General features: G+C 32.6%; 1 pseudogene; it reads left to right on the top strand.

Moving 5' to 3' along the window:
* The first annotated feature begins 29,593 nt into the window (after window positions 1-29,593).
* Window positions 29,594-55,225, top strand: LOC134701742 (myotubularin-related protein 9-like; annotated as a pseudogene).
* Window positions 55,226-72,089: the final 16,864 nt, after the last annotated feature.

The following is a 72,089-nucleotide window of genomic DNA, read 5'->3' as shown; positions in this document are numbered from 1 at the left end:
TAGAAAAAAAGTGTTTGTAAACATTACATTAATTTCTGGACCGATGGCCGGTCTAGCTATGAAAATATGGATGGTCAAACAGAAAACAGCCCATAAAACATGTAAAAAATAATCTTGATCATTCTTATAAACCATCTTTGAAGGCTAAATTAGCACTCAGCTGTCTAAAAATGAATTTTATTACACAATAACTTTCCTTTTTGAAAAATCCACAGGGGCCAAAATGCGAAACTAAACTTCTAACTGTGTATTGCTACCTTAATAGTAAATATTTGTTTCCAATTCTCCCTTTTAACTTATTAATGTGTTCTGCTAGCTAAATAGAGCAAAATGGCCTTTTATTTTTGAAAATTGGTTGAGTAATGAATATTTTATGAAGGTTAGCAGTTGACACTGAAACGCGACAAAAATGATTTTAAAGAAAGGTGCCAAGTCAAAGTGTAAAATCTTGTCTCTACGTCAATTTTTAGCAAAATCTTAAAAACTACCTCTTTTGTCAGTTTTTTAATGTTGAAAATCTTAATAAGAACTCTGATGATGCAAAATAGTACAAAATTTAGCAATTTCAAGCAGAAAAATGTTAATCTTTATGCTTATTGCATACCAAAGACTTGATTAAAAATTTTGGTGATAGGGAATCAATTTCTTACTTCTTATTTATAACTATACATTTAAAATAGTACAAAATGTAACATAAAATTTTGATTAAAACAATAATTTGATTATTCCCAAGAAAAACAGCCCATAAAACATGTAAAATAATCTTGATGCTCTTATAAACCATCTTTGAAGGCTAAATTAGCATTCAGCTGTCTAAAAATGAATTTTATTACACAATAACTTTCCTTTTTAAAAAATCCACAGGGGCCAAAATGCGAAACTAAACTCCTATTATAACTGTGTATTGCTACCTTTGGCCCATACAGTATACCGTCGTTCCAGCCCCAAGACGTTTCCTCTCACGTCGATCCGGGCCGTAATCCAAATAATTATGCCGTTTTGAAAGGCTTAATTAATCTTACCTTGTAATTAGAATTTTGATTTTGGGCCATGTTTTCAAGTGTGTCCAAATTGGGGTGCAAAATTAAGCTTTGATTGATATTAAAGTATTAAAATATTAAAATGTATCCTAATTCGGACAAACAGCTGGACAGGGGTAAATTTATGCCCTCAAACATTTTGTTGCAGGGCATAAAAAACGAGAAAAATAACGCCCTGATTTAGATACAAAATAATGAACGAAAAACAAATATGATATACAGCAACAAACACATAATGAAGGTGTGCATGGCCACAGGATTTTGATTTTTTTCAAATATTCTGAAAATGACAGGTAGTTCATTTGTAGTTGGACTTCGTCATTTTTTGGTTCTATTGTAAAAGTACTTTCATTCTGCTGGGCATTATTTGTGTCTTACAGACAGAGTAACAATTCAAAGTAGTATGCCAACATCACTGTTTGTCAAATCTAAAATATGTGGAACTATACTCATGCATATGGCAGAGCAAAAAAGGGGAGGGGGGGGGGGGGGGGGCATTGTCCATATATAGTTTGTTTTACATTTGTCATTTCATGGCCTTTTATAGCTGACTATGCGGTACAGGTTTTACTCATTGTTGAAGGCTGTACTGCATGAACTGTGACCTACATGTATGGTTGTTACTTTCTGTGTCATTTGGTCTCTTGTGGAGACACTACTAGAGTTTTCTCATTGGCAATCTGACCACATCTTCTTATGTTTATATGTTTTGTTTATATTTAATTTTGTTGTATTCTTTTAAGAATTTTAGCAATTTTAGCCGTAGATGATACTTCTATTAAATGGAAAAATTCAGATGACAGAAGTCTGTCAAAATGGAATTGTTCAAAATTTATTTTTCAGAAATGGAAAAGAAATTTCTAGTGTCGATCAAATTGGTTAAACTGGAACTCACACATATATTTTCATTTAGCCTTTGTTGAAATGCTTATATTTAATCAATTTCATTTTTTATTTTTACATTAAGAGTTACTTCCCTTACAATGTGTTATGAATGTGATGGGAATTTTTTTGCCCTCACTGTGATCGGAAAAAAGCTATTCATTTAGCATTTCTTAAAATGGTCAGGGTCTAAGTAGCACTATTTGTAAAAATGGCCGGCTTATATAAAAATAGCTACTAGTGTACTCCCTGTTTGGTTGATGAAATCCAATCATACATTGTAAATCTGATATACAAACGTTCATGACAGTTTCCCAAAATAATTCCCTTCCTTCTGACCTTATTTTTTGGGGCCATGCCACAGGAAACATACCTATTTTTATACTACCACAAACAAATTGTGGTCGGTATATTGGTATGACGTCTTCGTCGTTGTCAGCGTCATCTTCCGAAGACATTTGGTTTTCGCACTATATTTTATTATAAGTAAATAGAAATCTATGAAATTTAAACACAAGGTTTATGACCACAAAAGCAAGGTTGGGATTGATTTTGGGAGTTTTGGTTCCAACAGTTTAGGAATTAGGGGCCAAAAAGGGCCCAAGTAAGCATTTTTCTTGGTTTTCGTTCAATAACTTTAGTATAAGAAAATAGAAATCTATGAAATTTTAACACAAGGTTTATGACCACAAAAGAAAGGTTGGGATTGATTTTGGGAGTTTCTCGCTAAGGATTTTTGAAGGATTTTTGAAGGCGAGTCCAGGGACTGATCATTTTTTTCCATGGTGAGTCCAACAGCAAGAAGAATATATTTTATTGCAATGTAATTTAATATTTTATCCTCCATGGCCTAACAGAGCAATGAAAGGACATTAAATTCAGATTACTTTTTAAACTTTTGATATAAAATGATGATATTTGTGTTTAACTGTGTTCAGTTGATATTAAAGGGCCCCAAAAATTAGTAATGTAAAACCATTCAAACGGGAAAACCAACTGTCTTATCTATATATAATGATAGGACATTAAATTCAGATTACTTTTTAAACTTTTCATATGAAATGATGATATTTGTGTTTAACTGTGTTCAGTTGATACACAAATTTTACAATCTTGATGCATCTGTGGACTCATCAGTTTTGAAAATGGTGAGTCCAGACAGATTTTGATGAGTCCAGGACTCATGGACTCGCCTTAGTGAGAACCCTAAGTTTTGGTCCCATCAGTTCAGGAATTAGGGCCCAAATTAAACTTTGTTTGATTTCATCAAAAATTGAATTATTGCAATTGGGGTTCTATGATATGCCAAATCTTACCGTGTATTTAGATTCTTAATTTTTGGTCCCGTTTTCAAATTGGTCTACATTAAGGTCCAAAGGGTCCAAAATTAAACTAAGTTTCTAATTGATTTTAACAAAAATTGAATCCTTGGGGTTTTTTGATATGCTGAATCTAAACATGTACTTCATTTTGTACTTAGTTTTTTTTATTATAATCCAAGTTTTCAAGTTGGTCCAAATCGGGGTCCAAAATTAAACTTTGTTTGATTTCAACAAAAATTGAATATATGGGGTTCTTCAATCAGTGTTCTCCCCAGGCCGTTTTAGCGTCGCGGTACCGCGACGCTATATTTTTTCACTGTGATGCTATAATAATTCCCGCGACGCTATAATTATTTTGAAGATGCTATTTTACTTGTCCTCAATTTTGAACTTTCATCTATTATCGATTATGATCATAAAAATTATATCACCTTTAATTGTTATCCCTTTAAGTCGGACCTTAAAGGCAATTAAGAGATTAAGGGCGATATCTTTTTGCGCCAAAAAATAACTCATTTGCGCCACAACTTAATTGCGCCAATACTTCTTTTGCGCCACCTATTTTTCAAAACTATAGGTATCGGGGCCGTAGTGATAGTCCGACAGCTCAATAGTCCGACGGTTCTATGGTCCGACAGCTCGATGGTCCGACGGTTCAATGGTCCGACAGTTCAATAGTCCGACAGTTCGGTAGTCCGACAGTTCAGTGTTATTTCTGCTTCTATATTTGAATAAAAGTCCCGTGTGGAATGAGGGTACTGCGCATAGAATCATATTCAAAACAGTGTGGTTTTGGCCATTGATTGACGACCTAAATTATCCCATTGACTGGGACAGAATAGGTGAACATTTGTCTGTAACGACCATTGCTCACTTCTTACTTATTATAGAATTTAAACTGTGGGGTCAGCAAAGGTACTTAACGCCTTTAATAATAAAATAATTCGAAAAATTATTCAGGAATAACCTTTATGTTTTGATTTATATTATTGATATAAATCAATACATCGTATTATTCCGGATTCGTTTTTCGAATTGCTTTATTTAGGTGTTGAGAACCTTTGGTGATCCCACAGATTCAGTGTCTTTAACAAGTATATAGTGAGCAGTGATTGTTACCGACAAACGTTCATCTAATCTGCCCCAGTCAATGGGACAATATAGGTCGTCAATCAATGGCCAGGACCACACTGTTTTGAATAAGATTCTATGTGATGAAAGTCGCATGACAGTAATTGATTTGAAAGGCTGCTTTCATAATGAGGCTCGTACCCACTTCGCAGTCGAACCGGAAGTGGAACACGAACCGTAAGTTCGGTTCTTTTGAATCGTCTGTTGAGACGAACCAAAGAAACAGTAGTAGTCCGCTGAAAATAGTTCAAACCTAATGAAAAGTGATCCTACTTATCTATCGGAGGTAAGCTGAACGTGACTTTCGGTCAGTTATGTTTTTCATCATGAAAGATGGAGGCCTCAAATAATCAGTGACTGTTTTTCAAGTGTTCACACTCCTCGGAGATTTTAAAGAATTGTTATTTGGAATTGTGTAATCATATCTTCAATGAAAAATGATTCAACGAAATATCGGACAGTTAACTACAGCTGTGAACGGATCCAGTGTCGAAAAGACTGACCTTAGGACGAACGAACAAACTTAAGCCTTCTGTGTCTTAACACAAAACCGGAAGTTGGATTTCTACTTCTAATTGAAGAAATCATTTTACTATAAGCACAATGGCACAAATCGACAATTCTACCAAAGTAGCTTCATGCGGGAGCTTATAAAAGCTTCTACATTTGAGGGAGATTTATTGTTCATTAATCAATATTATAAATGTAATCTTTATTGCAAAAAACATGAAACTCTGACGGTTAAAATGCAAACATAGTACATTGTATACACAACTCAAGTGACAAGAAACATAACTATACATGATAAATATTTTCAAAAAGTGAAGTTGATATTAATAACATATATCTATCATGTCTATATATAGATGTATATAATAATTGACCAATGTGGACCTTATTTTCTCAATTCCATAGATTGCTCATATATAGTCTACAACACTAGACAAAATATCTTTATTGGGATCTAGAATAGTTTTAAGTTTAGAGTTTGAGTCAAGCTGGTTAAAATTAGGATAATGGGTTTTAATTGCATTTATAAGAGAATGTCTTACATTACTGTTAATTTGGCAATGAAGGAAAAAGTGTTCCTCATCATCTAAAATTTTACAAACTTTGCACAGTCTGTGTTCTCTTTGAATTTTTTTATAACGTCCTAATTCAATTTCCAAATTATGATCACTTACACGTAATTTTGTTAAAAGCTGACGACTATTAAAATTGTTTAGATTGTGCAGGTAGTCCTCAAATTTAATTTCATTTTTAAGTTTACTATAAAGATAAAGTTTTGAACTATTTGAAAGTTTTTGAAGAGTGATGTTATTATACTTTTCCTTCACTATACATTTAAAAGTTTTTTTTAGTGAATTTTTTATAAGTTTAAAAGGTTTATCAGAATCAACATATTGTTCTTCATCAATATTAAATTCTTTAAAAATATGCTTGGCAAAAGTGTACCAAGTATATATTCCATCGTCAGACATAGACTTATTTACTGCAAAAGCTTCTTTAACAAGAGGGTTTATTTCATGGCAGTTTATTCTACAAAAATATAATAAAACTTGAGTTTTAATAAAAGAGTCAAGTGGAAATCGTCCTAACTCAGACTTTGCAGCTATATTACATGAGGTTTTTTTAATTCCAAGAACAGTTTTACAAAACTTATGATGCACTTTCTCAAAGCTGAATCTATCTGTCAATGATCAAATATCACAGTTAGTTCCATGTAAAGTGGCTCTATAAATTGAGTAATAATCTTCCATAAACCAGATCTCGCTATTATATAAAATTATAAGTACCATCCAAATTTAGCGTACATTTTAGCATACATGATTCAGTATAATCCAATGGCCATAACTTTACGGACTAGGCTTTTTACTGCTGGTCGTCGTCGGTAACTTGCCGCAAGACCTAAGTTCTGGACTTTTCGCCACAAACTCTGATTGAAGTGAAAATAGCAACTACTAAGTTGAGCGCGTGGAAACTCAGTTTCTACTGCTGCTATCAATGCGAGCTCAAAATCACAGATGACTTTTCTTGGGCGCTATCTGTGCCGTGTAATTTGTCGAATTTTGACTTTCAGTGTTTCTAAAATATGTCTATAGTCACCAATATTGCGATCAGTCATTAGACAGTTTACAAAACACATCACCCTATTACGGTACCGGCCGTGAATGGTAAATTATTGTGAATCTGGCCATGGAAAAGTTCTGAATGTCCCGTCGCAATATATCTCTTTACATTCTCTAAGTTTCAATTTAAGTTTTCATGTGTTGTATATATCAGAACACCCCAATTATTGTTTTTGTACAACAGAAATCTATCTTCCGACCATGTACGTTTTCAATGCCCGTGAATGGAAACTTCAGCAATATCATGAGGCACAGCGGGGACGTGAGCTAGTCGAGTTCGTGTCATTGTGGAATGGACTCTGTGGAATTCAGGAATATGTTCTCGATCCCCGACTCCTTGTGCCACATTTCTCGCAAAGTTGTTGCATACCCGCTTTATTGGGACGCTTGGGTCTTGTTGAATTGCACTACGCAAAGACTGTTATGTTGTATCCAGCCATTTTAAAAGGGGGGATCCCAACCCATGACAAAGGGGGGGGGGGGGGGGGGGTCCAACTATATGTCCCCATTCAAATGCATTCGGAATAGGGGCCAATGCAGTGCCATATTTTGACACTTCCTGTGCTTGCATCATCAACGTGGTAACGCGCATCACCGTTATTACACACGTGCAAAGTGAGAAATTTTTGAATAGCTTAAAATAGGTTAATATATGAAAAAATATTTTTTATAAAAAATAAATAAAAAAGGGGGAATTCGCGGCAAACGATTCTGCAATTGTAATCACTTTTATGATAATTTAAGTATCAATATTTGATTTGTTTTAAACAAGTTATATCTTTATAACAACACATCCGACGCATTTTTGATGTATTAAAGCAAGTATATGAAGTTAAAAATGCAACCATTAATCTTTATCAGTTAATTTTTTATCATAGTTTAAAAATTGCACAATTGCACATAGGGCTAATGCCTGACAATTCTTAGTCCTATAATATAAGCCTTCGTAGGTTCATATCGTGTTTATACGACGTTTTTTTATCGGAATTTTTTTTAACAATCAAAAGTCTCGTGGTTCAGCCTTGATAGTAAAAAAGATCCGAGTAAAAACGTCGAATGAAGACGATATATGCATACCAAGGTTTATATAATAGGACTAGAGGATTCGGAACGTCGAATATACCTAGCTGTAAAGGTTTTTAAAATATAAAATGTACACTGTGTTTAATAAGCATCTTTCTTTATTTGACGCTTCAACTAATTGGCGAATGTGGTGTAATTAAGCGACTTTCTCTTCCAAACCAAGTCGATATTTATTGTATACGGTCTTTCTTAGGGGCTAAGTAGTCCATATCGGGATACACCAAAGACCTGAAAGTGGACATGAAATGACCTGGACCCGTATATGTGTCGATATATTAAAATTAAAATAACTTTTTAATTCTTCAATGGATTTCCTAAAAAAATAGTTTAATGAAGGGACAATTTTCAGGTCTGTAGTGTAACCTATTTATATCATATTCGGTGTGATACGTCGAACTATCGAACCGTCAACCTATCGAACTGTCGGATTATCGCACCGTCGGACTATTGAACCGTCGGACTATCGAACCGTCGGACTGTCGAGCGGACCCCATAGGTATCATTTGCGCCAATAAAATAATCATCTAATTGCGCCAATTTTATTTATTTTTATTTGAAATGATTCAGGACCGTTATTGGTTCTTCTGTTATTTGGAGGAATTTCTGCCCATACTGGAGGAGGAAACAACGCATTATCCTTTATGTATGTTGATAACACGTAATCAGCGAATGTTTCTACATTGTACACAGAAATTTTAAACATTTTTCTGTAACAAGCTTCTGATTTTGACGGCAACAAGGGAATATAATGTCCATTCTTAAAGCCATGTATATTTTAAAGTTGTTTGAAATATTTTGGACAACATTTATAAAGGTACCATCACCAAAAAAATCCTTTGACACAGAAATTTTAAATTAGACTCGCTTCCTAATAAAATTATCCCGCTTTACACCACCAATATTCTGTGAAATTCTGCTTGATTTTTAGATTGAGTTTTCTTAAATTTTATGAGTGTTCAGATGCATCTTAAGTGGAAAGTTTAGCTACAGTGCATGTATGATATAATAGATAAAACATGTACAGATATGATATAGGTAAAACCAGAGACATATAATATATTATATGTCTCTGGTAAAAACATATTTACAGGTAAATGTGGCGCAATTTCATTTCATTTATTGGCGCAATTTAAACCATCAAAATAAAAGAGAGTGGCGCAATTAATACCTTTTCAAAACTGCAATTGGCGCAAATTGATTCTGCCCGAGATTAAATAGCCAGGTGTTAATTACCCTCAGGGTGATATCTGTTTGGATGCGAATATCCCAAGCTGACACTGTGTATGACTAATACCACGTGTCTGCAATCACCAATTTCGACATGGAAAAATGCAATCACAAAACAAAATTTCGGAAATCTATGTTTTGTATTACGAAATTTCAAAGATTAAAACAATTTTTTTTTAAAAGGTCGTTTATTTGTGCAACTCTCCAAAATATACTTTCTTTTTCTTCCGGTAATACGAGAGCGAGAAATTTGGTTTTGGGCTAAAATAAGTTGTATACTTCTTTAAAAAGTGATCATAATTGGCTTCAGTTTATGTTTAATTCAAATAAAGTTCAATTTTGGACCCTTAAGACCTCAATGTGGCAAGGATTGGGCGACCGCCCCCGGTATTTACCAGTATTTACCGCCCCGGACATTACTCCCCGAGTGGTCAATACTTGCAAATACTGGTCAATTGAAATTTTCATGGTTGGTTTTACTGTTACTTCATTACTTGAAGTAAAAACTTGATAAAAGTCAAATATATTTAAACTTTTATCTTTATGCTTGTGTCAGCTTATATAAATTAATGAATTTGACATGTTTTATTCATTTAAAAACACTTATTCCTACTGATTTAGTTATTATGAATTATGATATTACATACTTTAGATATATAAAAAAATACATATTATTTTAACATTTATAAATCAATATCTTTTTTATGGAATATATGCATGATTTTTACAGGTAATTAAAATTAAAGGTAAACAAAACTACAGATAAATGCAGTTACATGTGTTTTTTTACCTGTCAACTGGAATTGTTTGGTGTGAAAATTAAATGACTAAAACAACAGCCCCCAATAAATGTTGATAAAATATGGTTGAAAGTAATAAAAGTGATATTTGAAGACTCCCTTAAACAATAAAATATTTCCTGTCTATTTAACTGTGAGACAAAAACTTTCTTTATGCTGGAAATGGAAAGTTTTTTGAAGGGACAAAACATTTTTTATCTAATATTATAATATATAAATGTACTAATTAATCAATGTTTATTTAGAATTTACATTAGATATAGAAGTGAAAGATTTAAAAATAATTTGAACATTTTCAATATTTCATTAATAATTAATATTAATTGACCAGGTAGAGAATGTTTTTTTACAGTAATGACCACTGAAAATATCAATTGACCAGTATTTCCCAGTATATGCCGGTATTTCCCGGTAAATACCGGTATTTACCACTGGCATGGTCAAATACTAGTATTGACCGCTTTTTTGCCAACCTTGCAATGTGGACCAATGTGATAACTGGGCCCAAATATTAAAAATCTAAATACATGGTTAGATTCAGCATATTGAAATACATGGTTAGATTCAGCATATTGATGTTCAATGTGCTGAATCTAACCATATATTTAGATTTTTAATATTTGGGCCCAGTTATCACATTGAAGTCTAAAGGTTCCAAAATTGAACTTTATTTGATTTCATCAAAAATTGAATTCTTGGAGTTCTTTGATATGCTGAATCTAATTATGTATTTAGAATTTGGATATTGGACCATAATAGGTAAATGTTCAATTTAAAATTTTTAAGTTTTTTTAAAAGTTCTTAGACCACATTCATTCTGTGTCAGAAACCTATGTTGTGTCAACTTTTTAATCACAATCCAAATTCAGAGCTGCTACTTGAGCTTGAATGTTGTGTCCATACTTGCCCCAACTGTTCAGGGTTCGACCTCTGCGGTCATATAAAGCTGTGCCCTGCGGAACATCTGGTTTGTTGTTGGCCTTATTACATTTGGAATTGTCTTCACATTGTATTTCTTTTGAGTCTTTCTCTCCTCATTTTCATATCATTCATACTTATTTCTTAAATTTCAGGGAGTCTTTGTTGCACATATCCTGAATACCTCCAGATGATGATGGTGACAGATTGGTACTTAAGAAAGATTTAACCTGCTGCTGTGATTGGTGTTTTACTCAGTCCAACAGGGAGTCCAACATTACCATATAAGTTGGTTTCCTATCTGGTTAGTTGGTAGTAATTTCTATGTACAGTGAGAAAAATTTAGAACAATAGATACATTGTGTACTTATCTTCTGTTCTCTACAACCTAATCCTCTTTTTTAATTTTTACTGGTAAATCGTGCACCTCCATCTGTCCATCGTCAGCATGTTGGACAATAACTCAAAAATGTATTCTCCAATTTTCATGAAACTTTGGGGGATCGATTAACATAAGCTCCCTTTTGGTTTTTATAAATTTTAGATTTTACGTTTTAAGTTATGGGATTTTATTCATAAAAAATGGCGGATTTTCCAGTTTTCTTACTATAACTCAATAGTGATTTGAACAATTTTCATGAAACTTTGGTATATTGTTGATATATCGTCTTGGTACCTGTTTTGACGCGGACCAGAAATGACGCATCAATTTAGTTTTGGGTTTTATATATCTAAACAAAAGCTGTGACGTCATTGATAATTACTATTCATAACATGATGGTGAAGGTCATATGACTACAACATAGATGCCTAAAGGCAGATTTTACAGTATTGTGTTCTGTCTCCTACTTTCATGTTGCTAACGTGACAGAGACAAAAATGAGTAACATTAGCGACATTTGGACATGTCACATGAGCAACAACATCTTTAAAAGATAAAATGTATGCACACAGTGATGTTTAATATATGCCTGGAGTAATAAAATTGTACAGTCTGGTTTAGAATTTCTAAATATACAGAATGTCATTTGTAGGTGTACTTTATATCAAATGAATACACAAGAAACCAATTCGTAATAGTAACATTAGCAACATCTACTATCATGACATTACGCTTTGTTGCGAACGTCTTTTTGATGGACGGAATACATTTAAGGTCCTCTTGTAACAATATTACATACAACTGACCTTCTTTGCTTCCCCATCATGTGAAGGAACTGACTCCGAATCTATTTCTGCAAAGGGCGATATCGTAACTCCTATACAGGAGAGTTACAGATCTAAATATATGTTGCTCACGTGACACTGATTAGGACGGAAACCTCGAGCAGTAACGTTCGCAAAAAATAAAACAGCCAATGATATTGATTCCTCCAGTCCTTTGACCCCCTTACGTCATCCAAATTTAATATGATTGCTATTTTCAATTATTTATAAAACCCGGGATAAAAATAACTACAATGGCCTGTCTGAGAACCAACAAGAAAATTGCGATCGTGACATACCACAATGGACGGAAAAGATGTGACGTTAGCAACAATATTATTAAATTACCTTTTTTAGCCTTTACCAAAAAAAATCTGCCTTAAAGTTATGATTAAAACACAAAAGAAGACTTTTTATTAAAATATAAGTCCATGTTATTAGGCTCAACTTATAAATAATACTTCAAAATTCCACTCCAAATAAGCTGGATGTCAGTAAAGTAGGTCATGATGTCTATTCCATGTCCAATATTTTGAAATTAAAAACCCTCTAATTCTAACAAAAAACACAAACACAGAGTAATTTTTATTTTTATTTACTCAGAAAGACACATTTTATTCAATAACATAATGCATTACTCCATTACACAGTCTGTTTCACAGTTTCAGCAATTGCTTTTTTGATGGATACAAAAAAACAATAATTCCTTCTTATTGTAAAATCTGCCTAAAACTCTGTTCAGAAATGTTATTATTGCTTGAATTATTAAAGATAGTGCAATTTCCTCCATTTTATTAAGGTCAAAAACAGTCTTCACTTCCCCAAATGATTATCAGTCCTAAATCCACTTTGGTCGGCAAAAGTATGTAAGCGCATGTTTCCCCAGTTTGTGTTTTTCAAATCATGTGACTGTCATGTGCCATGGTTTTACATTTAAGCGGGAATCACTGTAGAACAAATGATCATCGCTTATATAATTTCCTATGGTTTATCGATTTTTTTATTCATTGTATGAAGTATACATTGATAAATGTTTTATTGTCAATGTTGTTTTATGAATGCAATTACTTCTTATTTTGAAGAATATGTCACTTTGATAAATTTTGAACAATTTAATATAAAATTTGAAATAAAATATAAGTTACAATTAAATTAACGAAAAAAATTGTATTGCTATCAAAATGATCATAAAAGCGACTGTAAATGTCAAAATTTGATGATAAAATTGAATTTGTTGAATAGTGTTAACTTTAAATTATCCGGATTGAAGCATTTTTTCGAACATCAGGTACATGCAAGTGGTTTTTACTGGTTTGTTTACAGTGCGTCATTACTGGTACCCATTATAAGTTGACAGTCCGTTTGTTATGTTAGCAAACATGATTTTTATTGCTATTACTGTTTCAAAAATCAATTGTTTAATAATTGAAATATTTCAACAAGTGATCAATCTTTCATTCTGTTCCGTTTTTCTAATTCTTTTAAATGGTAGATTAAATGTAGAGACAAACACAACGTTAGGTGCGTCATTACTGGTTCCTCGGGGATATATTGACATTATATATAGCGTCCCTTATAAACTATATAGTAGAATCATCCCTGTCATTCTTTCATGTCCGTGTGGAGAAATCCAATACACACTACAGATATACTCATTGGGGATATATACTAATGCATGGTTCTTGAATGCTGTATTCCACAGTACTTCATTAAGTTAATATGGACATACCGGTTTAATCTACTTTATCTTACTCAGTTGGCACTTGTTTTCTTTTCTCTTGTGTCCCTAAAAGTGAATGAGGTCACTGTTGTATTTAATTTAAACAGCATTGCCAAATGCATTGTGAGAATATTTTCAATTTCAATATGAATTACCTCCCTTAAATCATACAAAAATGACAAATTTGTTCTCTTTTATTACATGTATTATCTTGAAATATAAATCTGGTTACTTTGTGGTAAATTTAATGTTGATTTTATATTTAAAATGTATTTGTCAGTCACCTCTTTCATTTCAAATAAATAATTGTATATAAAATAAATTAAATGTTTGAATATAGATAGTCATAACTTCTTATCTCTAAACTTATATGTCATGTATGTAGAAATGGTATTTTATTTGTATTTGTTCATATTTTGGTAATTTCTAATTACAAGAGACATTTATGAAATACTTTATTCTTACTTTGTTGTTATAATAGGAACCTTGACAGATTTTTTCTGATTTTGTTCCCTTCAACATAGAGAATAGTCAGACGAAGACCTATCTTCTTTAGGACCAGATGAAGATTTCCTCAACTTTGTATTTTTTGAGTGAGTTGTGGTTCTTTTTCTTAAAATTTAAGAGTCAATGGTAGCAATACACAGTTAGAAGTTTAGTTTCGCATTATGGCCCCTGTGAATTTTTTAAATATGAAAGTTTTTGTACAATAAAATTGATTTTTAGATAATTGAAGAATAATATAGCCTTCTTAGTGGGTTTATATGAACATTTAGATTGATTTTAACATGTTTTATAGGCCATTTCAATGATTGACAGTCCGTATTTTCCTATCCGTACCGTTCATAGGTCCATAAATTATTGTAGTGTTTATCAACAAAGATTTTGCGCTCGATCTTTTCAATTCAATTTTATGGAAAAACGAGCAGGAAGACATATGATTTTTTTTGGACCACTTAATAGATATAAACCTATGGATTCAGGAAAGGTATCACTGTAATTCATTGAAATTTTCCTTTAGATCAAATTTTGGAGACTTTTGTGACATGTTCACCCCCCTTTTTTGCTATATTTTGTATCTAAGAAATGCAGATTGTTGCCATGGTTACACCCAAAAAGGATAATATTTCACCCTTATGACCATTAGAAATCAAATCTATGGAAGATTCTCTTTCTACAAGTATATACATGCATAACACACATATAAAGCCTTCTTTGTTAGACAGGGGGAGAAAGTGGGTGTTTAAAAATTATGAGTGTCAATTTTAAGTTTTTTTCCTAACTGTGTATTGCTACCTTATGGCATTTGACAAAGCAAATTATTGCCTTTTTTTTAGACAAATATACCACAAAACTATTGATATTTAGGTTATAGATACAATTCTAAGGGAGAAACAACCTTTAGTATGACAATATATGTTAGTTTTGTTGTTTATTGTCCTTAGCAACCAATATAGACATTTTGACACAAAGACTTGGTTCCGTTATTAATTGATACTTTATTGGCTACCCCTTGGAAAAGAAGATTGCCCGTTATGTAGAAACCTTAGAAGGGAACGCTTTATATTTTTTCATGCGACTAAATCAAATTTATTATTTTAGCAAGTATAAAGTCACAATTTAGCATGAATTAAGCCCATTTTTTTTCCCGCTGTTATAAATAAATTCAGTATTGACTAAATTTTAACCAAGGCCTTGGTAAGGTAATACACAACAAAATTGACATTCTAGAGCTTTAAAATAGCTTTAACTTGTAAAGGTTGTCTACTGTTAAGGTTAATTTAGGTTTTTAAACAAGGAAAGACAGGCTTAGAAGGTATAGTTTTAGAAAATTGACTAAAAAAGGAGAAAATGTACTTTGACATGGCATGATTCATAAAATCACTTTTTTCTTGCATTTCAGTGTCAACTGCTAACCTTCATAAAATATTTATTTCTGAACCGATATTCAAAACAAGCAGTCGAAAATGCTCGGTTTAACTAGTAGAAAACAGAAATCCATTTAAAGTGGAATTGGAAAAAAAAATGTTAATCCTTAAGGTAGCAAATACACAGTTAGAAGTTTAGTTTCGCATTATGGCCCCTGTGAATTTTTTAAATATGAAAGTTTTTGTACAATAAAATTGATTTTTTGATAATTGAAGAATAATATAGCCTTCTTAGTGGGTTTATATGAACATTTAGATTGATTTTAACATGTTTTATAGGCCATTTCAATGATTGACAGTCCGTATTTTCCTATTCGTACCGTTCATAGGTCCATAAATTATTGTAGTGTTTATCAACAAAGATTTTGCGCTCGATCTTTTCAATTCAATTTTATGGAAAAACGAGCAGGAAGACATATGATTTTTTTTGGACCACTTAATAGATATAAACCTATGGATTCAGGAAAGGTATCACTGTAATTCATTGAAATTTTCCTTTAGATCAAATTTTGGAGACTTTTGTGACATGTTCACCCCCCTTTTTTGCTATATTTTGTATCTAAGAAATGCAGATTGTTGCCATGGTTACACCCAAAAAGGATAATATTTCACCCTTATGACCATTAGAAATCAAATCTATGGAAGATTCTCTTTCTACAAGTATATACATGCATAACACACATATAAAGCCTTCTTTGTTAGACAGGGGGAGAAAGTGGGTGTTTAAAAATTATGAGTGTCAATTTTAAGTTTTTTTCCTAACTGTGTATTGCTACCTTATGGCATTTGACAAAGCAAATTATTGCCTTTTTTTTAGACAAATATACCACAAAACTATTGATATTTAGGTTATAGATACAATTCTAAGGGAGAAACAACCTTTAGTATGACAATATATGTTAGTTTTGTTGTTTATTGTCCTTAGCAACCAATATAGACATTTTGACACAAAGACTTGGTTCCGTTATTAATTGATACTTTATTGGCTACCCCTTGGAAAAGAAGATTGCCCGTTATGTAGAAACCTTAGAAGGGAACGCTTTATATTTTTTCATGCGACTAAATCAAATTTATTATTTTAGCAAGTATAAAGTCACAATTTAGCATGAATTAAGCCCATTTTTTTTCCCGCTGTTATAAATAAATTCAGTATTGACTAAATTTTAACCAAGGCCTTGGTAAGGTAATACACAACAAAATTGACATTCTAGAGCTTTAAAATAGCTTTAACTTGTAAAGGTTGTCTACTGTTAAGGTTAATTTAGGTTTTTAAACAAGGAAAGACAGGCTTAGAAGGTATAGTTTTAGAAAATTGACTAAAAAAGGAGAAAATGTACTTTGACATGGCATGATTCATAAAATCACTTTTTTCTTGCATTTCAGTGTCAACTGCTAACCTTCATAAAATATTTATTTCTGAACCGATATTCAAAACAAGCAGTCGAAAATGCTCGGTTTAACTAGTAGAAAACAGAAATCCATTTAAAGTGGAATTGGAAAAAAAAATGTTAATCCTTAAGGTAGCAAATACACAGTTAGAAGTTTAGTTTCGCATTATGGCCCCTGTGAATTTTTTAAATATGAAAGTTTTTGTACAATAAAATTGATTTTTTGATAATTGAAGAATAATATAGCCTTCTTAGTGGGTTTATATGAACATTTAGATTGATTTTAACATGTTTTATAGGCCATTTCAATGATTGACAGTCCGTATTTTCCTATTCGTACCGTTCATAGGTCCATAAATTATTGTAGTGTTTATCAACAAAGATTTTGCGCTCGATCTTTTCAATTCAATTTTATGGAAAAACGAGCAGGAAGACATATGATTTTTTTTGGACCACTTAATAGATATAAACCTATGGATTCAGGAAAGGTATCACTGTAATTCATTGAAATTTTCCTTTAGATCAAATTTTGGAGACTTTTGTGACATGTTCACCCCCCTTTTTTGCTATATTTTGTATCTAAGAAATGCAGATTGTTGCCATGGTTACACCCAAAAAGGATAATATTTCACCCTTATGACCATTAGAAATCAAATCTATGGAAGATTCTCTTTCTACAAGTATATACATGCATAACACACATATAAAGCCTTCTTTGTTAGACAGGGGGAGAAAGTGGGTGTTTAAAAATTATGAGTGTCAATTTTAAGTTTTTTTCCTAACTGTGTATTGCTACCTTATGGCATTTGACAAAGCAAATTATTGCCTTTTTTTTAGACAAATATACCACAAAACTATTGATATTTAGGTTATAGATACAATTCTAAGGGAGAAACAACCTTTAGTATGACAATATATGTTAGTTTTGTTGTTTATTGTCCTTAGCAACCAATATAGACATTTTGACACAAAGACTTGGTTCCGTTATTAATTGATACTTTATTGGCTACCCCTTGGAAAAGAAGATTGCCCGTTATGTAGAAACCTTAGAAGGGAACGCTTTATATTTTTTCATGCGACTAAATCAAATTTATTATTTTAGCAAGTATAAAGTCACAATTTAGCATGAATTAAGCCCATTTTTTTTCCCGCTGTTATAAATAAATTCAGTATTGACTAAATTTTAACCAAGGCCTTGGTAAGGTAATACACAACAAAATTGACATTCTAGAGCTTTAAAATAGCTTTAACTTGTAAAGGTTGTCTACTGTTAAGGTTAATTTAGGTTTTTAAACAAGGAAAGACAGGCTTAGAAGGTATAGTTTTAGAAAATTGACTAAAAAAGGAGAAAATGTACTTTGACATGGCATGATTCATAAAATCACTTTTTTCTTGCATTTCAGTGTCAACTGCTAACCTTCATAAAATATTTATTTCTGAACCGATATTCAAAACAAGCAGTCGAAAATGCTCGGTTTAACTAGTAGAAAACAGAAATCCATTTAAAGTGGAATTGGAAAAAAAAATGTTAATCCTTAAGGTAGCAAATACACAGTTAGAAGTTTAGTTTCGCATTATGGCCCCTGTGAATTTTTTAAATATGAAAGTTTTTGTACAATAAAATTGATTTTTTGATAATTGAAGAATAATATAGCCTTCTTAGTGGGTTTATATGAACATTTAGATTGATTTTAACATGTTTTATAGGCCATTTCAATGATTGACAGTCCGTATTTTCCTATTCGTACCGTTCATAGGTCCATAAATTATTGTAGTGTTTATCAACAAAGATTTTGCGCTCGATCTTTTCAATTCAATTTTATGGAAAAACGAGCAGGAAGACATATGATTTTTTTTGGACCACTTAATAGATATAAACCTATGGATTCAGGAAAGGTATCACTGTAATTCATTGAAATTTTCCTTTAGATCAAATTTTGGAGACTTTTGTGACATGTTCACCCCCCTTTTTTGCTATATTTTGTATCTAAGAAATGCAGATTGTTGCCATGGTTACACCCAAAAAGGATAATATTTCACCCTTATGACCATTAGAAATCAAATCTATGGAAGATTCTCTTTCTACAAGTATATACATGCATAACACACATATAAAGCCTTCTTTGTTAGATAGGGGGAGAAAGTGGGTGTTTAAAAATTATGAGTGTCAATTTTAAGTTTTTTTCCTAACTGTGTATTGCTACCTTATGGCATTTGACAAAGCAAATTATTGCCTTTTTTTTAGACAAATATACCACAAAACTATTGATATTTAGGTTATAGATACAATTCTAAGGGAGAAACAACCTTTAGTATGACAATATATGTTAGTTTTGTTGTTTATTGTCCTTAGCAACCAATATAGACATTTTGACACAAAGACTTGGTTCCGTTATTAATTGATACTTTATTGGCTACCCCTTGGAAAAGAAGATTGCCCGTTATGTAGAAACCTTAGAAGGGAACGCTTTATATTTTTTCATGCGACTAAATCAAATTTATTATTTTAGCAAGTATAAAGTCACAATTTAGCATGAATTAAGCCCATTTTTTTTCCCGCTGTTATAAATAAATTCAGTATTGACTAAATTTTAACCAAGGCCTTGGTAAGGTAATACACAACAAAATTGACATTCTAGAGCTTTAAAATAGCTTTAACTTGTAAAGGTTGTCTACTGTTAAGGTTAATTTAGGTTTTTAAACAAGGAAAGACAGGCTTAGAAGGTATAGTTTTAGAAAATTGACTAAAAAAGAAGAAAATGTACTTTGACATGGCATGATTCATAAAATCACTTTTTTCTTGCATTTCAGTGTCAACTGCTAACCTTCATAAAATATTTATTTCTGAACCGATATTCAAAACAAGCAGTCGAAAATGCTCGGTTTAACTAGTAGAAAACAGAAATCCATTTAAAGTGGAATTGGAAAAAAAAATGTTAATCCTTAAGGTAGCAAATACACAGTTAGAAGTTTAGTTTCGCATTATGGCCCCTGTGAATTTTTTAAATATGAAAGTTTTTGTACAATAAAATTGATTTTTTGATAATTGAAGAATAATATAGCCTTCTTAGTGGGTTTATATGAACATTTAGATTGATTTTAACATGTTTTATAGGCCATTTCAATGATTGACAGTCCGTATTTTCCTATCCGTACCGTTCATAGGTCCATAAATTATTGTAGTGTTTATCAACAAAGATTTTGCGCTCGATCTTTTCAATTCAATTTTATGGAAAAACGAGCAGGAAGACATATGATTTTTTTTGGACCACTTAATAGATATAAACCTATGGATTCAGGAAAGGTATCACTGTAATTCATTGAAATTTTCCTTTAGATCAAATTTTGGAGACTTTTGTGACATGTTCACCCCCCTTTTTTGCTATATTTTGTATCTAAGAAATGCAGATTGTTGCCATGGTTACACCCAAAAAGGATAATATTTCACCCTTATGACCATTAGAAATCAAATCTATGGAAGATTCTCTTTCTACAAGTATATACATGCATAACACACATATAAAGCCTTCTTTGTTAGACAAGGGGAGAAAGTGGGTGTTTGAAAATTATAAGTGTCAATTTTAAGTTTTTTTCCTAACTGTGTATTGCTACCTTATGTCTCCTCAGATCTTTACTGGTCATATATATGGATGTGTCCTTTATTGAAGGAATGTTTATTTCCTTTATTAAATTTTGTCACCATGGTAACCATGGTAACCATGGTCAAAGGCTTAGCTTGATAAAAAAATAACACTTGCAGACTACTTTAAAATGACTTTCTAAATGAATTAAAAAAGTGGTTTTATTGTAAAATACAAAATGATATCTTAATATAGACAAATTGCTGAGAGACTGACCCAGAGATAAGGCACTCAATTTGTTATTTACTGACTCAGAGATAAGGCACTCAATTTGTTATTTTCTGACTCAGAGATAAGGCACTCAATTTGTTATTATCTTAATATAGACATTGTCATCACTGAGAGACTGACTCAGAGATAAGACACTCAATTTGTTATTTACTGACTCAGAGATGAGACACTCAATTTGTTATTTACTGACTCAGATATAAGGCACTCAATTTGTTATTTACTGACTCAGATATAAGGCACTCAATTTGTTATTATCTTAATATAGACATTGTCATCACTGAGAGACTGACTCAGAGATAAGACACTCAATTTGTTATTTACTGACTCAGAGATGAGACACTCAATTTGTTATTTACTGACTCAGATATAAGGCACTCAATTTGTTATTTACTGACTCAGATATAAGGCACCCAATTTGTTATTTACTGACTCAGAGATAAGGCACTCAATTTGTTATTATCTTAATATAGACATTGTCATCACTGAGAGACTGACTCAGAGATAAAACACTCAATTTGTTATTTACTGACTCAGAGATGAGACACTCAATTTGTTATTTACTGACTCAGATATAAGGCACTCAATTTGTTATTTACTGACTCAGATATAAGGCACTCAATTTGTTATTATCATAATATAGACATTGTCATCACTGAGAGACTGACTCAGAGATAAGACACTCAATTTGTTATTTACTGACTCAGATATAAGGCACTCAATTTTTTATTATTTTAATATAGACATTGTCATCACTGAGAGACTGACTCAGAGCTAAGACACTCAATTTGTTATTTACTGACTCAGATATAAGGCACTCAATTTTTTATTATCTTAATATAGACATTGTCATCACTGAGAGACTGACTCAGAGATAAGACACTCAATTTGTTATTTACTGACTCAGATATAAGGCACTCAATTTGTTATTATCTTAATATAGACATTGTCATCACTGAGAGACTGACTCAGAGATAAGACACTCAATTTGTTATTTACTGACTCAGAGATGAGACATTCAATTTGTTATTTACTGACTCAGATATAAGGCACTCAATTTGTTATTTACTGACTCAGATATAAGGCACTCAATTTGTTATTTACTGACTCAGAGATAAGGCACTTTATTTGTTATTTTCTGACTCAGAGATAAGGCACTCAATTTGTTATTATCTTAATATAGACATTGTCATCACTGAGAGACTGACTCAGAGATAAGACACTCAATTTGTTATTTACTGACTCAGAGATGAGACACTCAATTTGTTATTTACTGACTCAGATATAAGGCACTCAATTTGTTATTTACTGACTCAGATATAAGGCACTCAATTTGTTATTTACTGACTCAGATATAAGGCACTCAATTTGTTATTTACTGACTCAGAGATAAGGCACTCAATTTGTTATTATCTTAATATAGACATTGTCATCACTGAGAGACTGACTCAGAGATAAGACACTCAATTTGTTATTTACTGACTCAGAGATGAGACACTCAATTTGTTATTTACTGACTCAGATATAAGGCACTCAATTTGTTATTTACTGACTCAGATATAAGGCACTCAATTTTTTATTATCTTAATATAGACATTGTCATCACTGAGAGACTGACTCAGAGATAAGACACTCAATTTGTTATTTACTGACTCAGATATAAGGCACTCAATTTTTTATTATCTTAATATAGACATTGTCATCACTGAGAGACTGACTCAAAGATAAGACACTCAATTTGTTATTTACTGACTCAGATATAAGGCACTCAATTTTTTATTATCTTAATATAGACATTGTCATCACTGAGAGACTGACTCAGAGATAAGACACTCAATTTGTTATTTACTGACTCAGATATAAGGCACGCAATTTTTTATTATCTTAATATAGACATTGTCATCACTGAGAGACTGACTCAGAGATAAGACACTCAATTTGTTATTTACTGACTCAGAGATGAGACACTCAATTTGTTATTTACTGACTCAGAGATGAGACACTCAATTTGTTATTTACTGACTCAGATATAAGGCACTCAATTTGTTATTTACTGACTCAGATATAAGGCACTCAATTTGTTATTTACTGACTCAGATATAAGGCACTCAATTTTTTATTATCTTAATATAGACATTGTCATCACTGAGAGACTGACTCAAAGATAAGACACTCAATTTGTTATTTACTGACTCAGATATAAGGCACTCAATTTTTTATTATCTTAATATAGACATTGTCATCACTGAGAGACTGACTCAGAGATAAGACACTCAATTTGTTATTTACTGACTCAGATATAAGGCACTCAATTTTTTATTATCTTAATATAGACATTGTCATCACTGAGAGACTGACTCAGAGATAAGACACTCAATTTGTTATTTACTGACTCAGAGATGAGACACTCAATTTGTTATTTACTGACTCAGATATAAGGCACTCAATTTGTTATTTACTGACTCAGATATAAGGCACTCAATTTGTTATTTACTGACTCAGAGATAAGGCACTCAATTTGTTATTATCTTAATATAGACATTGTCATCACTGAGAGACTGACTCAGAGATAAGACACTCAATTTGTTATTTACTGACTCAGATATAAGGCACTCAATTTTTTATTATCTTAATATAGACATTGTCATCACTGAGAGACTGACTCAAAGATAAGACACTCAATTTGTTATTTACTGACTCAGATATAAGGCACTCAAATTTTTATTATCTTAATATAGACATTGTCATCACTGAGAGACTGACTCAGAGATAAGACACTCAATTTGTTATTTACTGACTCAGAGATGAGACACTCAATTTGTTATTTTCTTAATATAGACATTGTCATCACTGAGAGACTGACTCAGAGATAAGACACTCAATTTGTTATTTACTGACTCAGAGATGAGACACTCAATTTGTTATTATCTTAATATAGACATTGTCATCACTGAGAGACTGAATCAGAGATAAGACACTCAATTTGTTATTTACTGACTCAGATATAAGGCACTCAATTTTTTATTATCTTAATATAGACATTGTCATCACTGAGAGACTGACTCAGAGATAAGACACTCAATTTGTTATTTACTGACTCAGATATAAGGCACTCAATTTTTTTATTATCTTAATATAGACATTGTCATCACTGAGAGACTGACTCAGAGATAAGACACTCAATTTGTTATTTACTGACTCAGATATAAGGCACTCAATTTTTTATTATCTTAATATAGACATTGTCATCACTGAGAGACTGACTCAGAGATAAGACACTCAATTTGTTATTTACTGACTCAGATATAAGGCACGCAATTTTTTATTATCTTAATATAGACATTGTCATCACTGAGAGACTGACTCAGAGATAAGACACTCAATTTGTTATTTACTGACTCAGAGATGAGACACTCAATTTGTTATTTACTGACTCAGAGATGAGACACTCAATTTGTTATTTACTGACTCAGATATAAGGCACTCAATTTGTTATTTACTGACTCAGATATAAGGCACTCAATTTGTTATTATCATAATATAGACATTGTCATCACTGAGAGACTGACTCAGAGATAAGACACTCAATTTGTTATTTACTGACTCAGAGATGAGACACTCAATTTGTTATTTACTGACTCAGATATAAGGCACTCAATTTGTTATTTACTGACTCAGATATAAGGCACTCAATTTGTTATTTACTGACTCAGAGATAAGGCACTCAATTTGTTATTTACTGACTCAGATATAAGGCACTCAATTTGTTATTTACTGACTCAGAGATAAGGCACTCAATTTGTTATTTTCTGACTCAGAGATAAGGCACTCAATTTGTTATTATCTTAATATAGACATTGTCATCACTGAGAGACTGACTCAGAGATAAAACACTCAATTTGTTATTTACTGACTCAGAGATGAGACACTCAATTTGTTATTTACTGACTCAGATATAAGGCACTCAATTTGTTATTTACTGACTCAGAGATAAGGCACTCAATTTGTTATTATCTTAATATAGACATTGTCATCACTGAGAGACTGACTCAGAGATAAGACACTCAATTTGTTATTTACTGACTCAGAGATGAGACACTCAATTTGTTATTTTCTGACTCAGAGATGAGACACTCAATTTGTTATTTACTGACTCAGAGATGAGACACTCAATTTGTTATTTACTGACTCAGATATAAGGCACTCAATTTGTTATTTACTGACTCAGATATAAGGCACTCAATTTGTTATTATCATAATATAGACATTGTCATCACTGAGAGACTGACTCAGAGATAAGACACTCAATTTGTTATTTACTGACTCAGAGATGAGACACTCAATTTGTTATTTACTGACTCAGATATAAGGCACTCAATTTGTTATTTACTGACTCAGATATAAGGCACTCAATTTGTTATTTACTGACTCAGAGATAAGGCACTCAATTTGTTATTTACTGACTCAGATATAAGGCACTCAATTTGTTATTTACTGACTCAGAGATAAGGCACTCAATTTGTTATTTTCTGACTCAGAGATAAGGCACTCAATTTGTTATTATCTTAATATAGACATTGTCATCACTGAGAGACTGACTCAGAGATAAAACACTCAATTTGTTATTTACTGACTCAGAGATGAGACACTCAATTTGTTATTTACTGACTCAGATATAAGGCACTCAATTTGTTATTTACTGACTCAGATATAAGGCACTCAATTTGTTATTATCATAATATAGACATTGTCATCACTGAGAGACTGACTCAGAGATAAGACTCTCAATTTGTTATTTACTGACTCAGATATAAGGCACTCATTTTTTTATTATTTTAATATAGACATTGTCATCACTGAGAGACTGACTCAGAGATAAGACACTCAATTTGTTATTTACTGACTCAGATATAAGGCACTCAATTTTTTATTATCTTAATATAGACATTGTCATCACTGAGAGACTGACTCAGAGATAAGACACTCAATTTGTTATTTACTGACTCAGATATAAGGCACTCAATTTGTTATTATCTTAATATAGACATTGTCATCACTGAGAGACTGACTCAGAGATAAGACACTCAATTTGTTATTTACTGACTCAGAGATGAGACACTCAATTTGTTATTTACTGACTCAGATATAAGGCACTCAATTTGTTATTTACTGACTCAGATATAAGGCACTCAATTTGTTATTTACTGACTCAGAGATAAGGCACTCAATTTGTTATTTTCTGACTCAGAGATAAGGCACTCAATTTGTTATTATCTTAATATAGACATTGTCATCACTGAGAGACTGACTCAGAGATAAGACACTCAATTTGTTATTTACTGACTCAGAGATGAGACACTCAATTTGTTATTTACTGACTCAGATATGAGGCACTCAATTTGTTATTTACTGACTCAGATATAAGGCACTCAATTTGTTATTTACTGACTCAGATATAAGGCACTCAATTTGTTATTTACTGACTCAGAGATAAGGCACTCAATTTGTTATTATCTTAATATAGACATTGTCATCACTGAGAGACTGACTCAGAGATAAGACACTCAATTTGTTATTTACTGACTCAGAGATGAGACACTCAATTTGTTATTTACTGACTCAGATATAAGGCACTCAATTTGTTATTTACTGACTCAGATATAAGGCACTCAATTTTTTATTATCTTAATATAGACATTGTCATCACTGAGAGACTGACTCAGAGATAAGACACTCAATTTGTTATTTACTGACTCAGATATAAGGCACTCAATTTTTTATTATCTTAATATAGACATTGTCATCACTGAGAGACTGACTCAAAGATAAGACACTCAATTTGTTATTTACTGACTCAGATATAAGGCACTCAATTTTTTATTATCTTAATATAGACATTGTCATCACTGAGAGACTGACTCAGAGATAAGACACTCAATTTGTTATTTACTGACTCAGATATAAGGCACGCAATTTTTTATTATCTTAATATAGACATTGTCATCACTGAGAGACTGACTCAGAGATAAGACACTCAATTTGTTATTTACTGACTCAGAGATGAGACACTCAATTTGTTATTTACTGACTCAGAGATGAGACACTCAATTTGTTATTTACTGACTCAGATATAAGGCACTCAATTTGTTATTTACTGACTCAGATATAAGGCACTCAATTTGTTATTTACTGACTCAGATATAAGGCACTCAATTTTTTATTATCTTAATATAGACATTGTCATCACTGAGAGACTGACTCAAAGATAAGACACTCAATTTGTTATTTACTGACTCAGATATAAGGCACTCAATTTTTTATTATCTTAATATAGACATTGTCATCACTGAGAGACTGACTCAGAGATAAGACACTCAATTTGTTATTTACTGACTCAGATATAAGGCACTCAATTTTTTATTATCTTAATATAGACATTGTCATCACTGAGAGACTGACTCAGAGATAAGACACTCAATTTGTTATTTACTGACTCAGAGATGAGACACTCAATTTGTTATTTTCTGACTCAGAGATGAGACACTCAATTTGTTATTATCTTAATATAGACATTGTCATCACTGAGAGACTGACTCAGAGATAAGACACTCAATTTGTTATTTACTGACTCAGAGATAAGACACTCAATTTGTTATTTACTGACTCATATATAAGGCACTCAATTTGTTATTAGCCTCAAATTTTCATCCAACACCAGCATCACCTTTAATGTAATGTCAGGACTGATGTCCTACATTCCTCATTTTTTGTAAAAGAGTTATGCCCCTTGGAAAAACTAAATTTATTGAAAATGGCCTCGTGAGCACTCTCATGGGTACAATTCTTTGCAGATTTTTATAAAACTTATACTATAGGTAAATATCAGCAATATCTCGGACAATTTCTATAATGGTGATCAATCACTTTTTTTTGAAAGAGTTATGCCCCTTGGAAATATTAAATTTATGGAAAATGGCCTTGTTAGCGCTCTCATGGGTATAATTCTTGCCAGATCTTTATAAAACTTATACTGTAGGTTAATATCAGCAATATATCTGACAAGTTCTATAATGGTGTTTGTCTACTTTTTTTAAAAGAGTTATGCCCCTCTGAAATGTTAAATAAGTGCAACGTGGGGGACATTGGAACTCTGTTCTTTTATTTAATTTGTAAATTTTTCGAAACTTTTGTTTTGCTAGGATTTCAATGAAATGGGTATAACATATATATTTTGCTTTTTCAAAATGATAAAAAAAAATATAATATATTTATATATATATAAGACTTATAAAACAAAATATAGGTGTGCACAGCTAAACACTTAACACGAACATATATGAATTTATACGGGTTTCATAATAATACATTTACGTCCCCTAAATGGAGGTATAAAAACAGGGAAATTTGTTTGAAATGAGGAAAAAAAGGTTAAAATATGCGAAAAATACACTGGCTACCAACCAATCATTGTGCCATTAATACAAACATGACAAATTAATAGTGTCCTTAAAGTAAAAGCAAGGTGGCACTTGTTTAAAACTTATTTTCAAAGTTTAGAAAATAAACATTTTGATGGTTGTCTGGTAATTTAAAACTAAATTTCAAATGAACAACGAATGCTTGTTGCAGTGAAGCTATAACATGGCTTTGACAAGTTATTGTCAGTATGAAAAATAAAGCAATATTTTGGTCAGCAACCAAGTTGTTTACCATCGTAATCCGCCATCTTCCAAATATCCAGCGACACTATTCAGCAGCAAATTAAATACTTTCACTCTTTGAGGCTTATATAATTCATTTGTTGAAACTTAAAAACAGAATATTTTACTTCGAATTTAGCTATTCGAAAATCAAAAATTGAAAACTGTATTGATTTTAATTATATATTTTTGCCTTGGTAATAATAGAGTTGTCTGCAACTTCCATCCTGAAAAATTATGATAAATTTTCAGGACGAAACCAGAAGCTTACTTTATATCGAAATCTATGTATATTTACCAATCCAGGTATTAATGCTTTTCACGTTGATGTTTGTTTAACAATTAAGAGATGCATTAATGACACATGCCTGGTTTTTTTAAGATTTATTTCAACAAATTATATTTGTTATGTTTTGTAGGGCACTACAGCCTACACCATACTACACTGATTTGTTACTTTTTTGCCGGTTTTACTATCCATGGGAAACCCTAATACCCCAGTCACACTGGTCCACTATCTCACCACGCTCATCACGATCTAAAATAAATTCAAATTAAGGTGAGGTCATGGTATAAGGCATGAAAATGTAGATTTTCGTTGTTATTACGATGCTACTACGTCCTCATTACGATTCTACAATGAGCCTGCTACAATTATACAACATTCCTACCTTGCTTAATTTTCTTAGTTCCATTTAGCCCCAGTTTGGTACAAGCAGAGTTGGTTAGTCTGAGTTCTCAATTTAAGCCAGAGTTTGTTCTAGGCAGAGTTAGTTAGTCTGAGTTTGCTATAACCAGAGTTTATTTTATGCAAGCTAGTTTGTCTGAGTTTGCTTAAGCCATGTTAGCCTGAATCTGTTGTAGGCAGAGTTAGAAAATCTTGAGTTCACTATATAGCCTGAGTATGTTTTACTTTGAGGCAGAGTTAGTGTCTGTGTTCACTATAGTCTGAGTTTATTTTAGATGGAGTTGTCAAGAACCAGCCATCAAAAGTAGATTCATCTTTTAAAACAAAGGAAATAAGCAAATACCATAACAAACAAAACATGGTCTAGAGAGTATGACTTGGTTTATGTACAAAATGTTTTATGTCTATACAAATATCCTCCTATGGCTTTCTAAATCATGTGAAACTCAATAAAAAACGTACTACTACTTACTTATTTATAATATTAGCAATGTGCAGAGTCATCTTCTGTGTGCATTTATTTCTTTTTTTCTTTTTGTAGTGTGTCTACCTGTTCTAAAAAATGGAATTTGCAGAATTTATTAAGACCCCTACAGTAAAGAATGTCTGTATAAAACGTCCTTTTACTAAAGCAGTTACTGTTTCTTTTTGTATCACAGGGCATCATGTAATTCAGTCCTCTAGATCAGAAAATCATGAGGAATTGTGGGTATGTTGTACACACTGAGTATATGTACCTCACACACAGAACCCAGACTACACATGCTACATTAACCACAACTTTATTGCGGCATATATTAATATTAACAGTCATTCATTATCACTGAACTAGTATATATTTGTTTAGGGGCCAGCTGAAGGACGCCTCCGGGTGCGGGAATTTCTCGCTACATTGAAGACCTGTTGGTGACCTTCTGCTGTTGTGTTTTTTTATTTTGGTCGGGTTGTTGTCTCTTTGACACATTCCCCATTTCCATTCTCAATTTTATCAGATACAAATTTGATGAGGTAAAAGAACTACTCACACAGATAATATAGTTGACTTACTAATGATTGCCGAATCAAAATTGGACAATACCTTTCAAGACAACCTATTTCAAGTTGAAGGTTATAAATTACAAAGGCGTGACAGAAATCAGTACGGCGGTGGCTTACTTACCCTGATTAAATCAGACTTTCCATCAAGTAGAAAACAATGTTTCGAATCTGATATAATTGAAAATATTTGCTATGAAATTTATATAAATGATGCCAAATGGCTTATTATGGGAGCATACAAGCCTCCATCCATGAAAAATGATGACTTTATTGAAAATTTTACAAAATCACTAGATAAATGTTTTGTGTCATATGACAATATTATTATTTTTGGTGACCTAAATTTTGACATGTTGTCTGCTGAAAAATCTCAGACTCTACATGATATATGTGATATTTTTAACTTGTCCCAACTGGTTAAAGGCCCCACATGTTTTAAAAAGGGATGTAATCCATCCCTTGTAGATGTTATTATTACAAATAAAAAGAATTTGTGTTTTAAAACAATAAATAGTCCAAATGGTGTTAGTGACTGTCATAATATTATTTCAACAGTTGTGAAAGGAAATTTACCTGCACCAAAACGCAGGGATGTAACATATAGAAGTTACAAAACTTTTGATATTGATGAATTTACAAATGATTTACAGAAAATAAAGATTTCAGATTTTTTTCTCCACAGTAGCAGACAAAATTGGAGCAGATGTTGTATATGACCCCTCAAATCACCCTAGTATAAAAGAAATTTTGGATAACAGAAAGCATAATTCTGACTTTGAATTTAAAAAAGTATCAAATGAAAATGTTGAAAAAATTTTGAATAAAATAAACATAAAGAAGGCTACAGGAGCTGATGGCATTCCAGCAAAAATAGTGAAAAATTGTAAACCTTATATTGCACCACAGCTGACAACTCTTGTAAATTTGTCAATTGATAATAATTGTTTCCCTGATAAACTTAAAGAAGCCCAAGTGACCCCCCTTCATAAAAAAAGTGACCCATTATTAAAAACAAATTATAGACCAGTTAGTGTCTTACCCATATTTTCTAAAATCTTTGAAAAAATATATGAAATTCAATTAACTGATTATTTTGATAAAATATTTAATCCATTTTTGTGTGCATTTAGACGTGGACATGGATGTCAGACCACACTTCTCAGAGTGTTAGAAGACTGGCGAGAAGCTCTTGATAAAAACCAGTACATTGCAGCAGTATTAATGGATCTTTCTAAGGCTTTTGACTGCCTGCCTCACAATATTATGCTAGATAAATTATCAGCATACGGTTTAACCCCCAATGCAGTTGCTCTTTTAAAGTCCTATTTATCTAATCGAAAACAGCAAATTAAAGTCAACAATGTTCTGAGTGGTTGGGCTGACATCCATAAAGGCGTACCACAGGGTTCGATACTAGGGCCATTGTTGTTTAATATATTTATAAATGATATTTTTCTTTTTATTAAAAATGGTAGTTTATATAACTATGCAGATGACAATACTTTATCTTTTTGTACTCCAGATTTCGATTTATTGATTTCAACTTTGGAATCTGATTCAAAAACACTTATTGAGTGGTTCAGGGTAAATAAAATGCAAGCAAATCCTGACAAATTTCAAGTTTTGGCTGTTGGCAAAAAGACCTTTGAAAAGAACCCATCTATACATATTCAAAATTCGAACCTCACATGTGAAAAAACAGTAAAATTATTAGGCATTGAAATAGACTACCAGCTAAATTTTGATGTTCATATCAGCTCAATCTGTAGGAAGGCATCACAGCAATTAAATGTTTTAAAACGTTTAGGCTCATTTTTGGATAGACTTAGTAAACTTACTATATTTCATACTTTTATTCTTAGTAATTTTAATTTTTGCCCTTTGGCATGGCATTTTTGCACTGAGAAAAATTCCAAAAAAATAGAAAAGGTGCAGGAAAGAGCACTCCGTTTTGTTTATGAGGATTTTACCAGCTCCTACGAGGACCTTTTACTGAAAGCTAAGGTGCCTTCCTTGCAGATCAGACGGATAAGAACAATGGCTCTAGAAACTTTTAAAATTATAAACAACATCGCTCCTGTGTGCTTACAAAATTTGGTGAATGTCAAAAAATCTAAATATTCTTTCAGGTATGTAAATATTCTTGAAATTCCACAGGTAAAGTCAACCCGTTACGGTAAAAAATCGTTCAAATTTGCTGCTGCTACTTTATGGAACAGTCTTCCAAACCATTTCAGGACTGAAAACAGTTTTTCACATTTTAAAAGTCTTGTTCAGTCCTGGAACGGTTTGGAATGTCACTGTTCTGCTTGCAGATAATTCTTAAACTGTTTTATTATTTATGCTGCTTAATGGTTGCTCTGGTCAAGCATGTTTTTACTTCATTTTAAAATTTTGTTGATTATTTTCATTGCATGCTATGTATGTGAGATTTCAACTTTGTATTACAGGTTGTTTTATACTGTATGTCAAAATGCACTGTTTTTATGTTATTTATATGTTTTTATATTCGGTCAAAAGCTCCTTAGAGCTTGTGTTGCTTATTTGTACTCATGCCAAATCAAAATAAAGTTTTCTTATCTTATCTTATCCATGGAACTCATTAAAAATGAAGATACGAAAGAGAGACAAATATCAATACATGTTCTGATGTTGTCTAATTTGCAATTATGCTAAGATGTCTTCTTCTATATAACATGTACTGTGTTGATTTAAATTCTAATTCCAAATAGAAAATTTGTATTTTGAACTAGGTTACCCATTTTAAATACTAGTAATGTGGAATCATTCCTGTTGTAACAATACAGAGAAAAAACGATCCTGTCAAGTGTCAACAGTCAAGGGGAAAATATATACTGATTTTCAAAAAGCAGATTTTAATACCTGTTTTGTTTTTTGTCGACAACATCAGCAATGTATTAGTTAATGTTTTACAGTTTTAGCATTTTCACATCTCATTTCCATGGATATAATTTTACCCCCTCAGTCATGGTCTGTTGACTTTTAAACTTTTGATTACTAGTATAAATGTACTTGATATGTATTGCATTGGTTTGTGATTAGGTAAGTTTATGCGGAACAACTTTTGATAAGCATTGGCACATCTCAGTTCCATGGAGATTATTTGGCTCAGCTTCCTCAGTACACAAAGAAAAGGGGAGAGAAACCTGTTCCATGTTGGTAAGTAGTTCAAAAGATAAAGGGGAGAAATCTGTCTCATGTTGGTAAGTAGTACACAAAGAAAAGGGGAGAAAAATCTGTCTCATGTTGGTAGGAAGTACACAAGGAAAAGGGGAGAGAAATCTGTCTCATGTTGGTAAGTGGTACACAAGGAAAAGGGGAGAGAAATCTGTCTCATGTTGGTAAGTGGTCCACAAGGAAAAGGGGAGAGAAATCTGTCTCATGTTGGTAAGTAGTACACAAGGAAAGGGGGAGATAAAGCTGTCTCATGTTGGTAAGCTGTACACAAGGAAAAGGGGAGAGAAATTAGTAGTTTTGTTAAACAGGTTTTATTGTCCTAAGTCAGGAGCCTCTGGCCTTTGTTAGTCTTGTATTATTTTTAATTTTAGTTTCTTGTGTATAACTTGGAGTTTAGTATGACGTCCATTATCACTGAACTAGTATATATAATAATATATTTGTTTAGGGGCCAGCTGAAGGACGCGCTCTGGTTGCAGGAATTTCTCGCTGCATTGAAGACCTATTGGTGACCTTCTGCTGTTGTCTGTTCTATGGTCGGTTGTTGTCTCTTTGACACATTCCCCATTTCCATTCTCAATTGTATTTATTGCTATGGTTCTTCTTTTTATTTTTTCCTGATTACCTATTTGGTAATTTTAGAATGAGTGCAAAGCATATACACACAAGCATAGTTCCCAGAATACTTTATTTATAGATGATATTAGCCTGAAGTATCCATTTTTCTATCGAGCTGGATTTGAGCCATTAGAGGACGGCTGGCAGGCATTTTTACCAGAGAATGAATACACTAGGTTTAAAAATTGCTCTGAGGAATGGAGACTTAGTTATGTGAACAAAGATTATAAGGTAAGTTACTGAAGGGTGAATAAGTGAACAAATTGTGACATATTTCAGGTGCTTCTTTTAAGCTCTCAGGACACTTACCCAAAAAGATAAATATCATTTGGCAGCTATTGTCATGTCCATGCATTCTTTTCAAATTTTGTTATTCTCTGAAACTACAAGGCTAAATTAAACTGAATTTAGTAAGAAGTATTTTTAAGGCAAGCCCAACGTAAATCTCTAATTTGATGAAAAACTTGTCTACCAAAGGTAAGTTTTTTTTCTCAAGAAATTAGTATGGAGATGTTTACTGTATTTTTATATTTTATTTTACTTGAATATATTCATATATTTAATTGATATTATAGGTTTGTGCATCCTATCCCCATGCAGTGATTGTACCTAAATCTATAGATGATGAAACAGTTATAAAGGCTTCCCAGTTCAGACAAAACGGCAGGTTCCCTGTTCTCAGTTATTACCACAGACAGACAAAGGTACCAGTATAAAAAAATCTCTATTCATACAGAATAGTGAATTTACTTTAGGTTAAGATAATATCTAGTTCAGCTGATTATTGCTCTATTTGTTCAGATATGATTCCAAAGAAAAAAATCCCTGAAAATTGACAATTGGTTTAATGTAAGGGAAGTGAAACTTTTCCCAAGAATCAGTTAACCATTTATTATTTTACAAAGTGAACTGTCCCATTGAACTCATACAATAGCTGCTGTACTCTGTGAAGTTAAATTAACCATTATGGGATTTTTTTTTCTTAAAAAAAATTAATTAATTATTTATTTGATTAATTTGGCTGTACAAATATTAACTCTTAGTTATAAAAACATAAAAAAAATATTGAAAAATGTAAATTTAAATGGCCAGGTGAACACCAACTGAATTTTTGGAAAGGTTCAGGTTATTTGTGATTAACATTACTTTATACTGTGAATGTACACTTCTAAATAAAAATTAATTTGATCTTTTTCTTTTTTTGCTACTGTCGGAGTGATAATTTGAGGTTCTTCAAATTTATGACCATGATTAATTAATATTTGTTATTCCTTCTTCCAGGCTGTGATGATGAGGTGTAGTCAACCATTGTCAACCATTGACAGGAATGAACAACAAAAGATGTAAAGAAGATGAAAGAATGGTCAATTCTGTAATGGGGCGGGGCAACAAAGGTTATATCATAGACACAAGATCACCTTCTGCTGCTAAATCAGCACAAAATAAAGGTATGGTAAAATCTGTAATTGGGCGGGTCAACTTAGCTAATATTATAGACACAAAGCAGCTCATTTTGAAGCAGAGTTTATAAGTTATATCTGAGAAAATGTCCTATAAAGACACTCTCACTCTGAGTTACCACAGTTGAGATATTTTCCTAATACAAGGGAGATAACCCAAATTGAACCATGTTACATTGCTTACTTTAAATACATTTTTAGCTGCTACAGAAATTTTTATTATGTGATTATGTGCATTTGTTTTTTGTCACGGATATATCATTGATTTTTGTATGCCCGACCTAGGAACATTATGTTTTTCGGTATGTGGGTCCCTTCGTTAACTTCTTCTGTCTGTCTGTTTGTTCGTCTGTCCCGCTTCAGGTTATTTTTTTTGGTACAGGTAGTTTATGCTGAAGTTGAAAAGTTCAATCAATTTGAAATATAATACACATGTTCCCTATGAAAATCTTTCTAATTTCAACGCCAAATTAAAGTTTTGACCTCAATTTCAACTAAACATAGTAAATGATAGTGAGAGTGGGGCATCCATGAACTATGGACTCATTCTTGTTTATTTTCTTTTCTCTTTATTCTAAGTCAATTCTGAGAGATGGTAATGAAAGCTTCAATTTTTGTAGCACATATGGATTAGAAACTGTCATATCTTCATTGAACTCTGTTACATATAATAAATTTCATACTAAATATGAACCTGAAGTATATTATCCACAGTGGAGACGGATACATCAGTCTGTGGATAGGAGACAGGCATTCCATGACTCGCTCATCAAATTGATGGAATGTACGTTTATTTGACGTCAATACTAATTAATGCAAAACTTCAAGTTTCCTGCTCATTGTTCTTACCACGTAAAACATATAAAATAATATTCAAAATTGATTTGCAATGACAAAAGATATTTTGTTGATCATTTGTGTGTAAATTGAATAAAAAATATTTTGAATTATAAATATACAAATTTTAATTTTGAGAATCATAGTTTAAGTGCACAAGTTTCAACAAAAAGTGATTAACAGCTGTTTTTTTTAAGATTGCTTCCCCATTGTGTGGTGCCCTTGCTGACATGTCAGATGTTTAGTTTGTAATGTTTCTATTTCAGCATCCCTTGACAACACCAGTAGTATGGACAAATGGCTATCAAAGTTAGAATCCAGTAACTGGTTATCACATGTCAAAGATATACTAACATGTGCTTGTACTGTAGCACAGTGTATAGATTCTGAAGGTGTGATTGTAATGTGAGCTTGTACTGTAGCACAGTGTATAGATTCTGACGGTATGATTCTAATGTGTACTTGTACTGTAGCACAGTGTATAGATTCTGAAGGTATGATTGTAATGTGTACTTGTACCGTAGCACAGAGTATAGATTCTGAAGGTGTGATTGTAATGTGAGCTTGTACTGTAGCACAGTGTATAGATTCTGGCGGTATGATTGTAATGTGTACTTGTACTGTAGCACAGTGTATAGATTCTGAAGGTATGATTGTAATGTGTACTTGTACCGTAGCACAGAGTATAGATTCTGAAGGTATGATTCTAATGTGTACTTGTACCGTAGCACAGTGTATAGATTCTGAAGGTATGATTCTAATGTGTACTTGTACCATTTGGGGAAGGGGAAATATGAAATTATGGGGAGGGGCAATGTTTTCTCATTTCAGATTTCAGATATAAAAAAGATTTTTTTTTCAAATATTATTTTTTGCAAAATTAAGAAGGGGGGGGGGGGGAGGGGGGGAAGCAATAAATTGTTGGATTCTTACAGGGCTTCAATATTGGTCCATGGACCTGAGGGATTTGATACAACACAGGATTATCTCCCCTGTGCTTGTCCATCATTTATAATTCTCAACTCCAAACCTAGTAAATGTCCTTCAATCCCGTAGAGTATCGGATTTGTCCTCTCTATTTGAGCAATTAGATTTTACACAGGTAACTTTTATCTATAAATAGTCGAATCTTCTGGAGTAAACAACAACATTAAACAATATATTACTACTTCATAATGTGTGACCTCACGTGTGTGGTAAAATTTGTTGATTGATGCAAGTGGCTATTATAGTAAATGAATTAATCTACAAAGCGAGAGCACTTTCCATTTTCATCAGCTAAGAGTGGAATAGCCTTTTTGAAAGGCTAATGCTTGTTGAATTATTGTTGTTGTATTTTACAGGGGCTTCAGTATTGGTCCATGGATCTGAGGGATTTGATACAACACAGGATTACCTCCCCTGTGCTAGTCCATCATTTATAATTGAGTTATTGTTGTATTTTACAGGGGCTTCGGTATTGGTCCATGGATCTGAGGGATTTGATACAACACAGGATTACCTCCCCTGTGCTAGTCCATCACTCTATAATTGAGTTTTTGTTGTCTTTTACATGGGCTTCCGTATTGGTCCATGGATCTGAGGGATTTGATACAACTTTACAGGTTACCTCCCCTGTGCTAGTCCATCACTCTATAAATGAGTTTTTTGATACAACATAGGATTACCTCCCCTGTGCTAGTCCATCATTTATAATTGAGTTATTGTTGTTGTATTTTTACAGGGGCTTCAGTATTGGTCCATGGATCAGAGGGATTTGATACAACACAGGATTACCTCCCCTGTGCTAGTCCATCACACTTTAATTGAGTTTTGTTGTTGTATTTTACAGGGGCTTCAGTATTGGTCCATGGATCAGAGGGATTTGATACAACACAGGATTACCTCCCCTGTGCTAGTCCATCACACTTTAATTGAGTTTTGTTGTTGTATTTTTACAGGGGCTTCAGTATTGGTCCATGGATCAGAGGGATTTGATACAACACAGGATTACCTCCCCTGTGCTAGTCCATCACTCTTTAATTGAGTTTTGTTGTTGTATTTTACAGGGGCTTCAGTATTGGTCCATGGATCTGAGGGATTTGATAGAACACAGGATTACCTCCCCTGTGCTAGTCCATCACTCTATAATTGAGTTTTTGTTGTTGTATTTTACAGGGGCTTCAGTATTGGTCCATGGATCTGAGAGATTTGATACAACACAGGATTACCTCCCCTGTGCTAGTCCATCACTCTATAATTGAGTTATTGTTGTTGTATTTTTACAGGGGCTTCAGTATTGGTCCATGGATCTGAGGGATTTGATACAACATAGGATTACCTCCCCTGTGCTAGTCCATCATTTATAATTGAGTTATTGTTGTTGTATTTTACAGGGCTTCAGTATTGGTCCATGGATCTGAGGGATTTGATACAACACAGGATTACCTCCCCTGTGCTAGTCCATCACACTTTAATTGAGTTTTGTTGTTGTATTTTACAGGGGCTTCAGTATTGGTCCATGGATCTGAGGGATTTGATACAACTTTACAGGTTACCTCCCTTGTACAACTTATATTGGACCATGACTGTAGGACCATTAATGGGTAAACAACTTTAGATTATTTGGTCTATTCAAGCAGTTATTACCAATATTGAAAAAATAAACTGCATTTAAGGATGTACTTAGGTGAGGTTAGGTAAAATTTAATAAATTAAGAAGTTAAAATTTATACTATAAGCTGGTAGAGCATCCATAAAGGATAAAAATAAGCTAAAAATATTGATAGGTCATGGACCTCCTTTTCGTGATATTTGAGATTTAAAATATGGCGGGAAAAGACTGACTCGGACTTTTACCTTATATTTGCATTGGTATTATTGGGTCTCATAACAAAAGAAAGAAAATTAAGAATCTTCTTAAATTTTGTTAAATGACCTTTCATGAGGTGGTTAATCTTATATGAAAAAATAAATGGGTGCAAAATATTTAACATTGTGTTGTATGGAAAAACACCAAGGAGTCCGAACATTTGACACAAATTCCAAAACCTCATCTAGTACATCTTTTTAAATATGACTTAATGCAAATATTTGTTTAATTTTTAATGTCAGGTGACATTGTTCTTTAAATTTATAAAAAGAAAATCAGTTTCCTGAATGAAAGAAGATGCTACAATGTCACACAACCAACATTTTATTTTATGTATAGACCTGCCATTTGACATGTTCATTTGCTCCATAATTTTAAACCTTTTATTTGTGGGCATGAATGGTTAAATTATAATATTTGTTTGATGACCTTTGACCCTTTGGTCCTAATCGTATTTATTTATAAATTTGTAGCCTAGATTACAAGGTGGACGTCCATTTACCGACCTTTGACCCAAGTTGGTCCAAATCGTATTTATATATAGATTTGAAGTCTAGATTACAAGGTGGACGTCCATTTACTGACCTTTGACCCAAGTTGGTCCAAATCGTATTTATATATAGATTTGAAGTCTAGATTACAAGGTGGACGTCCATTTACTGACCTTTGTCCTAAGTTGGTCCTTATCTTATTTATTCTTTTTAGATTTGAAGCCTTAGTAGAACGTGAATGGTTACAAGGTGGTCATCCATTTGCTGACCGCTGTTCCAAATCAGCATTTGCCATCACTAAACAGAGAAGTGAATCTCCTATTTTTCTTCTCTTTTTAGATTGTGTCTGGCAGGTTAGTATATTCATAGTTTTCTCAATAAATTAAGATTCCATAGCACACATATAGCAAATAGTATAAATTATTTTGAATTTAAATATTTCATGGCACAAAGCAAGGACTATTTTTTTTTAAATTAACCACTTATAATGATGGAAAATATTTGTTATGAAACTCTATTAGCATTTGCACATTTCGTTTCCATGGTTAACTGAATATAATAAAATCACATATATGGTTTTTAGTTTAGTTTATAGATATTTGATAAATGCAATTTTATTGGCATTTATCCTTCATATAAATTTAAACCTTAAGTTCCATTGACTTTGAATGCCTTGCAGAGCATGTTAAAGTATTGCCATTTTAATTTCAATATTTGCTTTATACATTTACTAAATGTATATTAGAATAACAGAAAGACGACATATTTCTGAATCAACAGTTAATTATTTTATAAAGTTAAGAATGGAAATGGGGAATGTATCAAAGAGACAACAACCGAAAAAAGTGGAAAATAGCTGTAATCGTCCAATAGGTCATCAACACAGCAAGAAAATCCAACACTAAATGACGTGCTTTATCTGGCCCCTAAACATAAAATGTGTACTAGTTTCAGAGATGGCTCTCATTACTTTCAATGTAATTGATTAAATTACAATTACTTTGTCATTTGTACGATTAGATTAAATTAATGATTACATCACACTACAAACTGCTCCGAGTCTGAATTGACCAGTTTTTGTGCTCGACCAGTAAAATCGAGCACACATTTTACTCGACTAGTCTCGACATTGTCTCGACTGGACTTAACTGTACTTAAGTGTACTCGACTAGGTCTCGACTTTACTTAATTAGTCTGAAATGGTCTTGACTAAGGCTCGACCTGTCTCGACCTGTCTTGACTAGTCTCGACTCAGTCTGAACCAGTCTCGACCTGTCTCGACTAGTCTTGACCTTCAAATTTAGTTTTGACTGGTATAAAGAAGCCCATCTAACTAAATTAAATACTGATCTTACAAAATTCAAGCTTATTAGGTAGTTTGATTACTGGCGGTGAAATAAAAAAAAATTTTTTTTACAATAGGTAAAAAATAAAAATTATTATATAAATTCAGATAGGCATCTTTAAATTTTCTAATAACTTTTTCAAATCAACTTGGATTTTCATCAAACTATGCACCTATCTAAGATATATATCAAGCTTACTGAATCCCATTTCATTTACTTTTTTGTTGTATAGCTATGAAATTTAAGAATTAAAGTCATCTCGGTAAAAAAGCTAGGATTTGCAATTCAGACAAAATAGAGATAGGCATCTTTAATTTTTTTAATAACTTTTTCAAAATCACTTGGATTTTCATCAAACTATGCAGCTATCTTAGATAAATATCAAGCTTACTAAATCCCATTTCATTTACTTTTGTTTTGTATAGCTGTAAAATTTAAGAATTAAAGTCATCTCAGTAAAAAAAGCTAGGATTTGCAATTTGGACAAAATAGAGATAGGCATTTTTAATTTTTTTAATAACTTTTTCAAATCAACTTGGATTGTCATCAAACTATGCAGCTATCTTAGATATATATCAAGCTTACTGAATCCCATTTCATTTACTTTTGTTTTGTATAGCTGTAAAATTTAAGAATTAAAGTCATCTCAGTAAAAAAAGCTAGGATTTGCAATTTGGACAAAATAGAGATAGGCATCTTTAATTTTTTTAATAACTTTTTCAAATCAACTTGGATTGTCATCAAACTATGCAGCTATCTTAGATATATATCAAGCTTACTGAATCCCATTTCATTTACTTTTGTTTTGTATAGCTGTAAAATTTAAGAATTAAAGTCATCTCAGTAAAAAAAGCTAGGATTTGCAATTTGGACAAAATAGAGATAGGCATCTTTAAGTTTTTTAATAACTTTTTCAAATCAACTTGGATTGTCATCAAACTATGCAGCTATCTTAGATATATATCAAGCTTACTGAATCCCATTTCATTTACTTTTTTTATTGTATTGCTGTAAAATTTAAGAATTAAAGAAATGTTGGTAAAAAAAGCTAGGATTTGCAATTTCGGACAAAATAGAGATAGTACACTTTTAAATTTTCTAATAACTTTTTTCAAAATCACTTGGATTTTCATCAAACTATGCAGCTATCTTAGATATATATCAAGCTTATTGAATCCCATTCCATTTACTTTTTTGTTGTATTGCTGTAAAATTTAAGAATTAAAGTCATCTCGGTAAAAAAAGCTAGGATTTGCAATTCAGACAAAATAGAGATAGGCATCTTTAATTTTTTTAACAACTTTTTCAAATCAACTTGGATTGTCATCAAACTATGCAGCTATCTTAGATATATATCAAGCTTACTGAATCCTATTTCATTTACTTTTTTTATTGTATTGCTGTGAAATTTAAGAATTAAAGAAATGTTGGCAAAAAAAGCTAGGATTTGCAATTTTGGACAAAATAGAGATAGTACACTTTAAATTTTCTAATAACTTTTTCAAATCAACTTGGATTTTCATCAAACTAGGCAGCTCTCTTAGATATATATCAAGCTTACTGAATCCTAGTTTATTTTGTTTTTTGTTGAATTGCTGTCAAATTTACAAATTTAATTATTCTAGGTCAAGAAAGCTAGAATTTGCAGTTCAAACAAAATAAAGATATATAGTACACTTTAATTTTTTTAATATTTTTTTCAAGTCAACTTGGATTTATTCAAACTATATAGTTACCTTGTTGATGTATTAATCTTACTGAATCCCAGGTTGTTATTTAGTTTGGTGTATTGCTGTCAAATCTGGGTAAAAAAGGCTAGGATTTGCAGTTTTGACAAAATAGAGATAGTACACTTTAAACTTGTTAATAACTTTTTCAAATCAACTTGGATTTTATTCAAACTATATACATGATATAGCTACCTTGGTGATGTATCAGTCTTACTGAAACATAGGTTGTTATTTAGTTTGGTGTATTTCTGTCAAATTTAAGAATTTAATTAGTCTACATGTAGGTCAAAAAGCTACAATATTAGATATATATCTTTCCTCATAATTTTGGAAAAAGTATATATAAATTAGTTATATAATTCCTTTAATGTTTTATTCCTGTTGATATATATATCCTATAAATATATCAAAAAGCAAAGAAAAATTAAAGAAATTATTCAAATAGTTCTTCTGATTTGTGGTGATTTATAAGGCAATACCTTCTGCTTGGGGCAAACTTATTAAAAAGATCACATCTACCAGAGAGTTTTAAATTCTAAATAACATTTATTCAAAGTTGCAACATCCTGTTAAATCTAAATCGCAAGGCTTTTTTAATTCTCTTGATAAGTAATACACGAGTTTAAGAAAAGTAGGGCTTTCTTTTTACCTGTAAATCTCAGGTGTACTGATGTAATTAAACCATTTATAGTGCCATGTCATTAAATTTGACAAAAAAATATTTTAAGATTTGATTGAAATAAATTTTTACTGTAACTTTGGAACACATTTCTTTTTTTAAAAGGTTTTCAAGGATTGTTATGAAAGTTCATGATATTAATTTTTTGTTTTACTACAAAAAAAGGGGTTTATTTTGTTTAAGCTGATTTGAAAAAGATATGAAATCTTAAAAAATCTTAAAAAAGACACCTTTATTTTTGTTAAAACAAAAATTTAATATTTTTAATTAAAGAAAGATATATTTCTAATATCAACGCTTTTTGACCTACATGTAGATTAATTAAATTTTTAAATTTGACAGAAATACACCAAACTAAATAACAACTTATGGTTAAGTAAGATATTTAGCAAGAATATTGCAAAGATAGTTATAGAGTTTGATGAAAATCTAAGTTGATTTCAAAAAGTTATGAAAAAATTAAAGTGTACCATCTCTATTTTGTCAAAACTGCAAATCCTAGCTTTTTTACCTAGAATACGTTGATTCTTAAATTTTACAGCAATACAACTAAAATCTAAATAACCTGGGATTCAAGAAGCTTGATATGTTTCTAAGATAGCTGCCTAGTTTGATCAAAATCCAAGTTGATTTGAAAAAGTTATTAAAAAAATTAAAGTGTACTATCTCTATTTTGTCCGAATTGCAAATTCTAGCTTTTTTTACCAACATTACTTTAATTCTTAAATTTTACAACAGTACAACAAAAAAGTAAATGAAATGGGATTCAGTAAGCTTGATATACATCTAAGATAGCTGCATAGTTTGATGACAATCCAAGTTGTTTTGAAAAAGTTATTAAAAATATTAAAGATGCCTATCTCTATTTTGTCCAAATTGCAAATCCTAGCTTTTTTTACAGAGATGACTTTAATTCTTAAATTTTACAGCTATACAATAAAAAAGTAAATGAAATAAGATTCAGTAAGCCTGATATATATCGAAGATAGCTGCATAGTTTGATGACAATCCAAGTTGATTTGAAAAAGTTATTAGAAAATTTAAAGTGTACTATCTCTATTTTGTCCGAATTGCAAATCCTAGCTTTTTTACCAACATTTCTTTAATTCTTAAATTTTACAGCAATACAATAAAAAAGTAAATGAAATGGTATTCAGTAAGCTTGATATATATCTAAGATAGCTGCATAGTTTGATGACAATCCAAGTTGATTTGAAAAAGTTATTAAAAAAATTAAAGATGCCTGTCTCTATTTTGTCCAAATTGCAAATCCTAGCTTTTTTACTGAGATGACTTTAATTCTTAAATTTTACAGCTATACAAAACAAAAGTAAATGAAATGGGATTCAGTAAGCTTGATATTTATCTAAGATAGCTGCATAGTTTGATGAAAATCCAAGTGATTTTGAAAAAGTTATTAAAAAAATTAAAGATGCCTATCTCTATTTTGTCTGAATTGCAAATCCTAGCTTTTTTACCGAGATGACTTTAATTCTTAAATTTCATAGCTATACAACAAAAAAGTAAATGAAATGTGATTCAGTAAGCTTGATATATATCTTAGATAGGTGCATAGTTTGATGAAAATCCAAGTTGATTTGAAAAAGTTATTAGAAAATTTAAAGATGCATATCTGAATTTATATAATAATTTTTATTTTTACCTTTTGTAAAAAAAAATTTTTTTATAATTTCACCGCCAGTAATCAAACTACCTAATAAGCTTGAATTTTGTAAGATCAGTATTTAATTTAGTTAGATGGGCTTCTTTATACCAGTCAAAACTAAATTTGAAGGTCAAGACTAGTCGAGACAGGTCGAGACTGGTTCAGACTGAGTCGAGACTAGTTGAGACAGGTCGAGACTGGTTCAGGCTGAGTCGAGACTAGTCAAGACAGGTCGAGACAGGTCAAGCCTTGGTCAAGACCATTTCAGACTAATTAAGTAAAGTCGAGACCTAGTCGAGTACACTTAAGTACAGTTAAGTCCAGTCGAGACAATGTCGAGACTAGTCGAGTAAAATGTGTGCTCGATTTTACTGGTCGAGCACAAAAACTGGTCAATTCAGACTCTGAGCAGTTTGTAGTGATCAGTTCTGAAAGTGTCTGATTAAATTAATGATTACATTGGCAAAGTAATCATGATTACAATGAATTAAAAAAAAACATTTTGCATGATGTGAATGAATAGATATAGGAAGATGTGGTGTGAGTGCCAATGAGACAACTCTCCATCCAAATAACAATTTAAAAATTAAACCATTATAGGTTAAAGTACGGCCTTCAACAAGGAGCCTTGGCTCACACCGAACAACAAGCTATAAAGGGCCCCAAAATTACTAGTGTAAAACCATTCAAACGGGAAAACCAACGGTCTAATCTATATAAACAAAACAAGAAATGTTTAATATATAACTATAGCATTATTTAGAAAGTATTGTGTTTGGTATATTATAAAATGATAACTTCAAACTTAATCTTTTTAATAAACCTCAAAAGTTTACTTCATTCATACATAAACATTGTGTTACTGGATATCATCATTAATCTCTGAATTCTTTTGACTTCAATTGAATATAGCTTTATAAAAAGCGTTTGCTGTTTGTCTTCTGACCTATTCTAGACTTTTATTGATATTTGTTTAAGGTGCAATTTATGGGAGTTAAAGAATGGATGAAATGAATTTACCAGTATAATCAAATAGAAAACAAAATACAAGTGCTAAAAAGCATTGCATTTTACATGTACAGTCCAAAACATACAAAAATTTGCTTATCTTAAACAAGATATTTGTCCAACTTGTAATAAATGTTTGTGCTAATTAGATAAATGATCACATGTCTGATTTATCTTTTACCATACATGTATACAGTGTCCTACATCTATACGCAGTGGGTAATTGCAATAAAAACAAACCTTAATTGGTTTCCTACCTGTCAATTCAAAGTTGACAAAAAATCATACGATACATTTTGCTAAGGCCTGAAACATATATTAGTATTATATGTTTCTACTTAGGCTATTGATGACTTTTCAATACTGTTATAGTTAATTTTTATACGCCCGTCAAAATTTTGACGGGACGTATTATGGTATACACATATCCAGTGTCTGTCCGTCTGTCCGGCGTAAACATGTCGCACTGTGACTTGAGAACGACTTATCCAAATTTCATGAAACTTAATATAGTTGTTTCTTATGATGGTCAAATGATCTGTATACTTTTTGGTGAAAATTAGATTTAAACTTTTTGATTTACGGTACTTTGTAACTAAAACAGGGGTGTGTTTTTTTCACATGTCGCACTGTATCTCAAAAACGATTCTTGATTATGGCTTAAAACTTTAAACACTTCTTAGTTATATTAATCTTAATATCTGTATACATTTTGGTGATGATTCAAAATTTTATTTTTGAGTTATTGAGTATTTTGTAAAAAAGGGGGAGGTTTTTTTTTACATGTCACGCCATATCTCAAAATCGATTTATGATTATTGCTACAATCTTTACACATGTCTTTGTTATATTAATCTTAAGATCTGTATTCTTTTTGATGATGATTCAAAATTTCATTTTTGAGTGATTGAGTATTTTGTGAAAAAGGGGGAGGTTTTTTTTTTTACATGTTGTGCCATATCTCTATAACAATTTATGATTATTGCTTAAAACTTTACACACTTCTTTATTATATTGATCTAAAGATCTGTATACTTTTTGGTGATGATTCAAAATTTCATTTTTGAGTTATTGAGTATTTTGTTAAACAGGGGAGGTTTTTTTTACATGTCGCGCTGCATCTCAAAAATAATTTATGATTATTGCTTAAAACTTTACACACTTCTTTGTTATGTTAATCTAAAGATCTTTAAACTTTTTGGTTTTGATTCAAAATTTTATTTTAGTGATATTTAAGTTTTTTATAAAAAAAAAACAGGGTGGAGAGTTTCCCGCCGTGTCTCAAAAACTATATATGGTTATTGCTTAAAACTTTCTCAGAAACTATTTATGAATATTGCATATAACTTCCACATAAGACGTTGGGCGTATCATGCGCTCATGGCGCAGCTGTTTATTTACTGAAGTATACAAACCAATTGTCATGCTTTATATATCAAAAAGTATACCAAACTATCTTAACATGTTCAATATAAATTGAATAAGAATAACAATTTTTTTCATTTATTGACCATAAACAGTTTAAGATTTTTTTCATTGTAATCAGAATGTAATCAGAAAGTAATCAGGATTACAGGATATTTTGAAAAGTAATTGATTAAATTAGGCCACGTTTTTTTAATTTGTTGGTTTAACAGATTTTTTCCCATAAAAAAGTCAGGTCGGTCGGTCGGAAAAAAAAAGAAAAAAAAATTTTTAAAAACAGAAAAATATGCAAAATAAATATATATTTCACCTCACTAACGAAATATTTGTCTTATTTGCTGTTTTGTCATCATTTCTTTACATTTAGTTCGATGAAATATTATTGATCAACGATCATGAACATCGCATGACATCGTTTAATAACTTCCTGTAAAATAGTGGGGGGTTGCACGGACAAAGACGAAATTAAATCGTCATTTCACAAACAAGAAAAACAGATTCCCGTAGTAGCTCTCAATCAATTCCAGAAAACTTGTTAATAATGATCTTCAATCACAAAAACTGATAAAGAAAAAAAATGTAAAAACGTCGTACAAAAATAAGTTTCAACACACGTGTCCAAAAATGTAATAGACTCGTCCACTGGAAAAACAACAATATGGGGTTTAATCAGTTGTCATGCAATCCTGTTTTTATCCCAATGATCGAATTTTTTTATTATCTATGAAACAAGAAAATTTCAAATGATTTGTTGATATTCAGTACTTATTTGATGTATTCCACCTGTCCACATTTGTACTTACCCTTCCGGAGCACCTGAGATCACCCCTAGTTTTTGGTGGGGTTCATGTTGTTTATTCTTTAGTTTTCTATGTTTTGTCATGTGTACTATTGTTTTTCTGTTTGTCTTTTTCATTTTTAGCCATGACGTTGTCAGTTTGTTTTAGATTTACGAGTTTGACTGTCCCTTTGGTATCTTTCGTCCCTCTTTTGAATAAGTCTATTTCTCTGAGATGATGCATCTTACTGACTGATGACAAATAAGGGAAACAAACTTATTTTGTAATTGGTTTTAAACACAGGTTTCGTTCCACAAAATTATTTGCGCAAAAGACATTTCAAGGTCAGTTATAATTGATTTGTCTATTTTTAGAAACGTAAATTGGAAGTTTTATTTTTCACAACAGAAAGTGTTATCAACTTTGTTAATGATTAATGCATTTCATTTCATAAAAAAAGAGAATTTTAATTATTTTTCAGGGATAATTCATTGATAAGGGTCAGTGGGAACAAAAAAGCATGAAAAGTCAATTTTATTTTTATTCTGAAAATCGGCAAAATCGGGTAGGCGGATCCGTAAAAACAACAAATAAAAAAAACGTGGCCTTAAATAACATGTAATCAGATTTTTGGCTGATTAATGATTACAATGATTACTTGAAAAATTGTAATCAATTACAGCTGATTAACGATTACAATTACAATTACCCCAACTCTTGACTAGTTCAGTCAAGATGGATGTCATACTAAACCCTGGAATACATAAATAAACTTAAATTTAAAATCATACATGAAGAAAAAAGGCCAGAGGCTGCTGTCTTGGGACAGTCTAAAAAAAAATGCAGCAGGGTGAAATATGTTTATTACAGGCTATTCGACAAAGAGTTTTATTCCTTCTTGGACACATGAACTATTTATCAATGAAACATTTTTTATTGTTGTCCTAAATACTCTGAGACAGACCTGTTACACTGGCATGTACATATATACATTATTACATTGGTTGCAGTGAATTACATTTAACACATAATATCCAAGTTGAAAATTGCGACATATTTTTGTCAGGAACTGCAATACAATGATTTCTGAAGTTTGGTTTCTGGGTTTATATAACTCAGCTATACAGTATGATGCTTTTTCAGATTCATCACTCAAAAACTTCCTGTTTTCTGTCAAGTATTTGGGCGGGGGTATCATCAGTGAGCTGTAGCTCCCAGTTTCACTTATTAAAGTGTTGTTTACATTGTAGATATGGCAACAGTTTCCTTGTTCATTTGAATTCAATGAAGAGTTTCTTATCCTGCTGTTCGAACACACCTACTCTTCACAATTTGGTAAGTAGAAAACAAAAACTTCCACTTAATCTTGTTCAGTGACAGACTGTCAGTCTACAATGTATTAAGAAGAAAATTAACAATGTTACATTGACATATGTCTTGAGGTAGATCATCTGGCATTATAATCTGAAGTCAGAGGTCATAAGGTATGGTAACCTTTAGTGAGATATCATCAGGCATGGTAACAATTAGAAAGAGGTTAGCATGATACCATATATCAACCATAACACCATGTGTCAACCATGTACACCATGTATCAACCATATACATCTTGATCAACCATGTATACACTTTGCCCACCATATATACATTTTCATCAGTTTATACTATATGACATTCATAAAGACCATATTCCAATCAGTTTTCAAACAAAATAAAAAAACATTTATCAACCAGGTGTCAATCATATATTAAATTTATCAACCTGGTGTCATCAAATTTGACCATATGTCAACCAGGTGTCATCAAAATTGACCATATGTCACCCAGGTGTCAACTAAATAGACCATTTGTCACCCAGGTGTCATCAAAATTGACCATATGTCAACCTGGTGTCATCAAATTTGACCATATGTCAACCTGGTGTCATCAAAATTGACCATATGTCAACCAGGTGTCATCAAAATTGACCATATGTCAACTAGGTGTCATCAAAAAAGACCATTTGTCAACCAGATGTCATAAAAAAATACCATTTGTCAACCAAGTGTTATCACAATATACCATTTGTCAATAAGTTGTCATCAAAATAGATCATTTGTCAACAAGGTGACATTAAAATAGACCATTTAAAAAATAAATCAGCCATCTATATAACATATATATGTCACACAAGTGTCAGCCATTTATTACATGTGTCAACCAGTTTGTTTGTCCCTGATTTCGTGAACAGTCTTTTTGTGCTTGTTGTTATTGGATATTTTATTCTATTTTTAGGTACATTCCTGTGCAATAATGAGAAGGAAAGAAAAGAGTGTAAATTGTCCTCCAGAACAGTCTCTTTATGGTAATTGAAGAAAAGTATTAATTAAATCATCATTATTTTGAAAAAAAAATCCCCATAAAAGGCTACAACTATCTTGTTTCTAGTCATAATTTGTACCTGCTATATTTAAAAGTAACACATGTCCTTATTGATGGATGGTATTATGGTCATTCATGAGCGTGTTTGTAAACTCTGTGAGGAGGAAGTGCAAGATGAGATCCACTTTCTCCTACGATGCAAAAAATTAGAAACATACAGAATGACATTTATTAAAGAACTTTGTATTTCTTATCCTAACTTAAAGAAATGTAATGATGAAAATATGTTTATATGGCTAATAGGTTGTGAGAATCTAGAAGTTCTAAAACACTTATGTAATTTAATAATCAGTCTCTGGACTGAGAGGAATAAACTGATAAAAATGTAAATAATGCCAATTTGCTGACCCAGTGAATCATTCATAGACCAAATTTAACTTTTATGGCACTAATGGTATCCATAAACAGCTTAAAATCATTTTTACATGATCAATATATGCATATATAAATATCTGTGGTTTTAATTTTACTTTTGGGCTCATTTTCTTTATTCTATATTTTGTCATTTGCATATCATTAAGAATTAATAATAATCATTGTAACAAATTGCTTGTAATTATACTGCTCTTTTAGGGCGTCCTTGATTGACAATAAAAAAAAAATATTGTATATATTGTATAGTTTGAAATTTTCGCAACCTGTATTTAAAATATAAATTGAGAAAATATCTTTTCATTTTTTTTATTGGAACTTGTATAAACACTGAAATCATTCCTGTTTCTCCCCTCTTGGAAGTGCAACTTTGGTTTACCATTTTAAATGTTGGCATTAGGTTACACAGGACATACATATGTTACATGTACTTGTTTTTTGTTAAAATGTTTTAGCACTGAATAGTAGATTTATCCAACTCCTTTAAAACTAATTTTTAATAAAAAAAAATTTATAACTTTATTTACAGGACATATTTAGCAAGACCAGAAGTTTTACAGAAGTATCTTAATCCTATGTATGATCCTAATCCTAGAGTTATATGGCCCTCTGTAGCTCCACAAAGTTTGGTATGTAATATAGCATTTCTCTTTTAATTTAATTAACCATATACAAATATCATATCTGAAGTACTCTGAAAAGTAGGTTTTTATGCTCCACCTAGTGGCATTATGTTTTCAGTTTGTGCGTCCATTTGTCTGTCTTTTTGTCCAACATAAAAGTAGTTTGGTTGGGGCATCTGTATTCTATGGACACATTCTTGTTTGTAATACTACTTACTTCTTTACCTGTTGTAAGTGTATTAAATTTTACATCTTCACACACTTTTATCTGATCTGTCTATTCAAGATATTCAGTTATTTTTGTTTTTTTCAGGTGTTGTGGTCTGGGTTATACCAGAGATCAATAATTGACCAATCAAAACAGAAGGAGGCTTGGCAGGAAGTCAGTAAAATTAGAGAGTATGACAAGGAATTAAGGTCAAAGGTCACCAAACTAAGGAGGTAACCATACTTACTACTGATATTAAATAGATATAGATATAAAGTTAGAGCTCAAATTTGTCTCATTTTGTTGTTTTGTGAAAAGTGAACAAAATTAGTATACCAAACAACCATTAAACATGATAACCACTGAAATATAACATAAAAGATTGAAGGCAAATAATGATACAGTTATGACTTTTGTGAACTCTACTCCATGATTCCACATAGCCTTTACATTCTATAAAAATGATTATTAATTTAAAGAAAGACAAGGATTATAGTTCAAACTGTCTGCATTGTTTATTTTCATTGTTTTATATACGTAAACTGTATATTATGTATAATGGTATAAGCCATTGGCCCATATTGGCGTAAAGTGCTTTCAATAAAATATATAACAATGACAACATATTTAATAAAAAGTTATAATAGTTACTGTAAAGTTTCAATTGCAACCACTCTAACCGTCACCATATGACCTTCAACAATGAGCAAAGCCCATACCCCATAGTCAGCTATAAAAGACCCTGAAATGTCAAATGTAAAACAAATAAAACGAAAAAAATTACGACCTAATTTATGTTAAAAAAAATTATCAAAAAGCAAATATGTTACACAGCAACAGCAACACGGAAGGGAATTTGTACATCCCAACAACAAAAAGACACTAAGTACAGATCTGAAAGTTCTTGCAGACTTGGGACAGACACATACATGATAGAATGTGGCGGGATTAAACATCAAAGTGGGATTTCAACCCTCCTCTTACCTGGAAAGTACAAAATAAGAACGAAGTATAAAAAGCAGTCAAAAAAGGCTTAACTCATCAGATGGATACAAATAGCAGTGTTCCAGCTAGGTTTTCAAAAGGGCAGGGTGCCAATCCTGAAAAAGGGCATTTAAAGCGCGATATGATAATATGAAAAGGGCATATTTTAATAAAAGATGTTAATCAAACATTTGTGTTTATTCGTTGAATCACAGGTTATACAAGAACAACATCATCAGCCCATATAGAACTCTATCTTTCTACTTTTAAGGCTGAAAAACTTGTCAAGCAGCTTGTCACACAAGTTATTTTATCATTGCTTGGCACAGTTGAACTTTATATGTAGTATGTTTTGAAAGGTGACGTGTTTCATACTGTTTCTATGGTATACCACATTTTACTAGTTTCACCTTTCTACCTCTGCTGTGCTTGATGGCAATACATCACAAAACAGCTGTGCTCAGTAAATTCACAATTTTAGGATATAAATTAAAGCAACAGTGAAAAATAGTATCAAAAATAAAGAATACAGAAAAAGATGACCAAGGCATCCTACCAACACTGCTACTAAGACCCTCTTTAACTTTTCCCATAACTCAAAATAAATACCTAAACATATATATTCTTAAGTAAGAAGTATGGAGACATATTTTAGAATATGTAAATGGGTTACTCAATGGTAGGAAAAAAATCAGATTGAGTTATCTTTCTTTATTCGGGTGTGCTCCTTGTTTGGAGGATTATAACAGTACGTAAATATGATGTAAATATGATGTAAATATGATCACAATATGGCGGCCTATTTTGTTATTTTTGTATCAAAAATGAAGGCAGTCAATGACAAATACGTCTGAATTTTGTGTTTATTTTACAGAAAACAAGTAAAACAATGTCTTCAATGAGTTTATTATGGTTTTCCAACTTTCTGTCATTATGTTTCCTCCATGAAACTACGGTAAACATCGCAAATTGTGCCCACATTTCTTCAAAGATAATTGCCAACTGTCCGATTCTATTTGAACCAATTAATGTTGATGATCATTAATGACTCATCCGATAAACGGATTACCTATAACAACAGCTTATGACACCAGTTATAATCATTGATTAGCTTGGGGTCGTAAACAAAGTCATAAACTTTTCCCCAGGTAAAATTTAGTAATTAGCGTATCATATCAATACGCAAATTAATATGCAATCGATCTTCTAAAAAGGCAGGGCGCCCTGGAAACTGTAAAAAGGGCACAGGGCACCACTCGGACAAGGGCGGGCGCCGCGCCCTCTGAAAACGGCCTAGCTGGAACACTGAATAGAAATATATCTAACAAAAATAAAGGTACTTGTACATTCCACCAACAAAAAGTAAAAATAGGTGTCAGACAAGTTGTATCAACATATTAGATGTCCAATGGGACAAGTGAGTTGATAATCATCAAATTATAATTTATTTCCTTTATTGATGATTTGATGGTAGCAAATTAAGTTTATTGGCTACATGTTAGCCATTCAATGCCATCAGAGCTTAAAATGAGTTATTTTTATCTCCATTATAAAGAAATTGACAGAAACCAACGTCAAATCATGCATTTAAAATCTGTCATAAGATGCCTTTGTTTGCTAATACATTTTCATAGCATCAATTTTGAATTGACACCATGAAAATTGATAACATATCCAATGAAAATGAACAATGTTGCATTAGAATGATTAATTGATTGATTGATTTTTGGTTGGTTGTTATTGCTGATAATATATGACTGCTGTTATTTTATTTCAGACAACTTGCCTCATTAGAAAGAGAAGCACTAGGAGTTGGACTGATTCTTCCCTCAGAACTTGGTGTTGATTGTATACCAGAATGAGGTCAATATTCAGGACAAACTTTGCTGGACTAATTTATGATATATATATCTACAGATTTTAAATACCAGGATAGACACTTTCACATTCCATCTTGGCTTAAGGATGTAAATAGGTGAAATAAAAAAAATATAGAATTTAAAATTGGTACTATAAGTTGAAGTAAAAAAAAACAAAATAAGCTAAAAATATTGATAGGTTATGGAGCTCCTGATCAAGAAATTGTTTTTTTTTTTAAATTGCAAGAAAACTTTTTAAGGCTGACTAAGACTTTGATATTTTTGCATTGGTATTATTTGGTGGGTCTCGAAAGAACATAATTCTAAAATCTCCTTAAATATTGGTGAATGACTATTAAAGTCTTATATAAACATTAAAATTGGTGTTATGGAACAAAATATTTTATCCTGTGTTGAAGGACAAAAATATCAAAATATCTTTTTACATGGTAGATTAAAAGTAATTAGTATAATAATAATGCATTATACTGCAATTTAAAGTCATATAATTAGTTTACAGTTCAGCACTGTGAATTTATATAATTTGAACTCTAATAGAGGAATATAAATATTTTCAAGTGATGAAATATTTTTGACAATATGTGCAATATTTAATTGTTGATGTAATCATGTGTATGTATGTACTTCTGTGATAAATGATAAAGTTTATTATGTCTGCTATGTTAAAGTGTCAATCAGTGACACTTAAATGCTGGCCTGTGAATTCCAAACTTTTTCTTAATTCTGCTAGCAACATCCAATTGAGTAGTGGTATGTGAATATCAAGGTTGTCCTGTAGATTCGATTTTTTTCCTTGATTGTGCTAACACCTGAATATATTAAGAGGCGTTCTGTGAATTCCATAAAGAGGGACAAAAGATACCAGAGTCACAGTCAAACTCATAAATCAAAAATAAAGTGACAACGCCATGGCTAAAAATGAAAAAGACAAACAGACAAACAATAGTACACATGACACAACATAAAAAACTAAAGCATAAGCAACACCAACCCCACCAAAAACTAGGGGTGATCTCAGGTGCTCCGGAAGGGTGAGCAGATCCTGCTCCACATGTGGCACTGGTCGTGTTGCTTATGTAATAACAATTCTGGTAAATAGTCTTATTTGGTAGGTCACATTCATGAAAGGGAAGGGGATATTAGTTACGACGTAAGGAACATATCCGATACTATTGTGAAACTGTTATTCCATAACCGTCAACCAACTTGTAATGGCATTCGTAAAATTTACGAAGGGATGATTTCAACTTCACCATTTGGAACTCTTGGTTTAATAGCTGCCTTGTGAGCAGCAATCCTCTATCAAGACAATCATGATAGGAAATGCAAGCAGAGCATATCGTATCAATTGGGAAATATATACCCATTATGCAGGTGCTGCTGGAATGTTGCTACTTAGAAATGGAAAGTTCACAATCGGAATAGTTATCAAAGGTACCAGGACTATAATTTAGTACGCCAGACACACATTTAGTCTTCATAAGACTCATCAGTGACGCTCATATCAAAATATTTTTAAAGCCAAAAGAGGTACAAAGTTGAACAGCATTGAGGATCCAAAATTCCAAAAAAGATGTGCCAAATACGGCTAAGGTAATCCTTGCCTTGGATAAGAAAATCCTTAGTTTTTCAAAAAATTCAAAGTTTTGTAAACAGGAAATCTATAAAAATGACCACATTAACGATATTCATGTCAACACTTCGTACTGGGCTGGTGATACCCTCGGAGACGAAACGTCCACCAGCAGTGGAATCGACCCAATGATGTCATTGTTATCAAAGGTACCAGGATTATAATTAAGTGACGCTCATATCAAATACAAAGTTGAAGAGCATTGAGGATCCAAAATTCCAAAAAAATTGTGCCAAATACGGCTAAGGTAATCTTTGCCTGGAATAAGAAAATCCTTAGTTTTTCGAAAAAGTTTTGTAAACAGAACATTTATAAAAATTACCACATTATTGATATACTGGGCTGGTGATACCCTCGGGGACGAAATGTCCAAAGCTGAAATCATATCTTTTGTCGTAAAGTTTTGTTTTCAACCGACCCTCATTGTCAATTTCTAGATGTTAGTCAAGATATGAGCCCGACTTAACTGTATCTGTAGTATCCTTTATCTCTAGTTCGATGGGATAGATGCGTTCCACATAGTCACCAAATTTTGAATTCTTTAGTGAAAGAACATCATCTATATAGCGGAAAGTAGAGTTAAAGGATATCGCTAACATCTTGTCTTTCTCCCTAAGAAGTTCCTGTATGAAGTAAGCCTCATACTAATAAAGAAACAAGTCGACAAGAAGAGGGTCACAATTTGTTTCCACAGGAATGCCGACAATTGAAAAACATGTCCTCCGAACGTAACAAATATGTTGTCAATCAAGAAATCAAGCATCTTGATAATGTCAGTTTCAGAGAATTTTTTGTTTGAATCAGAATGATCCTTTACAAAGTAGGATTTATCCCTCTCTAAGACAAGATAATTGTATCTACCTACGTTGGTTATTCTTAAGTTACACCAAAAAGGTTATCTTGATATAAAATTTAAAGGTGTCCAGTAAAACCCGAAGTAACGTCCTCCGTGATTCTGCTCAACTAATATCAGCACAATTGATAATCGATAATTGTAAAACGAGGAACACTTGCAGTAATTAATTACATGACGTTTTCCCCCTTTCGAATGATGTGTTTGAGCTTTTGGTTTTGCCATTTGATAAGGAACTATCTGTTTTACATTTTCGGCGATTATTTTTTTATAAAAAGTACAAAGATTATTAATGTTATATATTTCATCAAAAATGTTGCATTGGTTACACAGGATTATACAGCGTCACCATTTGGTTTAGATTTTTCTTCGAATCGCCTTAACACATAATGCAGGGAAAGTTTAAATAGAGATGTTAAACCAACTCAAAAATGCAATACATGAAAATATTCGTGACAACCACGCTCAAATCAAACAAAACAAACTATGTGCAGATCAATTAGAAACGTGAAGTATCATCCTTAAACAAGCCTGAAAGAGTTCAATTCATCACTTTATTCTGTTTTTGTCGACTTCGCTAAAATCTGACAACTTAGATAGAGGTGTGTTGTGGCAGTTGATGAGACACTATTGCATTCCTCTGACAACTTAGATAGAGGTGTGTTGTGGCAGTTCATGATACACTATGGCATTCCTCTGACAACTTAGATAGAGGTGTGTTGTGGCAGTTGATGAGACACTATGGCATTCCTCTGACAACTTAGATAGAGTTGATGAGATACTATGGCATTCCTCTGACAACTTAGATAGAGGTGTGTTGTGGCAGTTGATGAGACACTATGGCATTCATGAAAATTTGTTACAACCATCTGAAACACCTCTACAGGAATGCAGAGTAAGTTACAATCATCTGAAACACCTCTACAGGAATACAGAGTAAGATCATTCACAAAGGCGAACAAATAGAGGCATTTGATATTACAACTGGGTAAATATAAAACAAAAGAAGTTGTAGTATGATAACCAATGAGACAACTGTCCACAAGAGACCAAAATGACACAGACATTAACAACTATAGGTCGCCGTACGGCCTTCAACAATGACAAGACTGTCTTGTTCACCTATGCTATTCCTCCTGTCAGTTGACTGGATCATGAAGCATTCCACGGACGACAGAATAAACGGTATTCAATGGACTATGTTCACCCAGCTGAATGACCTAAACTTTGCCGATGACATTGTGTTGCTGTCCCAAAACCACCACCAAATGCAGGACAAACTAGCAGGATGAAAAGAGAGCATCAGAAACAGGCCTTTCCATAAATCACAACAAAATCAATGTTTTAAAGTCAAATACAAGGTCCCTATATAGCAAGTCTGATGGTTAACACCAAATCTTAAGAAAAAGTGGATTCTTTTACATACATTGGAAGCGTAGTGGATAATTTTGGCGGCTCAGATCGATAAAGATGAAAAAAAATCAGAATTGGCAAAGCTAGAACTGCATTTAATATGATGGGATCAATTTAATTTGGAAAGCACGAAACATCACTCACGAGACCAAAACACGCGTTATAATTCCAATGTGAAAACCATACTCTTATTATTGAGCTGAGACTTGGAAAACAACAAAAAGTCTGTTTCAAAACTCCAAGTCTTCATCAACAACAGTCTCAGGTTCATGCTTAACATCAGATGGTCTGAGATGATTTCAAACAAAGATCTATGAGTAAAAAAGATCAACCAATATCCAGTTGATGAAGAGAAAAAAAGAAGAGAAAATGGCGATGGAAAGGACACACACTTAGGAAGCCAAACAACATTACAAGGCAATATATGATTTAGCAGGTAAGGGAGCCTTAAAATAGACAATATATTAATCTTTCGACTTTCAAATGAATTACAAAAAAGAAAAATATTGAATTTTAAAGTTAGAAAGAACATCCTGTCGATGCAAAATAGATGCTTAATCTTGTTTTTGCTATTGGAATTCCTAAAAAAAAAACAAATCTATATATTGACACACTATGTGTTGAACACAATTAGTAAGTTCTTATGTTCATGATATTCAAAAAATAAACATTTTTTTTGTTATGAGTAACAATGCCTAGTGTTTTCGGCATGTAGACACAGGGGTTTCCAGAAACCCGCTATCCACACCTTGAGGTCAAAATCCATTGTTATTTGTAGCGATAGATCTATTCAGTTTACACTTGTTTCAGACATATAGGAACTCAGTCGAAGTATAACAATAGAACTGGGGTTTAAAACGAAGATAAATATATTTGAATGTCCATCTAACAACGAAGTATAACAATAGAACTGGGGTTTAAAACGCAGATAAATATATTTGAATGTCCATCTAACAACGAAGTAGACATAACTTCCTTATTCTTTTAATATGCACAGGTATCATTGATTATACGACATTTGAATGATCCAGTCAGGTAATTAAGACAATAAATATAGATTCATCATGTTCATGTTTCCGCATGCCAAACCCTGCACTAAAAACATAAAACTTTCGACACACACTATTTTTTTTAGAAGAATAGTTTAGTTATCAAAATTAAAAAAAAAGTACTCAACATTAAAATGGCATAGTATACTTATAGTAAAGATTTCGTTTATAGAAAATCACCACTTAGAGTGATCTTTTAGTAGAAGGCGACTTCCGGAGTGCTTTGAACTCACCGACAGGACATTTATCTTATCCTCCGTCTCGTTTCCCCACAAATCCGTAATTTTACTACAATTCATGGTAAATTCTCCATTTAATGTTGTTTTAGTAAATTTGTTGAAATATTACAAAGAGAAAAAAATATGAAAATAATTGAAATGAAAAGAAAATGGATTTTTGAAAAAAAAAGGAGGAGGACAAAAAAAAACTTGTCTTGTCTCCAAGTACATTTAGACTCATATAAGTAAAAGTCCACATAAGAATCAAACAAACGGGCGTTTTCTTTGAATCTAACCTACATAATAAAAGGCTAATATAAACGCTTGTTTTGTATCTAACCAATCCTGCAACAGACTTATACGATCGCTTGTTATATATAATAATGAATATGACTAAAATGTGCAAAAGACATGGCAACAAAAAAGAAAAGAATAAAGTAAAGTAGGGCAAACAAAAAGAAGAGAGAATAAGTGGTTGCTATAAAACAAAGAGCATAAATAGAAAACAAATAAAGGACCCCATACAGATCCTCATTAACAATAAGGTTTTAAATTTGTTTTTTAAATTTCTTTGTTCCGCTCATCACCATGCCATAAATATTTACTTAAGACTCCAACATTTTACCTTGCGATAAGTGAATAAACAGATAAAGGGTAATGCATGCAGCTTACTTCATTCTAACAACTGCTACCTTTGCAATTTAAATATGAAAAACATGACTCAACTGTTTGCATTATTTCATAAAGATTCGCATTATAAGTAAACGCTAACATATGAAAAATCATAAACTAGTTTGCATTATGTACAAAAGCCTTTTAAAAGTTGATCTTTGGTATTGGTTCAATAAACATATATATGTTATATTGCATTGATGGGTCTTGTATTACATACCAGAGACCCGTATGTAGAACTGAATTGTATTATATACAAGATACCCGTATTTAGAAATGAAGTGTCGACAATCGGCAATGTTTATAAAGGAAACGAAAATGGAAATTCTCTTTAGCCAATAGGACTACTTTTAAAGGTAATTTTAGTAAGCTCTGTTGCATATTTATTTGAAATATCAATATGATATGAAGTTGTTTTCCATTTGTTTGATGTTTTTAGCTTTTGATTTTGCCTTTTGATAAGGGACTCTCCGATATAAAATTTTCTTTGAGTTCGGCAGTTTGGTTACTTCTTTTTCATTATTCAGTCTTAACTTTAGGTAAAGTTATTTTCTATGATTGTGTTTTACATTAAATGACCTTTATGAGTAAAATAATATTGTAGATTCTTGTGAACATGGGCGTATCAGGGATATATCTTATTTTGAAACATATGTTTTAAGTTTTTTTTTTAATATTGAGCGCCTGCTTCAAATAATTTACACCTCTATTTCCTCCTCCCTCTATGAAAGCCTCCACCTGCTACTGCATGGTGCTTAATACCATATGTTACAAGTATGTATACCCTTTGAGCACCTCATTCTGATATCATATGTTACAAGTATGTATACCCTTTGAGCACCTCATTCTGGAATATGAGAAGACAACTATTCAAGTTATTATTTTACTAAGTTATTTAAATCATAGTATATCAAATAGAAAAGCTGGAATTCATAATAAAACTTGTAAAGCCTCGTAAGATGTACATAATTTTTTTGTTTAAAGTACACTTATAAACAAGTCTTACAGGTATTTCAATCGTCTTTGTGTATCGCGCAATGAATGATTTGAAATAACTATCGGTGCTATTTCAATGGGTTGCTAACACTGAAAGGTTAATCTATTTAAAGGTCCAACTAAATAAGAATACATACTTCTTTATTCATTGCACACGCAATTTGAATGATCCAGTAAAGTGACCTAGACAAAAAAGTCCCAAATGAAACCTACCGAATTAGACTTATTACCGGATTTGTACTAACATGAGGTAGCAATAAACAGTTAGGAAAACATACCAAAATTTGCCCTTATAAATTTTACCAACCCTTTTTCATTGATATCTTGCAATATCTAGCTTACTGTTTTTGTCATATACGGGCATATGTATGTAATCAGAATCTTCCATAGATTTTATATCTAGTATATAAAATGGTAAAATATAATTTCATTTTGGTGTATCCATGGCTCAGAGATCCATGGCAACAATCTGCATTTATTTGTTATAAAATATTGCAAAAAGGGGGGAAAGATGTCACAAGTTTCCCCAAAATTTGGCTAAAAGTAGAATTTCAATCGTTTGAAGAAATACCTTTTCTGAAACTGTGTACATATATCTTTCAGCAAATCCAATGAAAATCATATGTCTTTCATCTCATTGTTTTGTAAAATTGCGCCAAAAACTTCGTGTATAAATAGAGTGTTTGTAAACGGTAAGCGGAAGAAGGGATCCCGTAGACCGCCCTACGTCACGATTCATGAATTATGCATATTCTATTTATAGGCTATTTTTAAACGATTCGGAAAGTACTAATGCTAAAAATAGAATTTTCTTAACATGTAAAACTATCTTAAAAAAACGATGCAAAATCATTAAGTTTCATGGAGGGTTATTTTCGTAGAACGTGATCGCGTTTTTTTATTTCACGTTCAACGTGTTTTCACTTTTTTATTTTACGTGCAGTCGTGCAAAACAGCTAGGTGTTCAACATGTTCTGCTTTTGTACTTTTTATACGTGCTTCGTGATTCAAATATAAAAAAAAGAAGATGTGGTATGATTGCCAATGAGACAACTATCCACAAAAGACCAAAATGACACAAAAATTAACAACTATAGGTCAACGCACGGCGTTCAACAATGAGCAAAGCCCATACCGCATAGTCAGCTATAAAAGGCCCCGATAAGACAATGTAAATCAATTCAAACGAGAAAACTAACGGCCTGATTTATGTAAAAAAAATGATTAACGAAAAACAAATATGTAACACATAAACAAACGACAACCACTGAATTACAGGCTCCTGACTTTGGACAGGCACATACATAAATAATGTGGCGGGGTTAAACATGTTAGCGGTATCCCAACCCTCCCACTAACCTGGGACAGTGGTATAACAGTACAACATAAGAACGAACTATAAAAATCAGTTGAAAATTTTAAAGGCTTAAAATGCTTATTTTTCTTGCTCAGTATTTTTCACAACAAAAAAAAAAAACCACTAGACAGGGATCGTCAACATGCTCAAGAACGAAATTGAATTAATTTTGTTTCCGTTATAAGAAATGATAAGGCGGTAAGGCCAATGATTTTGTTCCTTTATTTGCATTTTAAAAGTTAAGAATATCTTTATACACTTTTTTAAACGCTGTAAATTATTTATATCATAAATGTGTACACACTAAATAGGGAATATTAAGTAAAACAGAGAGTTCATATATACAAGAGGACAGTGACTCAGTCACAAAAGGTTCACCTTAAAGTCTTTATTTTTTCGTGCAACGTTCATGACAGAAACTATTTCACGTTCAACGTGAAATGGTGTCTTAAATAGGACTACAGAGTCCCCTGTTGTCTTTACATTATATATCTACTATAAGACGTTCTATAGGGTCCCCTATATTATTTGTTTATTATTTAAATACTAAAGGGCGTTCTACCGAATCTCCTAGACAATCTACACGATGCCCTGTTGAATGTTTTTATGTTTATACTATAGGGCGTTCTACAGGATCCCCTGGGCGGTCTACAGGATTCCCTGTTGTCTTTACATTATATATCTACTATAGGACGTTCTATAGGATCCCTATATTGTTTGTTTTATTATTTATATACTAAAGGGCGTTCTACCGAATCTCCTTGACAATCTACTCGATGCCCTTTTGATTGTTTTTATGTTTATACTATAGGGCGTTCTACAGGATCCCCTGGGCGGTCTTCAGGATCCCCTGTTGTCTTTACATTATATCTCTCCTATAGGACGTTCTATAGGATCCCCTATATTGTTGTTTATTATTTATATACTTAAGGGCGTTCTACCGGATCCCCTGGGCGGTCTACATGATGCCCTGTTGATTGTCTTTTATGTTTATACAATAGGGCGTTCTACAGGATCCACTGGGCGGTCTACACGATCCTCGTTTGTTTAAAAATATATTTCTACTATAAGACGTTCTAAAGTATCCCCTGTTGTTTGTTTTTTATTTATATACTAAAGGGCGTTCTACAGGATCCCTTGGGCGGTCTTCATGATACCCTGTTGTCTTTACATTATACGTGTACTAAATGGCGTTCTATAAGACCCCCTGTTGATTGTTTTTCATGTTTATACTATAGGGCGTTCTACAGGATCCCCTGGACGGTCTACAGGATCCCCTGTTGTCTTTACATTATATATCTACTATAGGACGTTATATATAGGATCCCCTATATTATAAAAAAGAAGATGTGGTATGATAGCCAATGAGACAACTATCCACAAAAGATAGTTTGTTTATTATTTATATACTAAAGGCCGTTCTACCGGATCGCCTGGGCGGTCTTCAGGATCCCTTGTTGTCTGAACATTATATATCTACTATAAGACGTTCTATTGGATCCCCTATATTGTTTGTTTATTATTTATATACTTAAGGGCGTTTTAAAGGATCTCCTGGGCGGTCTTCAGGATCCCTTATTGTCTGAACATTATATATCTACTTAAGGACGTTCTATAAGACCCTCTGTTGATTGTTTTTCATGTTTATACTATAGGGCGTTCTACTGGATCCCCTGGGCGGTCTACAGGATACCATGTTGTCTTTACATTATATATCTAATATTGACGTCCAATAGGATCCCCTATATTGTTTGTTTATTATTTATATACTAAAGGGCGTTCTACCGAATCTCCTAGACAATCTACACGATGCCTTGTTGATTGTTTTTATGTTTATATTATAGGGCGTTCTATAGGTTCCACTGAGCAGTCTACAGGATCCCAGTTTGTTTAAAAAAAGTATATCTATAATAAGACGTTCTAAAGTATCCCCTGTTTTTCATTTTTATACTAAAGGGCGTTCTGCAGGATCCCCTGGGCGGTCTACAGGATCCCCTGTTGTCTTTACATTATATATCTACTATAGGACGTAATATATAGGATCCCCTATATTATAAAAAAGAAGATGTGGTATGATAGCCAATGAGACAACTATCCACAAAAGATAGTTTGTTTATTATTTATATACTAAAGGCCGTTCTACCGGAGGTCTTCAGGATCCCTTGTTGTCTGAACATTATATATCTACTATAAGACGTTCTATTGGATCCCCTATATTGTTTGTTTATTATTTATATACTAAAGGGCGTTCTACCGGATCCCCTGGGCGGTCTACATGATGGCCTGTTGATTGTCTTTTATGTTTATACAATAGGGCGTTCTACAGGATCCACTGGGCGGTCTACACGATCCTCGTTTGTTTAAAAATATATTTCTACTATAAGACGTTCTAAAGTATCCCCTGTTGTTTGTTTTTTTATTTATATACTAAAGGGCGTTCTACAGGATCCCTTGGGCGGTCTTCAGGATACCCTGTTGTCTTTACATTATACGTGTACTAAATGGCGTTCTATAAGACCCCCTGTTGATTGTTTTTCATGTTTATACTATAGGGCGTTCTACAGGATACCCTGGGCGGTCTACAGGATCCCCTGTTGTCTTTACATTATATATCTACTATAGGACGTTATATATAGGATCCCCTATATTATAAAAAAGAAGCTGTGGTATGATAGCCAATGAGACAACTATCCACAAAAGATAGTTTGTTTATTATTAATATACTAAAGGCCGTTCTACCGGATCGCCTGGGCGGTCTTCAGGATCCCTTGTTGTCTGAACATTATATATCTACTATAAGACGTTCTATTGGATCCCCTATATTGTTTGTTTATTATTTATATACTTAAGGGCGTTTTAAAGGATCTCCTGGGCGGTCTTCAGGATCCCTTATTGTCTGAACATTATATATCTACTTAAGGACGTTCTATAAGACCCTCTGTTGATTGTTTTTCATGTTTATACTATAGGGCGTTCTACAGGATCCCCTGGGCGGTCTACAGGATACCATGTTGTCTTTACATTATATATCTACTATTGACGTTCTATAGGATCCCCTATATTGTTTGTTTATTATTTATATACTAAAGGGCGTTCTACCTAATCTCCAAGACAATCTACACGATGCCCTGTTGATTGTTTTTATGTTTATACTAAAGGGCGTTCTACCGGATCCCCTGGGCGGTCTACAGGATGCCCTGCTGATTGTTTTTTATGTTTAAACTATAGAGCGTTCTACAGGTTTCACTGGACAGTCTACAGGATCCCCGTTTGTTTAAAAATATATAACTACTATAAGACGTTCTAAAGTATCCCCTGTTGTTTGTTTTTCATTTATATACTAAAAGGCGTTCTACAGGATCCCCTGGACGGTCTACAGGATCCCCTGTTTTTTCAACATAATATACCTACTATAAGACGTTATATAGGATCCCCTATTGTTTGTTAATCATGTATATATTAAAGGGCGTTCTACAGGATCCCTTGGGGATTCTTCAGGATACCCTGTTGTCTTTACATTATATATGTACTAAGGACGTTCTATAAGACGCCCTGTTGATTGTTTCTCATGTTTATACTATAGGGCATTCTACAGGATCCCCTGGGCGATCTACAGGATCTCCTGTTGTCTTTATATTATATATCTACTATAGGACGTTCTATATGTTCCCCTATATTTTTTGTTTATTATTCATATAGTAAAGGGCGTTCTACCGTATCCCCTGGGCGGTCTGCAGGATGCCCTGTTGATTGTTTCATATGTTTATACTATAGGGCGTTCTACAGAATCCCCGTTTGTTTATAAATATTGTCTTTTATAAGACGTTCTTAAGTATCTCCTGTTGTTTGTTTTTCATTTGTATACTAAAGGGCGTTCTACAGGATCCCCTGAGCGGTCTACAACATCTCCTGTTTTCTCAACATAATATATCTACTAGACGTTCTATATAGGATCCCCTATTGTTTGTTAATCATGTATATACTAAAGAGCGTTCAATAGGATACCCTGGGCGGTCTACAGGATCCCTTTTTGTCTTTACATTATATATCTACTATAGGACGTTATATAGGATCCCCTATATTGTTTGTTTATCATTTATATACTAATGGGCGTTCTACCGAATCCCCTGGGCAGTCTACAGGATGCCCTGTTGATTGTTGTTTTATGTTTATACTTTTATGCGTTCTATATGATCCCCTGGGCGGTCCTCATAATCTCCTTTTGTTAAAAAGAATATGCAACTGAGATAGGAAATTCTATAGGTTCCCCTGTTCTTTGTTTTTCATATTTATACTAATAAAATATAAGTAATTAAAAAACTTTTTATATGAAAATTTTCGATAACATTTTATTTATTTTTGTCCGTCGTACCATTGAAATTTATGTTTAAAGTGACTTATAGACCCAAAGGGTCGGGTGTTCTTATTATTGTTTTTATATCTACCGTATTATATAATATTTTGTGAAAAACACATGTCATTATAATAGATAATTTACCTTCTTTACTTAATTTACTTATACTATAGGGCGTTCTGCAGAATCCCCTTTTGTTAAAAACAATATGCATCTGAAATAGGAAATTATATAGGTTCCCCTTTTCTTTGTGTATTATGTATATATTATAGGGCGTTTATGATCCCTTGGGCGTTCTGCAGGATCCACTGTTTTCTTAACATTATATATTCATCATAGGACGTTCTATAGGATCCCCTGTTGATTGTTTTTCATGTTTATACTATATGTCGTTCTACAGGATCTCCTATTGTCTGAGCATTACATATTCTTTAGGATCCCCTGTTGGATTTGTATGCATCTAGGATAGGACCTTCTATAGGTTCCCCTGTTTTTTTAAACATGTATCTACTTTACGTATATACTAGAGGGCGTTTTGTAGGATCCCCTGTTGTTTAATAGTCGTGTATCTGCATGCTGTTGGGCGTTCTATAAGATCTCCGGGGCGGTCTATAGAATCACCTGCTGTTTGTTCATTATGTTTCTAGTATAAGACGTTCTTTAAGATCCTCTGGGCCGTCTGTATGTTCCCCTGTTGGTTGTTCATCATTTATCAATTACAGGGCGTTCTATAGGATCCCTTGTTGATTAATAATTGTGCATCTGCTATAGAGCTTTCTATAGGATCCCCGGTCGGCCTATAAGATCCCCTATTGTTTTATAATCGTGAACCTGCTAAAGGGCGTTCTATAGGATCATTGGGTCGTTCTAAAGAACCCTCTGTTGTTTGTTCCCCATGTATTTTTTAGAGGGTGTTTGATATAATCCAAAGGTCGATCTAAGGGAGCCCCTGTTGTTTGTTCATCATGTATCTATTAGAGGGCATTCTATAGGATCCTCTGGACTGTCTATAAGATCCCGTTGTTTGTTTTAAATCATGTATCTACTAGAGAACGTTCTATATGATCCCCTGTTGGGTCTATAGTATCACTTCTTGTTCAATAATCGTTTAGCTGCTATACGGTGTTATATAGGATTCCGGGGCGGTTTATAGGATCTCCTGGTTATTTTTTTCGTTATGTTTCCTGTATAACGCGTTCTATAAGATCCTCTTGACAGCTTATAAGTTCCCCTGTTCGTTGTGCATCATGTATCTATAACAGGGCGTTTATATGATCCCCTGGGCGGTCTATAGGATCCCCTGGGCGGTCTATAGGATCCCCTATTGTTTAATATTTGTGTATCTGCTAGATGTATCCACTTGAAGGTGTCCTTTTTAAGATCCCCTATTGTTGAATAATCGTGTATCTGCTATAGGGCGTTCTATAGGATTTTCCGTTGGTTGTTCATCATGTATCTACAATAGGGCGTTCTGTAGGATTCCCTGGGCGGTCTGTATGATCCCGTATTGTTTATTAATCGTACATCTACTTTAGGGCGTTCTTTAAGATCCCCGAGTCGGTCCATAGAATCTCTAGGTTGGTCTATAGGAGCCCTATTGTTTGTTCATAATGTATCTATTGGAGGGCGTTCTATAGGATCCCCTGGGCGGTCTAAAGGATTCCCTGTCGTTTAATAATTGTGTATCTGCTATAGGGTGTTGTATAGGATCCCGTTGTTTGGTAATCATGTATCTTCTAGGGAGCGTTCTATGGGATCCCCTGTTGGGTCTATAGGATCACCTGTTGTGCAATATTCGTGTATCTGCTATAGGGCGTTCTATAGGATCCCCAGGGCGGTCTATAGGATCCCCTGTTCGTTGTTCATGTATCTATAACAGGATGTTCTATACGATACCCTGGGCGGTTTATAGGATCCCCGGGTCGGTCTTAGGATCCCCTCATGTTTAATAATCGTGCATCTGCTATAGGACGTTAACTCTATATGTTATCCCTCTAAAAGGGGGCATATTGTTATTGTTCGTTTCTTTGTCTTTTTTTTTTTCATTTCGTTTATAATATATTTTCTTAAGTGTATAATATATCTTATTGAATTAATAAGATATCTTATAAAGCATATAAGCTATCTTTTAAAGTTGATAAGATATCTTATAAAGAGTAAATTATGTAAAATGTCTTATATATTATATGTTATATGAGATATCTTTTATATTGTATTAGATATCTCATATATTATATATGAGAGAGATTTTATATATCATTTGAAATATTTGATATATTATATGAGCTATCTTGAAGTTAGAATAAATAGTAAAACGGCTTGCCATATATACTCATTGAATCTATTATCATTAATAGACAGTACTTCATCAATATATCGGAAATAGATATTAAAAGACGGGTCAATTTCTTTTCTCCTGTCTGTACAAATCCATTAGAATACGAAAACAAATAGAATTGCCATTGCGAGCAAAGGCGGATGTCGTACTGTTGTCAAGTTGGAAGACGACTTTGCCATTGCTAGGTTACCGTCAGCAATTTTGAAATTAAATTTATACTAAAAAACGCAACTACCTACTGCTATGTACATGTAGTTCTGAGGACCATAAAAATTGTTGACACCTTCTTTGTATATTGAATATCATGGTTCTATGATCAGGAATGCTAGAATTATATACAAAAAAACATAAAAAAAATACTGTTGACCAGTATTTATAGTAATCGAGACCATCTTGGACCATCCCCTTATTAAAAGGTACAACTTTATATAATGGTTTACGTTTATGCCATAATTCCATAAAAATGAATGTGTCTATCCTTTTCCGAGAACTTGTCGGGACAATACAAGTATGGGGAAAAAGAAAAGAAAAAGAAAAAAACCCAACCAATAACAATATGCCCCCTCGACCTTTGAAAGGGATAACATAGAACGCGTTATAGCAGATGCAAGGTTATTAAACAATAGGGGATCCTATAGACAGACCCGGGGATCATATAGAACGCACTATAGAATATTCCCGATTATTAAACAAAAGGAGATCATATAGTCCGCCAAGGTATAAACAATAGCAGATGCAAGGTTATTAAAAAATAGCGGATCCTATAGACAGACCCGGGGATCCTAGTATATAACGCACTGTAGAATATGCGCGATTATGAAACAAAAGGGGATCCTATTATGTTTCTAGTATAAGAAGGATCGTATAGAACAACCAGTTATAAATACATGATGAACAATCAACAGGGGATCCTATAGACAGCCCAGGGGAACGTATAGAACAACCTGTTATAGATTCATGATTAACCACCAACAGGGGATCCTAAAGAACGCCCCGGGGAACCTATGGAACGCCCAATAGCAGATACACGATTATAACACAACAGGTGATCCTATAGACCCAACAGAGTATCCCACAGAACGCTCTTTAGTAGATAAATCTAGTGAATACATGATAACAAAACAATGGGATCCTATAGAACGCCCCGGGGATCCTATAGAACGCCCTATACAGATACACAACTATTCAACAACAGGGGATCATATCGACCACCCATGGGAGCATATATATATGCATGAAAAAAAAAACAACAGTCTAACCTATAGAACGTCCCATAGTGGATATATAATATTCAAACAACAGGGGATCCTGTAGAGCGTCCTTTAGTAGATTTATAATGTTCAGACAACAGGGGATCCTGTAGAACGCCCCTTAGTATATACACGATAAACAATATATGGGATCCTATAAAACGCTATTTAGTATATATATAATGTGCAGACAAAAGAGGATACTGTAAAACGCCCTATAAAATAAACACGAACAACACCAACAGGGGACCATACAGAACGTCCTATTTTAGATATAAACCGTTAAGAAAACAGGAGATCCTGCAGACCAATCAAAGGATCATAAAAGCCTTATAGTATATACATGAAAAACAAACTTTAGGGGGACCTATAGAATTTCCTTTCTCAGATGCATAATTTTTAACAAAAGAGGATCCTGTAGACCCGACCTATAGTATTAACATGATAAACAATCAATAGGGGGTCTTATAGAACGTCGTTTAGTATATATATATGTCGTGTGGTCTAGCGGGACGGCTGCAGTGCAGGCGATTTGGTGTCACGATATCACAGTAGCATGGGTTCGAATCCCGGCGAGGGAAGAACCAAAAATTTGCGAAAGCAAATTTACAGACCTAACATTGTTGGGTTGATGTTTAGACGAGTTGTATATACATTATGTACACAGCCATGTATCACCATCATTGATGGCGATCCGATGGATACATCTGTTGTAGAGTTGTCACTGACTCAGACGTACTTATATATATATAGTAGATAAATGTTGTTGAGAAAACAGGGGATCCTGCTGACCGCCCAGGGGATACTTTAGAACGCCATATAATATAAACCTGAACAATAAACAACAGGGGTCATATATAACGTCTTATAGTAAATATATAATGTTGCAAAAACAGGGGATCCTACAGACCGCCCAGGGGATCCTGTAGAACGCTCTTTAGTATATAAATGAAAAACAAACAACAGGGGATACTTTAGAACGTCGTATAGTAGATACATAATGTTGAGATAACAGGGGATCCTGCAGACCAACCAAGTGATTCTATATAAAGCCTTATAGTATATACATGATGATTAAACAACAGGGGAACCTTTAGAAGGTCCTATCTTAAATGCATAATTTTCATACCCAACAGGGGACCCTGTAGACTCCAGGGGATCATGTAGAACGCCCTATAGTATAGACTTGAAAAACAATCAACAGGGGTCTTATTAACGTCTTATAGTAGATATATGATGTTAAGACAACAGGGGATCATGTAGAACACCCTATAGTATAGACTTGAAAAACAATCAACAGGGGTCTTATTA

The sequence above is a fragment of the Mytilus trossulus genome, unplaced genomic scaffold, assembly GCF_036588685.1.
Source record: "Mytilus trossulus isolate FHL-02 unplaced genomic scaffold, PNRI_Mtr1.1.1.hap1 h1tg000262l__unscaffolded, whole genome shotgun sequence".
Classification (NCBI taxonomy): Eukaryota; Metazoa; Mollusca; class Bivalvia; order Mytilida; family Mytilidae; genus Mytilus; species Mytilus trossulus.
The sequence above is the reverse complement of the archived record's forward strand: the minus strand, read 5'-3'. Positions and strand labels throughout refer to the sequence as shown.